We start from the raw sequence: 67,968 nt of genomic DNA, 5'->3' as shown, positions 1-67,968 counted from the left end.
GCCATTGAATACGAGCCCCACGAAGGCAGGCACTTCTGTCCGTTGAGGTCACAGCTCTACCGCCCCTCAGTGCCTAGAAAGGCTCTGGTGCCCAGCAGGTGCTCAATCATTTCTGTCCAATGCCAGACTGAGCCAAACACTTACAGGGGGGCCTGTGACAGGGAGGCATTCAATGACCGGTTGCTAAGTGAGGAAATTGATGCCTGAAGGTGCGAGCAAGGGAGCAAACCCTGTGCCAGCTCGGGTGCTAGAGCCACCCCCCACCCCAGCAGACCTGGGAGCCAGCCACAGGCACAACCACAGGAACTTTATTTACAAACACAAGGCTGGAGTGGGAGATGGGTGGGCAGGTGACCCGGCAGGACCTACTTCTGCTCCCGCCTCCAGACGATGACCATGCCGCTGGCGTCACTGGAAGCCAGCAGACTCTCATCACAGTTGAAGCTCACGTCCAGCACGGGGGCGCTGTGGCCCTGAAGCTTGTTGACGGCAGCCTTGGCGGCCCGCTCCACATCGAAGAAGTGCACACACATGTCCTCACTGCCGGTCACTGCCCAGGGTAGGGGGAGGGGGGGTGTTGGGAGTTGGTGGCAGAGGCAGCAGGGTGCCCTGGGAGGGACAGTCCCTGGACCTGGGTCACCTGGCTGTTTTAGTCCCATGTCCAGAGTGTGAGGTCTCTGAGCTGTTGGGGGTTGGAGGGGGTAGACTATGTCTCATGTTGTGAGGTTCCTGGACTCTTGGGGGTCTTTGTTCAACACGGGAGGCTGCTGGGGTGAGAGCTCTCAAGGCCCATAAAGTCCGGGCACCAGAGGGCCGTGGTGTCCATCCCTGCCCCGCTCTAAGCCACCCAGACACCCCGAACTCTGCGGGACTTACCCACGCAGGCCCCCTGGCGGAAGGACATGAGGGGGCAGAAGATGCTGCGCACAGGGTGCGAGCTCTGCTCAATGGGGAAGCTTCTCTTCAGCTGCAGCGTCCCCTCGTTGTCCACCACCCTGAGGGAAGGATGGCAGTGGGTCAGGGCGTCGCCTCAGCTCTGGCCGACAGTGAACGGGGGGTGAGGGGGTGGGGGGCAATGGTTTGTGTCCCCACCCCCAGGCCCGAGTTCTTTCCAAGGCTCACGAGGTCTGGTTTTGAGGCGACTGCGTAAACCTATCAAGCAGGGCTGGCACGTGCGTTCTTGAGGGTCTGGAAGCTACCTGGGAAGCTACCTGGCAGTGGAAATGGGGAGTCTAGGCAGCGCGGTTCGCTGGTTTCTCTTTCTAAGAGACCTTGGTGGTTAAGATGGGCACAAGGAGGGGACAGGGCCGATCAAACTGGACACCCCCCGTGCCGCGGGAAACGAAGGGGCCATTCCAAAGAATGGATGAGCCAAAGGCACTGCAGAGTTCCAGAAGCATCCTCTGGTGAGGAGTGCAAGATGTGGGAGAGGATGGAGGAGGAGCGGGCTTCCATGAAAAGACCCTCCCTCTGAAAAGTGGGGAATGGGGGCACACACACGCCTCAGATTACAAGGGGAGAACAAAACAGGAAGGTGCACACAGAGTCATTGGCCGAGGTGGCAGAAGAGGGAGGAAGGAAGGGAGAGGATGGGGGGGAAGAGCCCTGCATTTGGGAGTATGCCTGAATTAAGAATTACACATACGACTATGTGCATGTGTGAATTTCTTTTTTTTTTTAAAAAAAAGCAGAAAAACAAAAGAGTACAAAAGGAAACATCTTGCGGGCGGTGCCCTTCAGGCCTGGCTGGACATTGCTGGGGGAGCTTTTCAGTACACCAACGCGTCCAGTTCCGCCGCAGGGCTTCTGAAATCACTGGCCTGGAGTGGGGCCTGGCCATGATTCTGTGAAGCCCTCCAGGTCATTCTGGCGTGCAGCCCAGGCTGAGAACTGCGTTTGGGTAATGTGTCACAGGTGAGCGGGGATAGTAAATTCCTCCACTCAAAAACACCAAAAAGGAAAAAGAGCAAAAAAAGGGAAGGAACGGAGGGAGGGAAAGAGGAAGGAAGAAAAGGCCACTGCTCTGAGAGGGCTCTAGTCTATTTTATGCCTCAGGTGGCTCATCTGTGAAATGGGCACGATCACAGGCCCCTCCTCACAGCATTATTCTGAGGATTAAGTGGAGTGCTAGGTATGAGGCGTTCCCCAGGGCCTGGTGGCAGCCCTCGCTCCATCAGCACCAGCTACTTCTGCCACTGACAGCCCACTGACAGCCGGCATCATCATCAGGAGACCTGACTTCCCTGCTCACTCAAATTAACCTGATGGAGGAGACAGGCTCTCAGGCCCTAGCCACGCCAGTCCGATGGTGGCAGCAGGCCCCGCCTCTCCTGGCGGCCTGGAAGGGGAGTACCCACCTGTAGAGCAGCAGCTTGTTGAGGCAAGCGTTGATGAGCAGCGAGGGGTCCCGGGCCTCGCGGCTGACCCAGGAGCGCGCGGAGATGCTGGTCACGGGGCTCCCCTCATGCACCACCAGTCGCTTGGCTTTGGTCAGCTTCCCTGGAACGACAGCGGGAGAGGGGGCACAAGTAAGAGGCTGTGTGCTGGGATGGCGGCAGCCCGAATACCCCAGATGCAGGCCTGGGGCTGGCCTACCTGTGGCCATGTCGAAGAGGAAGGAGAAAACACTGCCACGGTCATCGCCTGCCCAGAGCAGCCGGCCAGGGGCATCGAAGGACAGAGCGAGGACCCGGCCTGTCAGCTTGCTGGAGCCCCCCTTCACTTTCTTGCCCGTGGAGATGTTCATGACGTGCACGTTGTGCTTGGCATTCCCCACCTGCGGGGGAGACCAAGCACGCCACACACTGCACTCAGCCCGTCCCTCCTTGGGTCTGACCACGACAGAGCTGCTGTCGATGGAACTGGCTGGTTCCTACTGGAATCTAACCCTGGGGCGGCTGCAGCGGGGAGACTGGGAGGTGACCGAGGTCTGTGATCCTTCAGAGCCAGAGCCAGCCCCTCTGGCTCTGAAGTAGCTGGTGCTGACGGAGCGAGGGCTGCCACCAGGCCCTGGGGAATGCCTCATACCTAGCACTCTAACCATCTTGCCATCTAACCAGGATGGGCAGCTGCCCCTTAGCATGCCCCCCAACCCTGTGAATGGCAAACCACAGGGCCATCCCAGGCTGGTAAGGACAGCCAGTCTGCCTCCTGACTGGTCCTCACCAGAGACTTGACCACACTGGGGCCAGAGCTGCAGCTGAAGGAACCCCAGAATGCAACAGGCTCACTCAGCAGGTCCCCTCTCTGCCACTCGGGGCCTGGCCAGATTTTCACTTCCTTTCCCCGCCCTTTGACTCTCAGTCCTGGGGTCAGACCGCAGTGGAGCTGTGCCACTGGGAGGAGCCGACTAGCCATCCTGCCCCCCAACCAGTGGCCCCCGTGGCTGGAGAATAGCAGCCCTGCTGTTGATGGGACCGAAGGGGTACCAGAGCCGGGACTCTGGCTCCTGACTGGTCCCCCCTGGTGTCTGTCACAGCAAGCCAACCCAATGTCAAGCACAGCGGCCCAGTTCTGACCTATTTCCCTCTGAGTCTGACCGCATGGACAACTGTGATGAGGGACTGGAGGGGAACCCCCCTCCCCCCCACACCCATACTGACTCCCCGGGACGGCTCTCCAGGCCCGGCTGCCCCACCCTTGATGAGCGGGCACCCTGAAGCCTGACCACTGTAAGGTTGTTGTTGACCGGCTGGAAGGTGCAGCAGAGCAGTTCGGCGCCGTCGGGATCAGGAATCTCCCGGATGCAGCGGCCGTCCTCAGAGGCCCAGATGCGCATGGTAGCGTCAAGTGAGGTGGACACGAGGATGTCGTTGGAGAGGGACCAGGCGAAGTCGGAGACACCACGGGTGTGGCCCCGCAGCACGCGGAGCACTGTGGGTGGGGCGGGCACCAGCTGGCACAGGGAGATGCTGCCGTCCAGGGAGCAGCAGGCCAAGCGGTGCCGGTCGTCATTGGCAAAGCGCACCCTTGGGACTGCAATGCCAAGAAGCCACTGGTGGGACACGGCACACTCGCCAGGCGCTTTCATTTATAAAAGGCTCTGCTGTGTGCACTGGGGGCTGGAACCCACTGAGCTGAGCATGGGGGCTTCTGCAAAAGGCTTTCCTTGGCTGAGAATGGGAGTGGGAACCCTAGAAGGCCCTCTGCCAAAAGCTCCCTACACTTTAGCCAGTGTTTTACAGTTACCAACGTCTCGGCGGTTTGCAAAGCCTGCGCTGCCCATTGTGAGGGGATTTCTCTGTAGCCAAGGCTCTAAACTCTTCCAAGCAACTCATGACCCAGAAGCCTTCTGCAAAGTCCTCTTTTGAGCTGCCGGGCCCTTTTACGATAGCCCAAGTACTTGAGATCTTGCGGGCCGCTTTACTTTGCAGAGGGCTTGTGGGCTTGGGGAGAGGTTTAGGGATGGCAACCCCTCCTTCGGAGGTGGGCCGGAGACTCTGAGTTCCAGAAGGGGGTGCACTGAGTAGCTGTCCCAGTTTGGGAAAATGAGTGGTGAGGGGACCCGCTACCTGCTGGCTTACCTGCCTCATCCACGTGCTGGTCGAAAACATGGTACATGCCCGCAAAGGCATAGTTCTCACTCAGTGATGTGTCCCCAGCCATGGCACGACTTGCTTCTGCTGCTGATGTGGGTACCACACTGCCAGGGGGCCTGGACCCCAACAGGAGTTGGGGGGGTTAACATGAAGTAGGTGCTAGCATTCAGGCCCTATGGTCCCTCTACCCCTTACAGGCCCCAGCTCATAACTGCCCCTTGCATACCTGTCCTCATAGACGGCACGGTTCATCTGTGCCTGCAGCTGGTAGGAGCCTCGGCTGACGGAACGGCGGTGCCCACGGGCCCCTAGGGCCCGAGGATCATCCTCAAAGTCCTGTAAATGGAAGGTCAGAGTGGGCACATCTTGAAGATGGTCCTCAAGAATGTGTAGGGTCTGGAGTCTTCAAAATATACCCAGAACCAGATCCCTTCTCACCCTACCCACCACCATGACCACTGCCTGTACTACCGGGGTGGCCTCGGTACTAGCTCCCCACTGAGTGGATACTCAATAAATATTCTGTGAGGAAAGAATGGACACTTTCCCCCTGAAAACCACTCAGAGCCAGCTCTTGCTTCATTCCAGCCTCAGCTCAACTGTCACCTCCTCGGAGAGGGCTTTCCTGATCATCCCCATCAGAAGTAGCTCCCCTCTGTTCCCCACAGGAGTCTCATTTTACCTCCAAGCCTGCTTTACTTTTCCATCTTAGGAAGCCATGTTAATTATTGATTTATCTGGCTTCACATATCTCTTGACCCATTTATCTTGTTTATTGTCTATTTATCAATGTGTTCATCTTGTCTGTTGCCCATTTATTGAGTTATCACGTTATCTTTTTCAAAAAAGATTTTATTTATTTATTTGTCAGAGAGAGAGAGAGCACACAAGCAGGCAGAGGCGGAGAGAGAAGCAGGCTCCCCACCGAGCAAGACTCCATCCCAGGACCCTGGGGTCATGACCTGAGCCGAAGGCAGCCGGCTTAACCAACTGAGCTCCCCAGGCATCCCACGTTATTATCTCTTTCTGCCCTTTGCTTCTCCTAAGAGCCTGGCACAGTGTCTTGCACAGAGCAGGTGCCCGACAAGTGTGCTGAGAGAATGCATATGGACAGGGGCGGTGTGCATGGCAGGCAGTGTGGGGAGGAGCTCACCTCCATGCGGTCTAGGGTAGTTCGGCTGCTTCGAACGATGCTGTTGCTATAGGCACGGGCACTGCCTGGCTCGGAGAGGGGCCCGTATCGCTGGCCCAGCAGCTGCCCACGCAGCCTCAGGTACTGCCGACGCAGCGCTGGGGGGTGCCCAGCCTTGGCATTCTCCCGCAGCAGCTGGCTGCGCCGTCGGATGTACTGTGTCCGAAACTGTGGAAACGTTGGTGTGCGGTACGCGTTGTACCTATGATGGCAGGAGGCAGGACGGGCAGCAGGCACAGGATAGAGGGAATCAATCAGCCCAGGGGACAGGGAAAGAGAGTGAGGTGTGTGGCAGCGAGGGGTCAGGAGGACAAGTGATCAGCAGTGGTGATGGGGGTCCCTCTGGTGCTGTGATGAAAGTGGATCTACAGTAATAAAAGGCATGGCGATGAGGTCACTGTGCTGACAATGGAGGCCGTCTGCAGCTTTGCTGGAGTTGGTATGGGGTGACTGAGTCAGTGTAGACAATAGCAGGCGTCAGGGTGACATGGTGATGGGGGGTCAGTGTGGGCAATGGTGAAAATTAGAATGGGAAGGTGATGGGGTCAGATTGGAGAAGTGATGATGGTAAGAGAAGGCTGCGGGGGGGGGGGCAATGGTGGGGAATAGGATGTCACCAGCCTGAGCTCCATCATCCCCTTCCAAAGGCTCTGACAGCACAGCCTCTTTGCGCATGCCCAGATCTGGCTGCGTTTTCCCCGCATGCTCTTTCCGACCCTCTTGTCAGCCCTACACGCCCCCACACCCTGCTACTGCGCATGCTCACCTCCGGCATGCCCACGCAGCCGCATAAAACCAGTTCTCCGCCCAGCCTTACTTATCGCCATTGCGCATGCACCACAGTAACTTCCGCTCCCATGGGCTTCGACCCCACGCCTCACCTCGCATCTACTGCTAAGACCTGCTGCCACACCGCGGCCATTCCCCGGCCTCCTCTTCTGGCGTGTCCGCCCGCGGGAGCCTGCAGGACAAAGGGCCTGGAATGTCAAAGTTTCAAGTGAAGGGATTTAATTCCGCCCCTTCTGTCAGACGATCTTTGCCGTAGACACCAAGTCCCTCGACGCCGGGACGTCGCGAAATACCACCCGGCAGCTAGCATGGTCATCACCCCAGCCCTCCCCTGCTTTGCCCTTCCCGGGCAGTTCCCGGAAGACTCACAACAGCGATTCAGATCTGATCCCGCCCCTCCCCGGTCACCATAGTGACGCCCCTCCTCCTGTCTAGCAATCCTTCTTGACATTCCCCATCCCCCGCCGCCCTCCGCCTTCCCTTCTCAGGTTCAAGAGCAGAGCCGGGGATCAGAGACCACCTCCGGAGCTGCCTCCGGCTCTTGAGGCCCCCGGGGCGGCCCTGAGACCAGTGTCGCCTTTTCCTTCTGTCTCTCGGCTCCCTCTCTCAGGCTCCAGCAAGATGGCCGCCTACTGCCAGGAAGAGCTGCCAAGCCCAGAGCGAATGGATAGGAATCTTTCCCAGGGCGTGGGAGAACCACGCAAGCGCGCTTTGGGACCGTAGCTTCCGGTACTAGATGGAGGCTCCACCCCTTAAGTTCTACCCACCCACCCCCAATCCCTAATGGCACTTTTTGTATACACAAGAATAACGTCCAGGGGCCAGAGAGACGGTCGAGTATGCGAATCACTCCCCCCAAATTAGAAGTACTACTTTCTTTTGAAACCGTGGAATAAACAGCACAATCTTGGCTAAGCAACATTTGAAGCATGGTAGGGAACCCCATCACTACTGCTGATCACTTGTTATACCATCAAAAGTAATCACACACGCAGAGGTTCCTAGGCTGTTCTCCAGTTCTTAAAGTGATTGATGAGCATCCAGACAACCCTGGGATCAGAGTAGTCTGTTCTGTGGTGGGGGTGTGTGTGGGCTGGAGTTGGATGGTCCCAGAAATCTTGGTCTGGGCCTGAGTCTCCAAAGGCAGAAAACATTTAAGTAGGCACAACAGGCTTTGGATCCCAAGAAGTTATCTGAACCATCCTTATTTCAACAGGAAGTTGCAACTCTTAACTGTTTATCTTTTTTTTTTTTTTTAAGTAATCTACATCCAACATGGGGCTCAAACTTACTTCACTGAGATCAGCAGTTGCATGATCTACCAAATGAGCCAGCCAGGCGCCCCTCTATTCATCTTAATGTGGTCAGGATTAAAAGAACTTAAAAAATCGAAATACAAAATCTAGTAGCTTCCCATTGGATCTTAACATCCACTAACTGCCACAATTCTCAAAACTTTTATTTTTCACACTACTTTTTATAACATACAATAATCTGAACAGTTTTTTAAAAATCTTATTTATTTGTCAGAGATCGAGAGGGTGTGCACATACACAGGCAGGGGGATCTGTAGGTGGAGGGAGGAGCAAGCTCCCTGCTAAGCAAGGAGCAGGATGTGGGATCCTATCCCAGGACTCTGGGATCATGACCTGTGCCAAAGGCAGATGCTTAACTGACTGAGCCACCCGGTGTCCCTAATCTGAACAGTTTTAAATCCACTTGAAATGAGGAGACCCAGAGCACCCGGGTGGCTCAGTGGATTAAACCCTCTGCCTTGGGCTCAGGTCATGATCCCAGGGTCCTGGGATGGAGCCCGCATCAGGCTCTCTGCTCATCGGGGAGCCTGCTTCGTTTCCTCTCTCTCTGCCTGCTTCTCTGCCTACTTGTGATCCCCGTCTGTCAAATAAATAAATAAAATCTTAAAAAAAAAAAAAGAAGAAGAAGAAATTAGGAGACACATCCAAAACACGAATTGCACTTTGTGTATTCTAGCAAAAACGGACCACTCTGTTTTGGATCAACAGAGCACCTCCTTTGTCCATGTAACTAAGCTGTGGGTGTCTTTTAAAAATTTTTTTAAAAGGTTGTATTTATTAATTTGACAGAGAGAGAGAGAGAAAGAGTGCATGCACAAGCAGGGGGAGCAGCAGGCATAGGAAGAGGGAGAAGTAGGCTCCCTGCTGAGCAGAGAGCCTGATCCCCAGAATCATGACTCCAGCTGAAAGCAGACATTTAACAGTGAAGGTGCCCCTATGTGTGTCTTTTTAAATACCTTCTATTTGATGGTTGCTAAAGAATAAACTGTTTCACTGCACAAACATGTAACCACTAACATTTATTGGCTAATATGCTGGTCACATGGTGATCTACATGTATTAATCCATTTAATACTAATAACTGAATGTTCTGGGTCTCCTTACTATCTCCATTTTACAAATGAAGAACGCTGAAGCCCAGGGAGTTCAAGGGTGACATTTTATTGAACTGGTCTCCTATTTGAGACCAACATCGGGTTTATTTTCAAGTATTTTTCTTGCCATAAAGGATGCTATGACCAACCTCTTTCTCATTCACACCTTAGCCCTCCCTGGATGGGGCCCCGCCCCTTCATACCACCACTCAGCTTCCAAAGAAACATGGTAGGGAAAAAAGTACAGGAAAGTCAGGGATGCCAGCGACACGTATTCTCTGAACTGCTGGAATTGTTTTTTTTTTGTTGTTGTTGTTGTTGTTGTTGTTTTTACAATATTCTGTATGTTAAAATTTCAAAAATTAGTTTTAAAATTTCACTCCTATCATGCTATAAGATACTAGATAAGACCTAATGATAGGGTTGAGGTAAGTAAGAATGAAATAATGCATAGTAAGTGTTCACAACACCTGTTGTGTGAACGTTTGCTGTTTTTCTGAGGAGTTCTACAGTACTTTTCAGAAGGCAGTATAACTTGGCCACTGCTGTAGGCTCTGCCAAATAGGAGCTGTGATCTTGGGAAAATCACTTAATCCCTTTGTAGCTCAGTCTCCTCATCTGAAAAAAAAAATGGCCTCATAGGGTTATACGGAGGACTAAATGAGTTAATACTTGTAAAGCTTAGAGAGCATCTGGAGAAGAGAAAATATCCACTAAAGGTTGACTGCTTGAGTTCCTGGGTGGCTCAGTCATTAAGCAGCTGCCTTTGGCTCAGGTTCGGATCCCAGAGTCCTGGCATTGAGCCCCGAATCAGGCTCACTGCTTCGAGGGAGACCTGTTCTCTCTCTCCCACTCCCCCCGCTTGTGTTCCTTCTTTCACTGTCTATCAAAAAAATAAATAAATAAAATCTTTATTTTAAAAAAAAGGTTGAATACTATCAGTTGTTTTAAGACCTTTTCCCCATATATATGCTCCATCTGCCAGAGGTTGTTCTGGTGCAGAAATAATATGAATTAACAACCACAGCCATCTCTTACATTTGTTGTGTTTTGCATTTTTTTAAAGATTTTATTTATTTGACAGGGAGAGAGAGATCACAAGTAAGCAGAGAGGCAGGCAGAGAGAGGGAGGGAAGCAAAGCAGAGAGCCTGATGTGGGGCTTGATCCCAGGACCTTGAGACCATGACCTGAGCCAAAGGCAGAGGCTTAACCCACTGAGCCACCCAGGGTCCCCATATTTTGCATTTTTCTCTAAAATATTTACACACTCTCACTGGGTTAAACAAGGGGTTTTGAACAAGTTGGTAACAGAAGGCACCTTTCAGTTTGCTGGAGCTTGGCCAGAACGTGGCAGAATTTATTGGCAAGAAGGGCAGGCAGGTCAGTGGGTGGGTAAAGGAGGGTCTCAGGTCTGGGGTTATCAAGTCATCAGAGGCAGCTTGGGGAGGCTGGGAGTGACCTTGGTTGCAATCATGACATCTAGAGAAGAAAGCTGAAGCCCATGAAGTCCTACTCTAACAGGACCTGGGGCTGTTTTATTGTCAGATTGAAAGTTAAGGGTCCTAGACAGAAGAACAAACAGATTTAGAGAGAAACAACTGGAAGCCAGAGCTGTTTGAAGATAACACATCACAGTAGGGACTTGAGTGGTGGGAGAAACAGCCAGGGGCTATGTCTTTCCTGGATTCTTCCTTCCTTCCTGTGCCTCCTTCCCACCCCTGGCCCCTAGTTTAGAAATGCAAAGGCAAGCACTGGACCACACTGGCTGCAACCACTTTTCATTACTAAGGCTGACACCAAACATGAAATTGAGTCCCATCCTCTGGGACAAAAGGCAGTGCAATTTTGAGGGAAAGCCTGGGTGGCTTGGGGTGACAAGGGTAAGCTGAGAATCAAGACCCAAGAGCAAAATGGGAGACATAGAGCTGAGGTGTAACTGGAATCTAGAGTTCTTCTTCTTTTTTTTTTTTTTTAACATTTATTTATTTATTTTTAAAGAGTTTATTTATTTATTTATTTGCCAGAGAGACAGAGAGAGACAGCACAGCAGGGGAAGCACCAGGTGGAGGAAGAAATGGGCTCCCTGGTGAGCAGGGAGTCCAACATGGGACCCAGACCCGATCCCAGGACTCTGGGATGGTGACCTGAGCCAAAGGCAGACACTTAACCAACTGAGCTCCCCAGGTGACCCTGGAGTGTAGGGTTCTTATTCACTTATCTCACCCTCAAAGTTTCTTCCTAAACAGGACAAGTGGGGGTTAGGACATAAGGTCATAACTTAAATTTTACCATTTCCTGACAAAAAACATTTGCCTCTGAAGCCAAAGTTCTCCTCATCGCCAAAGTTCTTAATGGTAATAACTCTCCATGGCCTGAGTCAGAAACAAGATTCCTGCGGTTGGGAGAAGCCTCACAGACCACTGGAACAGCCCCCGCAAGCTGAAACAGAGAGCCAGCCTGCCAAGCAGCACCTATTTGTCAAGCTCCTACTTGGTGCCAGGCACTGGGAAAACAGTAGTACTTGAACCCGCTCTCATGGAGCTGCCACTGTAACTGGACAGATAAACAAGAAGGTCATATAAGAAACTGATACTCAGGGCGCCTGGGTGGCTCAGTCATTAAGCTTCTGCCTTCGACTTGAGTCATGATCCCAGGGTCCCGAGATTGAGCCCCACATTGGGCTCCCTGCTTGGTGGGAAGCCCGCTTCTCCCTCTCCTACTCGCCCTGCTTGTGTCCCCTCTATTGGTGTCTCTCTGTTAAATAAATAAATAAAATCTTTAAAAAAAAAAAAGAAATTGGTGTTATTGTTAAAACAGAAGTTTGGTTAGTGTTGCTGAGCTGTGGGGGAAGGAAGGAGGGATGAGAAAGACATTTTGGCTGGAAACTGAATGAAAAGGAGCCAGGCACACAGAGCTCTGGACGCTGAGTGTGTGGACAAGGCCAATGAGGCTCGTCAGTGACTGACTCAGAGATGGGAACGTCACTTCACAGGGCTAGAACTGGGGTCACTCTGCTCTTAAGATCTCAATTCTATTTACTCAGGGAAGGATTTGGGGCCAGATGGTGGGCCTGGGAAAGACTGGACCCTGAGTTTGGTACCTCACTCTCTAGCAATATAGATAAATGGGCACAACCCTTGATTCTTTACATTTGTTTTCTCCTAATACACTAAATACATCTCATTGCTTTTCGAATATTTTTAAAGATTTTATTGATTCATTTGACACACACAGAGAGAGATCACAAGCTGGCAGACAGGCAGGCAGAGGGGGAGGGGGAAACAGGCTCCCCGCCGAGCAGAGAGCCTAATGCGGGGCTCAATCCCAGGACCCTGAGATCATGACCTGAGCCAAAGGCAGAGCTTAACCCACTGAGCCACCCAGGTGCCTCTGCTCTTTGAATATTAAGGCGCCCTTGCTTTCCTGAGCTCAGCCTTGCCTGGTCTTGGTGACAGCCTGAATTTTCCAGGCTCTTACTACTTCCATTTTCTATAACTGTCACAAACCACCCTAGTGAGAGGTACTTGTGCCATTTAGCCCCGCTGTGATGAGGAAAGTGAACTGTGGAGGAGTTTACCGTCCACGGTCATGGAAGCAGAAGATACTAGAACCAGCATTTGGACTCAGGCAAGAAGTCAAACTGGACTCATTTTCTTATCCTGGGCCCCAGAAATCAGAAACCACCAGCCCCTGGTGTTGACAGCAGTGCTCCATTCCCTCTCCACTCTATACACCCCCGGGCCCGAGTCTCAGATTGGTTTTCCCTCCTGTCTCTTTTGCCCTCCTGCACTGGCAGGTCCCTCCTGAAACTCACAATGGCTCCTGGCTGCTGTGAGGAGAGGCTCTCCGGCCTCCTCTCCATCTTCGCCCCCTTGTTGCTCTTCCTCAATCGCGTTTGGTTCCAGCCACACTGGCTTTCTGGCACATCCTTTGAAAACTGCACAGACTGTTCCTGGGCTCTGGAACGGTCTCTCCTGTGCGTTCTTGATGAACGCTTCCATTCATCCTACGATAATGTTACTAAGAACAAGTGCTCTGTGCCAGGGACTGTCCTAAGCACTTTATGGACATGGAAAACCATTCAATCTAGTCCAGCCATCCCATGAAATTGGTACTATTAGGCCATGTCAGAGATGGGGAAACGGAAGGAAGAGCCTACATGACCTGCCCAAAGCCAGTCAGTTGGCGCCAGGCCTGGATATGTATCCAGACCACTTGGCTTTGGGAATCCTCACCTTTTTTTTTTTTTTTTTTTTTTTTTTTAAGATTTAATCTATTTGACAGAGAGAGACACTGAGAGGGAACACAAGCAGGGGGAGTGGGAGAGGAAAAAGCAGACTCCTCTCTGAGCAGGGAGCCTAAAGCAGGGCTTAATCCCAGGACCCTGGGATCGTAACCTGAGCCAAAGACAGATGCTTAACAACTGAGCCACCCAGGGGCCTCTCTAACGTGGATTCGTAACAAGTATTTCTCTCATCCTGCTCCCCTCATTTGACCCGTCAGCAGTCAGTTCCACCTTCAGAATGTATCCAGAACGCAACCTCGCCTCTTCATGTTCACTGCCACCACCGCCATCACTGGCCTTGACTACTGCCGTGGCCTCACTGCTTCCACCCCCATCCCTCCGTCTGTTCTCCCAGCGGCAAGAGAGTCCTGCTCCAATCCAAGTCAGCCCTCGGCCCTCCTCTGTTCACATGCCTGTCCTGCCTCCATCTCTCAGAGAGAAGACTGAGTCCTTCCTGTGGCCAGTGTGGCCCAGGACCAGGCCCCTGTCACTTCTCCAACCTCGCCTCTTGCCACTGGCTCCCTTGCTCACCCGGCTCCTGCCACCCTGAACAAGTTCCCACCTCGGGGCCTTTGCACTTGCTTGCTTCTCCTTCCGCCTCTAACTCTCTCCCAGATGTCAAGGCAAGGCTAGGCTGACGGGTTTGGTCAGCAAGGAAATGTGCCCTCACTCGATCAAGAGCTTTGTTACTTACAGCGAACACAGGACCAGCCACGGATGCCAGCCCGTGTCCCACAGGCTGGGGAACACCGAAACGGAAGGGGCCAGATTACCGCAGCACAGACAGTGGGACACCCCGTTGCCTAGGAGCAAGTACCATGCTAGGCAGGGGAGGAAAAGGACAGAAGGCCTCATACCTGCCCAGATCCCTGCATGATGGAAAACCGCCTCATGACAGCCTCTTTTGTAGACAAGGGGTGAGAATGGCTTCACGGTAGTTCCTCAAGCTGCTTGTGCTCCGTGTCCTGAGGCTCAGAGGGCGTTCTGCCAGTACTTAGATCAGCCTGCCTACGTGGCCTATGTGGAGACGTGCAAGGCAGCCTGAGTGCCATGGCGGAACCCTTCCTCAGCACCAGATAGCCTCCTTGCTTGTTCTCCCCCGCCAGTGCTATCTTCACGTCTCTGTTGAAAAGCTGCCTCCTGAGAAGCCTCCCCGGACCAGCTTGTATATAATAGTGGATCCCATCGCTCTCCACACCCCGGGTTTAATTCTTGCTACTCCGTAACATTATGTTACACACTGATTTATTACTTTACTGTCTTTAAACCCCAGCATGACATGATTCCTGAGGGAAAGAAATGTTGTATCCATTGCTGTTCCTACAGATATCTGTCACACATAACAAATGCTAATATTTGGGACGCCTGAGTGGCTCAGTCGGTTGAGCATCTAACTTTGGCTCAGGTCATGGTCTTGGGGTCCTGGGACAGAGCCCTGCATCGGGCTCCCTGCTCAGTGGGGAGTGTGCTTGTCCTTCACCCTCTGCCCCTTACCGCCACTCCTGCTCATATGCTCTCAAATAAATAAAACCTTAAAATAAAAAAACCCAAAATAAAACAAAACAAAAAAACAAATTCTAACATTTATTGACCACATGCAATTGCCATTGTTCTAGGTGCTTCCCATGTCTTAACTCATTTAAGGGGCTACCTTCATTACCCCCCTTTTATAGGCCAGAGGTCCTGGGTACAGAGGTTTGAAGGCAGGAACTCCAGTGCCAGGCAAAGGGATAGTCCTTTTGCCAGGAAAAGCCAGAGGGGTTCTGAGATCTGTGATTGGGACAGGGAAGCAGGATGCAGGGCCAGTATCTGGAAAATAACAATGTCGGATGCCAAGAAAGAGAAGCTAGTATTTATAGAACAAGCACCCCTGCTTGTACTCTGTCAATTTTTTTTTTTTTTAAAGATTTTATTTATTTATTTGACAGCGAGAAATCACAAGTAGATGGAGAGGCAGGCAGAGAGAGAGAGAGAGAGGGAAGCAGGCTCCCCGCCAAGCAGAGAGCCCGATGCGGGACTCGATCCCAGGACCCTGAGATCATGACCTGAGCCGAAGGCAGCGGCTTAATCCACTGAGCCACCCAGGCGTCCCTGTACTCTGTCAATTTTTAAAGAAGATTTATTTTATTCATTTGAGAGAGACAGAAACAGGGAGACACAAGCAGGGGGAGCGGCAGAGGGAGAGGGATAAGCAGACTCCCTGCTGAGCTGGCTCCATCCTAGGACCTGGAGATCATGATCTGAGCTGAAGGCAGACAGACTCTTAACCATCTGAGCCACCCAGGCACCCCTAGTAAATAAAGTCTTAGAAAAACAAAAAGAGGGGCACCTGGGTGGCTCAGTGGGTTAAGCTCCTGCCTTTGGCTCAGGCCATGATCTCGGGGTCCTGAGATCAAACCCCGCACCAGGCTCTCTGCTCAGGGGAGAGCCTGCTTTCCCCTCTCTCTGCCTGCCTCTTTGCCTACTTGTGATCTTTGTCAAATAATTAAATAAAATCTTTTTTTAAAAAAAAGATACGGGCGCCTGGGTGGCTCGGTGGGTTAAGCCTCTGCCTTCGGCTCAGGTCATGATCTCAGGGTCCTGGGATTGAGTCCCGCATCGGGCTCTCTGCTCAGCAGGAGCCTGCTTCCTCCTCTCTCTCTCTCTGCCTGCCTCTCTGCCTACTTGTGATCTCTCTCTGTCAAATAAATAAATAAAATCTTTAAAAAAAATAAATAAAATAAAAATGAAAAAAGATACAATAAAGTGGTAAACACCAGGGCACTTTGTTCACTTCATTCATCAAGCCATTCTTCCACTTACATAGAAAAATGGGCAGACTCCAGTGAGGAAAAATGTACCTGCTACTATGGAATACAGTCATAAAGGTTAAAATGGAGACTGTGGGGACGCCTGGGTGGCTCAGTGGGTTAAAGCCTCTGCCTTCAGCTCAGGTCATGATCCCAAGGTCCTGGGATCAAGCCCCACATCAGGCTCTCTGCTCAGCAGGGAGCCTGCTCCCTCCCCTCTCTCTGCCTGCCTCTCTGCCTACTTGAGATAGCTCTCTCTCTGTCAAATAAATAAAATCTTTTAAAAATAAAATAGAGACTGCGAATCTTGTGTTCAACTACTAAGAACTAGAAAAAGTGAAGGAAAATTCCAAAGATGAGTTTTACTTAAAGGAAGCTTAAAATGGAGTTAAATCATTTGACTCAACATTGTACAAGGAACATTTATACAGAATGTCATGGTCTGTGTTTGACAATTTAGAAACTTTTAACTTTCCTTGTGCCTTCTCTGTATGTTAAGACCACCCACCATTAGGATCTGGGGCAGCTTGCCATAACTGCTTTATAACGGTATATTGCTATACTGCATTTGCACATGGAGGAAAAAAAAAAAGATTATGAGAGCTCTGGCTCAGTTGGAAGAGCATGCAACCATTCTGGGGTTTTGAGTTTGAGCCCCACAATGGGTGTAGACGTTACTTAAAAAAATAAAAAGATTATGAAAAGCTCCATGTCAAGTCTTGTACCCAATTTGAAAAAAAAAAAACCAAAAAAAAAAAAAAAACTGCTTCTAGTTCCTCAGATCTTTATGCACCGTGACTCCTAAAGATCATGGCCTTTATGGTAGCCTGGGGACGGGGAGAGGTGGAGGACGGTGGAAGCAGCAGCTGGGCAGGGACAGATTTTGTCCTGAGCAGTTGTGGAACACTGGCTACTGACCATTATCCAATACGCCTTCTTACTCAAGTATTCACAGCAGCTTTTAAGAAGTTTTTTGTTGGATGCCTGGGTGGCTCAGAGGGTTGAGCCTCTGCCTTTGGCTCAGGTCATGGTCCCAGGGTTCTGGGATCGAGTCCCACATCGGGCTCTCTGCTCGGCGGGAGCCTGCTTCTTTCTCTTCCTCTGCCTGTCATTTCCTCTGTGCTCTCCCTCTCTCTGGCAAATACATAAAATCTTTAAAAATAAGTAAATAAAGTTTTTTCTTAGACCCTCAGATCCAGGTGTGCGTGTTCACTTGGTAATTTGCCATGTCCTACAAATGTCCATCTGGTGGGCACTATTATTCCCATTTTATACACGTTGAACCTGAGGCAGAGAAAGCTGTGAAACAGGACTTCAGGGTTTTCAGGCCACATGGGGTGGGAAGGGTTAGGGCCTTGGATTTATTCTTGAAATGGGCGAGGTTGGGTGTCTAGAAGAAACGTTTGGGTCAATGTTTTTGGTGTAGGCAAGATCCAGGGCTTGAAAATAGAAGTATCTGCAGACCAGGGATCTGGTCTTCACATGCCCTGGGACAGAGGTTCTCAAGGAACCTCTGCATTGGAGTTTCTGGTCTCCATGGGTTCTTGACAAGCACACACACTAGGGAAATTCTGGTAAAACTGAAGCAGGGACTAATGAACATCTTAAGGGGGCTCCGAATCTCGTATCTGGAAATTTTATTAGCAATTGCAGTGAGAAAAACCAAGAGTTCTCTAAGCCTTTTTCTTTTTTTTTTTTTTTTTTAAAGATTTTATTTATTTATTTGAGAGAGAGACAGTGAGAGAGAGCATGAGCGAGTCAGAGAGCGAAGCAGACTCCCCATGGAGCTGGGAGCCCGATGTGGGACTCGATCCCGGGACTCCGGGACCATGACCTGAGCAAAGGCAGTCATCCAACCAACTGAGCCACCCAGGCGTCCCTCTAAGCCTTTTTCTTTAGAGCAAATTATCAGCCAGAGACTGGGCCTTCCTGGGCTGGATTATAAGAGATCTTCTATTTAAGTAAGCTCTATTACAGCCCAATGTGGGGCTTGAACTCACAACCTGGAACATCAAGGATCACGTGCTCTACCAACTGAGCCAGCCAGGCACCTCTACAAGGTCTTTCTAACATCAGGCATCAGGATAGCAAAGCAGGTGCAGGAAGCTGTAGTCTTTACTGATGTCGGGGATCACTTTGTTGCAGGAACTCTTGCAGCTGACTATGCAATCTCAAGCCACACCAAGGGTGAGAACGTTTCCCTTCCCAACAGCAGAGAGAGGTGCCCTCCACCATGGCACACTTACATGATGGTAACGGTGCTCCTCCTGCGAGCTCCCACTGCCTTTGCTCCCCAAAGGCCCTGCACAGAACACCTCCTCACACCAAGTACCCAATACCTAACCAGTGGCGGTAGCCACAATGCCCCTTTTCCTGGCTCAGGTGGGTTAGTCGGGAGGTATGAAAAGCTCCCTAGTCTCCACCCACCTGCCAAACAATGCAGATTCATGACTGCTTAGGTAGAAGGGTCCTTGGAGCCTGTCCCAACTAGCTGGGGCCAGGAGGGAGGCTTCCAATATGGGACTCTTCCAATACAGTAACCTGTCATTTCAGTCAGTTCAGACTCCTGGGTGGCTCAGTCGGTTAAAGCATATCCCTTTGGCTCAGGTCATGACCCTGAGGTCCTGGGATTGAGCCCTGCACAGGGCTCCCTGCTCGGAGGGAGCCTGCTTCTCCCTCTGCCTTCCACTCCCCTGCTTGTGCTTGCTCTGACAAATAAAATCTTTAAAAAATCGGGGCGCCTGGGTGGCTCAGTGGGTTAGAGCCTCTGCCTTCGGCTCGGGTGATGATCCCGGGGTCCTGGGGTCGAGCCCCACGTTGGGCTCTCTGCTCAGCAGGGAGACTGCTTCCCCTCTTCTCTCTGTCTACTTGTGATCTCTGTCAAATAAATAAAATCTTTAAAAAAAAACAAAGCAAAACAAAATAACACCAAAACTGGGTGGCTCTACAATTTTTTAGTTCTGGAGGCTAAAGTCTAGCACAGTACCAGCACGGATGAACTCTGCGGAGTGCTTTCCCAGACTACTAGCTTCTTGTATCCTCACATGGCTGAGAGCAGAAGGGGGAAGCTCTCCCGTGACTCAGGGTACTATCATTCATGACCTAGTTACCAATCTTCATCACCCCTGCTCCCCAAGAACCTCACCTCCTTACACCATCATATTGGGGTTTCAATATAGGACTTTTGAGGGAACACACGGAGTTTATTAACACATGCCCTACGAATGATGAAATAAGGCAGTTAAAGATGTCCCAGAACCAGCTATCTGGTGGTATGTGACTTTTGCATCATCAGGTAGAAGCCATGGACACCACCATTAAATTCCAAAAGGAGGGATAAAGCCAACAGGACCCCAGTGCAGCAAAGAGAACCAGGACCAAAGTGAGTAGCAGGAGGACTGAGAAACTAAGACCAACTACAGGTGCAAAAGCAGGCCCAACTATTGCCACCTTACCACCAAAGACCCGCACACCACCAGACTGAATCCCTATAGGAAGTTTGGTAATTGTTCTCAATGGCTGTACCTGCCTACTCACTGTACTTAACCCTCAAGAAGAAATGTGAAATGCCCATGAGGCTGAGGCACACAGGTTAAGTGTCCTACCGGAGATCAAATAGCTGGAGAGCAGCAGAGGCTTTGTTTCAATCCTGGATCTGCATCCAGTCTGAGCTCTTAGAACCTTGTTTTCAAGTCGGGATTCTTCCACATTCCTCAAAGGAGATTTTAGTACACTTCCTCCACTTCCCAACATTTCAGAGTCAGAAGAAACTGAAAATGCTGTTTACAACCGGATCTAACTCCCACCAGATGTTCAATTCTCAGAACAATCCTGTGAGGAGGGTACCCACTGATGCTCCAAGAAGCTAGGGAGACTCAAACCTAAGCAGTCTGATTCCCAAGCTGACAATGATCAAAATAATGGTGACAAAATCAATGGGACCAAAAGGCTATCTCAAGAAACCCAATTCCAGCCGAATATTTCCTCTGTAACCCCCAGCATGTATACTCAAACGCAACCAAACTTTGAGCTGGAGAGGTCTACTCTTATGGCAATTGCTGCCTACCCCCCAACTAAACTCTTTCCTAAAAACATCCCTTCTTGATCTTTCATTTTTAGTCTGAAAACAGGTCAGCAAGGGGGAAAAAAAACACTTATCAGTTTTTTATTTTTAAACTTTTTAATCAGCTCTGTGAAGAACATCCTAAAATGCTAGTGAGACACAACAGAGTATTTTTTCTTCCAGTACTAAAAAAAAAAAAAGGACACTCACAAATATTTTAAGAAACTTCTGTATTCTCAAGGGTGGGGACCTTGAATAAAAAAAACCCACCTCTAATTGTGCTGATTTCTTATATTTGCATTTGGAAATGCTTCCTTATCATGATAAATGCACGTTATTTTTTTTTAAAGGCAGTCTGAACATTTTTTTTTTTGCCATAATCAGTAATCCTGAGAGCCCAAACTGAGAAATTGGTAGAAGAAAAAAATACCCAGACTCTACAAAAGTCCCAGGATTATTATTTAAAAGAGAAAAAACTTTTAAAAACACATGGAGCTTTCGAAAAGTTCTTTGTGACAAGCTACCTTGGGAGCTCAGTTCAAAAATAGAAGTTGATGTACTAAAACAGATGTGTCAGTGCAGCTCCAAAAATCTTTATAAATACAGCCATTTGGAAGGATGATCCTGGACCAGAAGTTTTATTCCTTGTGTATCTGAGAACAGTAAGAAGGGGAGAATTGTAATGTTGGGAAGGCAGAGGTACACATGCTCACCTCCCAGGGTTGGTAAGGATTGCTGAGCAATGCCGCTTCATCTCCTCCATACCCAGGCAAGAGATTACAGGGTAGACGGGTTTTTAGACATCCCCTCCCAACAGACTAGCTGACAGGCACCTGAGAGCAAAGGAGGCTTAGGAGTGGTGTCAGGTGGGCCAGGTGAACTAAGTACAGGCAGGAGGAATGCTCGAGTGGAACATGACAGGGCTGGTGGACAGAGGTCCGCTCAGTGGCAACACGTAAGCCTCACCTACATTAGGTGCACATGCCTCATCTCAGTTGTCGTAATTGTCTCTGTAATTTCCTCCAGAGTAGCGGTCATAACCACCCTGGCTTCTGGGAGAAAACATACATGGCAGTTAGCAAGAACATACCCTAGAAACCCTGGTATTAAAAACCACACATATTTACATAACCTGTCACGTTCTGTTATTATTACACTGTAACATGTAAACACATACCAAACATATACTATTTGATAGAAATCAGATATTACACACAACACATACAACAAAACATGATAAACATGTTATTACCACCTACCATATTACAATTTCATGATCTTACAACTTACTAGTACGTCATGCACACCTCAAAACACAGTATCACATTTAAAACCTCATTACAATAACTAGTGTCAGTAAAAACTGACACTAGTTAACACCAAAATCAAGTATGTATGAACTACCAGGCAGCTGAGCTCTTTAAGAAGAAAGCAGCACCACCAGAGCACCCCAATCCCTTGGCTACCCACCTGCCACCATAGTCTCTGGTCCTTCCATATCCATACCCATATCCTCCAGGTCGACTGTCATATCTGCCACTCCCATAGCCCTGGTCCCCACCACCTAGAGTAGATTAAGAAAAAGTTGAAAAGCAGCTGTCTAGACATAAGTCACTAATAAGCCACTCTCCCCCATATCCACACTTACCACTGCACTTACCTCTAGAGTAGCTGCGACCACGCCCATGGGCCCCAAAGGCACCCCCTCTAGTTCCCCTGGCCGACTTGCCCGCGTGATCCACACGGATCTGGCGACCATCCAGAGACTACGCGTGGGGAGACACAAGGAGGATGGGTTGGTGGTCAAACAGGGCAGTGGTGAAGGAAGAATGGGTAGGGCAGGTGGGCTTTTGCCCAGAAACTCCTGCTGGGCACCAGGTTCTGGGTGCCATGTTCCAGAATAAGCTCCTTTCACCAGAATGGCTTTATCAGGAGCTATAGAATCCCACAAAATGACCTGAATCCACCGTGTTCCCCCTGCTACTACTTACATCTTGACTGAACTCAGGCTGAGTTCTCCTCCCCACTCCTACAAGCTGCCCCACTATTAGGGCTAGACAGACACCTCTCTTGGTTTGAGACTTCAGAGTCCATCCCAGAAGACTCACGAGGTCCTCTCCGGGCCAGGCCCGCAGGTCTGCAGACTCTACTACCTAAGCCCAGGGCAGGTCAACCATCCACAGGTGGCTTCTCGGCCTCATGCAGGACCAGTCGTCGCCTCCCAGGCAGCCCGGCTCTGTCTGCCGCTGCCCTCCACCCCCTAGAACAGAAGGCAGTCACGCTCCTGTGAGTGGGCACTGCGGGGTTTGGTGGCCGCGATGCCCCTAGCAGACACAGAGGGAAAAACAGAAAGAATGGTGCAAGTGGCAGATGGGGGCAGGGCCCCTATGCAGGTAGGAGACCTCACCTCTCCATTCATGGCTCTCATGGCATCTGAGGCATGCTCTGGATTGGTGAAGGTGATGAAACCAAAACCCCGGGATCGCTGAGTCTCCCGGTCCTTGACAACAACCACTGGGGAAAAAGAGAAAGATGTGGGTAGGAAGAAACACAAGCCGCAAAGGGTGTCCCGTAGAGAATAGACCCCTCCCACCACTCCTCAACTGAAAATTAGGAGGTTCTTGCAAAATTACCTTAGAACTAAGAACCAAAAAAAAGGAGTATGTTAAAGTCTAGGGTCCTGATTTTTCTTCTTCCATTTCTTGAAACTCAAGGGCTCCAGACTTTCAAACACCCAACTCATCATACAACTGGCCCATATCTCACCCTCCGAAATAGGACCGAAGCTGCTGAAGTGGTCTTCAAGAGCCTGCTCGTCGGTGTTGAAGTTGAGTCCTCCCACGAAAAGCTTCCCTTCTTCAGAAGACATGGCCGTCAATTTGAGTACTGCAAAGGGAGTACGAAAAAGGGTGGGAGAAACCGTAGAGATGAAAGAGAAAAAAATGAAAAAGGCAGGACCACGAATGGATAAAGAAAGAGGAAGACGAAAACAAAAAGACACCCGAACGCAGACCTAAAAGAACAGCGGAAAAGCCGGGAATCGGCAGTGCCGCATCAGGGAAGCAGCCATTTGGGGGCGGCCTTCGCGCATGCTCAAATCACCACCACCACGCCCGTCATTTTGTGCCACTGCGCAGGGCCCGATCACCCCTGCCTTCCCTCCGCGCCGGCAGAACAAGATGGCGGCGGTCACGTGGTGGTGGGGGAAGGGCACCCGCAAATCTCTGCTGTCGCGCGGTCCCTCCCGCCACAGACGTCGCCAGTCCCTCCCAGCATTCCTCGCACTCGGATATAAGGAGCCAGCCTCCCACCAAAATTAAAGTTTCATCTGTCAGCACGGACCTACCCACTCGGGAGAAGCCCAAGCCTACGTGTCAGAAGCCGCTGCTCTCCCCACTCGCGCACCTAGCTCCTGGCTGGCGCGTCGCACATCAGTGAGGCCAGGAGCAGCCGGCCCACAAGATACGCGTTGCTTACCTCCAAATTATGCAAAAGAACTGGAAGAACAGCTACCGTGCAGGAGCTGAGAGACTGGGAAGATTGCCGCGCAGGAAGACGCTTGATAAAGCGCACGTAGCATGCACGTCACAAAACGTCCCCCGCGCGCACCGGCGTCCATGCTCATTGGCTGAAGCCAGCAAGGGGGTGGGAGGAAGGGATGGCCGAGCAGACGGACCAATAAGCTCAGCATGCTTCCGGAAAGGGAGGCGAGCCTTGTGCGTTTGGTGCACTGTGGGATCCGTATCCATTCGCGGGCCCAGTGGTGCGCAGGCTCCTTTTCGCTCTGATACCCTTTTCCAACCCTGACGTCACCCTGGCCATCCTTGACGTCATATCGTCCATTGGTTCTCGCGTCTTCCTCAACATCTCAGTCGTCTTCCTGTAGGTCCCCAAGACGTAATTACTGTAACCTCCTTCACTCCCCAGTTCTCTCATATTCCTCAAGGATCGGATGTTTTATCCCCTAATTTACCTGTCGTCCTCACCCTTCACAGTCCTTAACGTCAGATCCTCTGTTTTCTCATTGTGTGATGCTGATCCCCACGTTTTCTCTGCCTAACATCTAGCCGCCTGTCATGGGATCCTTTTTCCTGGCGTCATTCCTTCTCATTTCTGACTTAAGCCCTACTCCTTATCAGACTGCCTCCCGAAGTCAGTCTCTTGATTTCCCTGCCGGTAGACTGCCCGAGATGCTTTCTACAAAACAGCATGCCCCAGTCTTAAAAGGGAGTAAATTCCAATCCACAGAACAATTTTTGTTATCATGCAGAGTCCCTGAGCCCTTGATCCGCGAAGACTTTCACAGTACACAGTGGACCTGTCCAGCTTTCAGAGTTTCTGAGCTCCCCCTCAAGGAAGACTGGGTTACTCTGCTCTCACAAACTCTACATTTCCAAGTCCTTCTAAGGGTCAGCCCTCCAAATAAAGACTAGATTTGTTAACTTTTGGAGTGCACAATTATATGCATCCACAAAATGAACTTGTCTGGCTTTTGCCATATCCAGGCCTCCTATGCTCAGGATGGACACGAATAGATTTCACATTGTGCATATACATAATAGTCTTAGGTAGCTCTCAGGGAATCTGAGGCCCCATGCAAAAAGAAGTACCCGTTTGATTCTCAAAGTGAGCTCTGGTCATATTCTATGGTTCATGACACATCTTCATTGTTGTTACACAAAAAGCCCCTCATTTTATTTATTCTCTTTTAATCCTGCACCCAACTTTTGTTCTCTTCCTTCCACAGTTAACCATTTTATTGGTTTTAAAGTGTATCTTTTTCAACCTTTCTTTCCTGATAAATGTATTTAAAGCTACAGGTTTCTTGTTTTAACTGATTTTGCTGTGATCTACAAAATTTGCATGTAGTGTTTTTATATTATTTAGTTGTAAATTTTTTAACATTTTATGTTTTAAGATTCTTATTTGAGAGAGAGAGAGCATGAGGTGAGGGGAGAGAGGGGTGAGGAAGGGCAGAGGAAGAGGGAGAGAGAGGAAGGGCAGAGGAAGAGGGAAAAAGAGAATCCCAAGGAGAATCCCCACCGAGTATGGAGCCTAATCTGGGGCTCAGTCCCTGGACCCTGAGATCAGGACCTGAGTCATGAAATCAGGAGTCAGATGCTTAAGGGACTGAACCACCCAGGTGTCTCTATTTATTTATATTTTTAAGTAAACTCTATGCCCAACACGGAGCTTGAACTCTCGACCCCACAATAAAAAATATTGTATTTATTTATTTAGATTTGAGAGAGAGAGAGAGAGAGTGAGAGAGTGAGAGCAAGAAAGAGAGTGTGTGCACAGATGGGGGGAGAGGGAGAAGCAGACTCCCCGCCAAGCAGGGAGCCCAGTGCGGGGCTTGGAGGACCCCAAGGTCATGACCTGAGCTGAAGGCAGATGTTCAACAGACTGAGCCATCCAGTCACCCCTATTCATTTTATTTTAGAGAGAGAGAGAGAGAGCAGGAGGGAGGGGCAGAGGGAGAGGGAGAGACTCTCAAGCAGACAAAATACTCAGAACTGGACACAAGGCTCAATCCCAGGGCCCTGAGATCATGACCTACCAGGTGCCCCTAGTTGTAAACTTTTCTAAAGTTCCTTTATGATTTCTTCTTTCATCTAAGGATTATTTAGTAATGTTTCAAAGATGGGTTCATTTTTTTCTTTTTGCTGTTGCTAATTTTATTGTACTATGGTCAGTGATAATGTTTAATATTGATACTTTTGAATTCATCAAGGTGTTAGTGCCCTAACATGGTCTATTTTTGTAACTAAGTGTAAGCATAAAAGTAGTCTTCTCCAGGGTGCCTGGGTGGCTCAGTGGGTTAAGCCCCTGCCTTCAGCTCAGGTCATGATCTCAGGGTCCTGGGATTGAGCCCCGTATCGGGCTCTCTGCTCAGAGGGGAGCCTGCTTCCCCCTCTCTCTCTGCCTGCCTCTCTGCCTACTTGTGATCTCTTTCTCTGTCACATAAATAAATAAAATCTTTTTTAAAAAGTAGTCTTCTCCATTTGTTAAGTGTGGGTTATACAGGAATGTGTTCTTACATATATGTGAATATATAAAAACCATACATTATATATAGGAATGTGTTTATATATATTAATATCTAAGTTATATATATATATATATATGATGTATAAATAAATATGTGTATATATAAAATACCAACCTTAACAATGTATTTTTCACAGGCGCCTGGGTGGCTTAGTTGGTTAAGTGTCTGCCTTTGGCTCAGGTCATGATCCTGGGGTCCTGGGATCAAGCCTGTGTCAGGCTCTGTGCTCAGCAGGGAGTCTTCTTCCTGCTTCTCCCTCTCCCTCTGCCCCCCACCACTGTGCGCTAATAAATAGATAAAATCTTCCAAAAAAATGATTGTTCAGTACTCCTTAGGTGTGTATGTTTATGGTAGACATATCTTTCTCTCAATGAGTGTATGTCCTTTGTTTTTTGTGATCTTAAATTTTGTTGTTAATTATTGGATGGCTATCTTAGCTTTCTTTGGGCTCTTATTAATGTGCTATATCCTCTCTTCATCTTTTCATTTTCAACATTTCCCAATCTTTGTGTGGGTGTTGTTGGACTGTTTTTCTTTTGGGGGACCTTTTTTTTTTTTTTAAAATACAGTGAGGGTCTCTGTGTTCTAAATATTTTTGTGATTGTTATTATAGTAAAACTTCCGACATCCCATTTCGTATTCTCTAATTACAGTACTTTTCTGTTCCTTTTTTTTTTTTTTTTTTTTAAAGATTTTATTTATTTATTTATTTGACAGAGAGAAATCACAAGTAGATGGAGAGGCAGGCAGAGAGAGAGAGAGAGAGGGAAGCAGGCTCCCTGCTGAGCAGAGAGCCCGATGCGGGACTCGATCCCAGGACCCTGAGATCATGACCTGAGCCGAAGGCAGCGGCTTAACCCACTGAGCCACCCAGGCGCCCCACTTTTCTGTTCCTTTTTTTCCTATCCTACTCATACCTACTATTTTCTTTAGGTCTCTTTTATATCACTTGTTCTGGTTTTATAGTTTACTTTTATCTATTTATTGTATTTACTTAAAATTACTCATGTCTGGCCCAATACTTCTTCTGATATTATATTACATATTATATTGTTATATTATAATTTTATGGCATACCCAGTACACTAGCCAGCCTCCAGGATGGCTCCCAATGATCACTGCCTGTTGGTATTCACATCCTGTGTAATACCCTCCCGTGTTGTCCCAGGGTTGGTTGGTGTGACCAAGAAAATATAGCAGAAGTGATGGTATGTCATTTCTGAGGTTAAGTTCTAATAGACACTACAATTCTGTCTTGCTCATGGTCTCCTGCCTGCCTGTTGGGACCGTGTGTTGTGAAGAGTTCCACGGAGAGGCTCAGGTGGCGAAAAATGGAAGCCTCCTCCCAGCAGCCTCCCGAGTGGGCCATGTTGGAAGTGGGTCCTTCAGCCGAGGGGTCATGTCTTCAGTCCTGACAACTTGCCTGAAACTTCAGATGAGACTGAGCTAAAATCACCCAGCAGAGTGGCTCCCAGTTTCCTCCCGACACTCCAGAGGCTGAGAAAATAAATGTTTGCTGTTTTAAGCTGCTAAGTTTGGGGGTCATTTGTTCTAGAGCAGTAGATAACTAATACATCCGGTTTAATTTTCTCTGGAGGTGGTGATGCTGCCCCGGTGTCTAGTCATTTTGGGGGTGAGCTCAAGTTCCCCAGACAGGAGCAGCTGTTGTGGCATGTACAAGGTCTCAAGGGAAGACTGAAGGCCAGATTGGACTCTGCTCAGTCCCCTGGAGTTCAAAGGGTAAAGAGACGTGTGGGGGAGATGAGCCTAAGGGTGGGCAGCCCCAGGTGCCACAGAAATAGAGCTACTTGGCAGTTCCTCTGATAGGGGTTTCATCTTTAAACCCCAAGAGGAGGCTGTCTCCCGAGGTGTCACCACCATCCCTGGTGTCTGGAGGGGGAAAGGTGGAGGAATGATTGCCTCCAGCTGCTCATTTCCTTCCCTCAACACAGTTCTTGTTGTCCTCATCGTAGTCCCCTGCCCCAGACGACTATAAGTGGTTGGGATAATGTCTACAGTAAGGGGCAGACAAGGACCTTCCCAACACAACATGGGGGAGAGATTAAGAGCCAAACCTGAAACCTAGCCTATTTGCTGCCTTCAGCCAGCACCACTCAAAACAGAGGCCACTTAGAGCTAGCCTTCAGTTTTCCCACAGATCTCCATAGCTGTGTTGCAGTTTCTGGAACTCATATTTCCCTCTGTACTTTCTCCAGGGTTGCTTTTGGGCAAGGGGGTCGGCAGCTTGTGCTGTTTGCCACCATAGCAGGAACTAGAAGCCCCAAGTATTGTCTGGGAGAGAGGTTTCTGCCCTCCACTGTATCATTCACAGAAATGACTCCTCTGACCCTCAGAGGTCCTAAGCTGCCATACACAGAATTGACTTGTCTGGCCCCTCAAATACCTGAGCTCAGTCACAGAATGCACCCAGAGGGTGTCAGCTGCTGCCTGACAAAGGGGACATTTCAGGTCCTCAAAGGACCAGATACCCTCATACCTTGGCTGGCTCTTAGATGGCATGTGTGTGTCTGAGCACCTTATCCGTACTTGTTAGACCCATAGTCTTGGAGTACCCTGGACACAGGATGGTCTTGTCCAGCTCTTCCAGTGAAGCAAGCCCTCATCAGAGGAATGGTCAGCTTCCCCTCCAATACTAGGGCATGATGGGAGCATTTTAAGGGTTCTCTCTAGCTCCATATGGCATTCTTGGGGAGACAGATGAGAGGATGGCAGTTCCAGTGCCTCTCATCTCTGTGCCTAGTGCAGCAATGACTTCTGGCCAGAATCTGGCATAGCCAGACCATAACCTGAACGAGCCCAGTTACCTACCCATCATCTGCTGTGTCCATGTGGAGGACAGCAACTGGTCCACGAAAAAATCCACCTTCTGAGACAGTAAGTGGGGAAGAGGGTCTTCTTTTGATCATTACCTTCCCTATAAGTAGGTGACTTCTTTTAGCCCCTGAGTTTTATCAGTACTTGATTTGTGTGCCAACATAAATGGGATAGAGAAGGCTAAGGAATGGTTTCTGTTGCTAACACGGTTAAGACAGGCCCTCATGGGGTTCCTAGGCACCTGGGTCATTGGGCGTCTACCTTCAGCTCAGGTCATGATCCCAGGGTCCTAGGATTGAGCCCCACATCGGGCTCCCTGCTCAGTGGGAAGCATGTTTCTCCCTCTCCCTCTGCCCCTGCTTGTGTTCCCTCTCTTGCTGTGTCTCTCTCTGTTAAAAATCTTTAAAAAAAAGGCCCTCAAGAGCTACAAACCCAATCTAGGACTTAGAGCCCTAGGCATGGCAAGGCCACTGTCCCTCAAGCTGGTCCCAAAGCAAGTGATAAGAAATGCCTCAGACCCTGCCCAGGACTGCCAGCATTACTGCATAAGACTCACAGGGGAGGGCGCCTGGGTGGCTCAGTGGGTTAAACCTCTGTCTTCGGCTCAGGTCATGATCTCAGGGTCCTGGGATCGAGGCCCGCATCAGGCTCTCTGCTCAGCAGGGAGCCTGCTTCCCTCTCTCTCTCTCTGCCTGCCTCTCCATCTACTTGTGATTTCTCTCTGTCAAATAAATAAATAAATAAATCTAAAAAAAAAAAGAAGAAGACTCACAGGGGAGGGTCTGGATCCTAAAAACGGTGACATGCAGAACAGCAGAAGTGGTGGCCCAACATCACTAAGTAGACTGTCTGTGTAATGAGACTTGCCCTTTTGGAGTCACAAACTCCCTCTCTCATGCCTCATTTGGGGGCCTGTCCTGAAAATGTATGTTTATAGCCATAATTCAGACCCTTACCAGCAGGCAGATATACCACAAAACAGCCTTGGGCCTCCCCAAGCAGTCTTCAACCTGGGCTCACCTAGAACCAGTTCTTGGCACCCACTCTCCTGCCACTGGGGAAGCAGGGGCCACCCTCCACCAAATGAGGTGTTTCCACTCCATCAGGTCAGGAGCCCCTGGGGACCCCATCTATAATAAAAACCAGAGAGAGGGTAGAGAAATACACAGACCACAGTGACCTTTGTGTGTGCAAAGTACAGTTGTTAAAAACAATACAACATAAACTGAGAAAGGAGGCTGTGGCCTCCATGGGGCAGTGCCAAGACACAGCCCCACACTCTCAGACCTGGGGAGAAGGGGCCCTGCCCTCCAACAGGTCTAGGGCTTGCAGGCAGGGAGCTGGGGGTCTCATGTATAGGCCCCCATGGTAAAGAACAGAGATCTGGTGGTGGGACTTATGGTGGCCTGGAAGGAGCCTGATCAAGATGGGGCTGTGGCCTCGGCCCCCTCCTCGGAGTCCCACACCTCGGACTGTAGGTAATCAGCAAAGAGAGCCTTGGCCCGGCGCAGGACACGCCCAAGGTGGTGTTTCCGCACAAGGCGGTCAAAGTGCATGGCCAGCTCGTTGTAATCTAGCCCGTTGCGCATGATGTGGTCACGATGCTCCAGCAGGATAGCAAGGCAGAGGAAGAGCATAAATGGGTTCCCTCGGCCAAATTCCTGGGGCGGGGGCAAGCCCAGTGGGGGTGGGGGTGGCAGGGATTTCCCAGGTTCTTGTGGGGAGCCCAACTCTGGCATCAAGGGGGATCCTGCAGCCACATCACCGGCGGGAGAGGCCTCTTGGGTGGATGGCGGAGATGAGGAGGAAGGGGAATCAGGGCGGGAAGAGGAGGAGAGTGGGTCTGAGGAGTTCAACAAGGGCTCAGAGAGGGACTTGGAGCTGATGAGGGCAGCTGGGTGGGGCAGCTGGACCAGAGGGTCCCTCCTGGAGCCCGTGTTATCCCTGAGTTGCTGGAGGTCATCCAGACTGGCTTGTCTCAGGAGACGCCCCCCGCCACCAGGCCCCTGGCTGGTTGTGACCAAATGGTCAACAGCATCGTCGAAAGCACCGCCTCCTCCCCCGGCAGGCCTGAGCATGTGCCTCTGTCGCACGGGCCGCCCCCTGTGGCCACTGAAGCCAGTGTCTGCCACCTGGCTGGGGGGTCCGACAAGCTCTACCTCATGTTCAGGAGGATCGGGGGGCAGCGAACTCCAGGTGACCTCGAGCATGCGGAGGGCATCATCAAAGGCGAACTCGCGCTTGAGTTCAAGCAGCAACCAGCGGTAACAGAAGAACAGGTCGTCGGCCCCGGCTTCTTGTAGGTACTGGTAGAAGTCAGGGTCAGCATGTCGCAGTAGCAGCTTGAGGTGGGCAAACTTGGTGGCCATGGCGCGGCCATCGGGATGAAAGTTTGCAGCCAGGCGCTTCATGATGCCACAAAAGCAGACGAAGGCATGGCCTTCGTGGTCCATGACGGCGAGGATGGGCGAGGCGAGGTCGCTCATGCCCTGGCAGTAGGACACCTGCGGGTGCGTGACGGCATAGGTGGTGAGTAGGTCGTGCAGCGCCCGCAGGTGTGGGCCATCCTCAGGCCCTGCATAGTAGGGGTGGGCCCGGTCTGTCCGCAGCACATCCTTGAGGACTGTGCTGCGGATGAATTCCAAGTCCTCGGGGCTCGCTCGCTGTGCCCACTCGCTCTTGAGCTGCTCATACTCGCGACTCTTGCGTTTCATGTAGTCCATCCGCTCACGGCCCGTCAGCCCATCTGGGTAAACGTTCAGCAGGTACCGCCACACCACCTGGCCAGGGACAACAGGGAGAAGGCTGAGGCTCGACAAATGAGCCACCACCTCCTGGTAGAGGCCCCAACCCTGCTGCCTTGGGGCCTTGGGGCCTTGGGGCCTTTGTCTTCCCTTGAAGAGTCGGCCTTCCCACCTCTGCCTCCCAGGCCCTCCCGAGGGAGGGCTGGCTGCCCTGGAACAGCTCCACTCCATACCACCCCGTGACAGCAAGGTCCTCTGTGTGTGTCTCACGAGTTAGTCACAACTGTGGGAGTGACAGATCTGATGAGTGACCGAGGCGGCTCACCTTTCGCAGGGAGGGCTCAACACCGCCGTGATAGATCCGCAGGCGCAGCTCCTCAGGGCGCGAGAGCTGGCCCTCATGGTTCAGGTAGGTGTGGAACTCGGCATCGCTCAGGGGAGGCTTGAAGGGCTTGACGTCTTCCCCATATGACCAGCTTAGCACCTGCTGGACCTTAGATAAGGTGCGGCCCACCTGTGAAGGAGGGAGAAAGGCCACCAGTCAGCTGGGCAGGCTACGGGCAGGTGCCAGCCAGCATGCTCAGAACCAGGGGTACCACCTGGGCCTGCCCTCCCCCTGCAGCTGGCCACAGGGGTCCCTGAAACCACCTGAGAGAGGATGGACTGCGTGAAGGGCAGGGCAGCTGTCGTCAGTGATGACCTTTTCTCAGCCAGGAGCACATCGGAGCCAATGACATCCTTGGGGCTGATTATGTCCCAGTCTTCCAGAAGAGGGCCTAGGCACACAGAATGACAGGATACCAGAATGGGTGCAAGAGGGCCACACCTCAGGGCTGGGTTCCTCTCCTAACAAAGCTAGGACACTCACGGAGCAGTGAATGATTCCCGCCCTCTCTTCCCATGTCATCTAAATCAGGTAAAATATAAAACCGTGAATAATTCTTTTTTGGTAACTGTCCCACAAAACAGCTCAGCAGACTCTAAGCAGTATTTTAGTGGGATAAAGTAATAGTTACTGAGCACTTACTACGTGCCAAGCACTGTGACAAGGGATTCACTTTATGCCAGGAAGTGTTCTGAGCCCTTTGCAAGTATGGACTCATTTAATATTAACATCCTTCCCCTAAGTTGGGCACTATTATTTTTTAAAAATATTTTATTTATTTGAGAGAGTTGCAAGCATGAATGGGGCGGGGAGGGACTGAGGGAGAGGGAGAAGCAGACTCCCCTCTGCGCAGGGAGCCTGATGCGGGGCTTGACTCCAAGACCCCGAGATCATGACCTGAGCTGAAGGCAGATACTTAACCAACTGAGCCACCCAGGCACCCAGTACTATTATTACTCTTACTATTATTATTATTTTAAAGATTCTTATCTCTGAGTAACTGTCACACCCAACACGGGGCATAAACTCACAACCCCAATATCAAGAGTCACATGCTCCACTGACTGAGCAAGCCAGGCGCCCCCAGTTAGGCACTATTATTAACACCATTCTTTCCATAAGGAAATAGGCACAGTCAATATGAGTCAATATGAGATAGTTGCCTTCAGCATCAAAGCTAGTAAGTGAAAGAACTAAATTTGAAGCCCAGGCCCAAAGCTCAAGAGCCCAAACTCTTAGTCTTATATTCACGCTAGTCTCCATCCCACAACTGGTACAGATTACCATCATCATTCTCATTTCCTGGTAACAAAAAAGGTTGTCCCACCTGTCCCACCCCACCTGTGATGTATGGTTGAAGTGACAGTGGCCACATGAAGAAAAGTTCGAGAGACTTAAGAGATGTCAGCCCTTGAGGCCCCAGAGCTGCCAAACTGACAACAGCAATGCCCAGTGGATTTCAAACTCTACTGTATGAAACAAATCAACCTGGACTTGTTTAAGCCATTGTCACTGCAGGCCAATGCTGTCCCTAAGCAGCCTGTCCATGGGATCCACCGTACCTTCTCCCATAGCAGTGAGGGAGGAGTAAACCCTAGGCCATATTTGAATGTCACTGCCTCCCCTTGGGTGTCTCATAGAGCACTGAGCGCCTCTGGAGTCCAGAAGGAGAGCTCAAGGTTCACTCTGTATGCGACCTCCTCCTCTGATCCTCTATCTGTTCATTTGCTTGAGCCAGAAACCTGTGAGACATCCTTGCTACCTCCCACTCTCTCAAATCCCAGGGCCAAACTCACTAAGCCCTGGGGATTCCATATGCATAACGTATTTCAATTCCACCTCTCCTCTCCTCTCTGCCTTGTCAGCTATCTCAGTCACCACATCTCTCACCTGAAACTGCCTCTTTGCTTCTCTCCACTCTCCCAACAGCTGCCAGAGTAGTACTTGGGAAACAAAGTATGAAAACACTTAACGGGCAAAAGGAAGATGGTCAAACTAATGGTCTGAGAAGAACCCATTCAAGGTACAGAGCTAGAGCTTGATGATTTGAGTGACAATGTAGAGAGACCTGGAGGACAAGTCCTGGAGACTTAAGATGCAAGTAGTTTGGTTCCTCAATTCTGGAAGCAAGAAGACAGTGGCTTGCCACGCCCATGGAGCATTGGGAAGAAAGCCTTGAGATGCGAGGGCCCCCACCCAGCCAAGATAGTACGCATCTATCAGGGCGAAGAAAAGACATTTTTGGTCACTGCAGTACATGTGACATGGCCATGCACTTTGTTGGAGAACAAGAAGTTCTCTAAGCAAATGACTACCGAATAACTACCAGGGCTCCAAGTGGGGGAAGGCAAAAGGGAGGGTAAATGGCAACAGTCCCCAAGTTTTTAATATGTATAATTAAACATGAAATGACAAAGGTACCATGATATGTGGGATTCCTGAAACATAAGTGATGTACTATAAAGAAAATATGATAGCCTGGAATTTAAAAAGAAATTTCCATCTATCAGGGCGCCTGGGTGGCTCAGTGGGTTAAAGCCTCTGCCTTCGGCTCAGGTCATGATCCCAGGGTCCTGGGATCGAGCCCCGCGTGGGGCTCTCTGCTCTGTGGGGCCTGCTAACTCCTCTCTCTCTCTCTCTCTCTGCCTGCCTCTGCCTACTTGTGATCTCTGTCTGTCAAATAAATAAATAAAATCTTAAAAAAAAATAAAAATAATAAAAAAAATTTCCATCTATCTATCTATCTATCTACAAATAAAAAGAAATTATCTAACCAAAGTGCAGAAGTTAAAGGTTAGGGATCAGAGTGAAAAATATGAATTAAAAGTGTTTCAAAGCTTCCATTTCAAGGGCCTGGGAGGGGGGAGAGACTGCAAGGAGAAAGATTTCACTGTCAATCGCTTAAGGAAACATAAATCCTGGTATAGGGTTTTTGTGAGAGACATACCTAAAACTAAGTGACAAAGAAAGGCTGGAAGTTGAAGAAACCTAAAGGTATTCCTGGCAAACACCAACAAACAGAAAGCGAGCACAGCCATGTGAATGTCAGGAAGAGCACTGCTCAAGGCCAGAAGTATTACAGGAAAAGACATTCTACATTGATTAAAAAAAGAAAGAGCCCATGAATAGAATGGCAAAGGATTTCTACAAGCACAAACATCCAGTGGCAGTGCCTGATCTGAACTGCCATAAGACTATACATAGTCTTTATATAACCTACTAAGTGTGAATGAGTACACATTTCCCTGGAGAAGCATCCAAATGTTTCATTATGGGGTGCTGTCCCAGGCCCTGCTTGTGCTATTACGTAATAGATGCTGTGTGTACTACATTTTCTGATAAAACTGTCAAACTTCCCAAACCCTAAATTAATATATAAATTCTGTGCAATGCCAATCAGAAATCTAATGGGGTTTTTCCGGAACTGGATAAAAATTATTTTAAGGATCATATGGAAGAATTCACATTTAAGAACAGTTAAGAAAAAGAAGAGCCAAGAAAAAGAACAGTGGGAGGATGGCAATGCTTGCCTTATTAAAATTAACCACACAACCACTGTGATAAAAATATGGTGTTAGCACAGCAATAGACAAATAGAGCCAACTGGTGGAATGCGGTAAACAGCCCAGAAATAAATGCCAAGTACACATGGGAACTCAGTATATGATAAAAGTGTCATTTCAAATCAGTGTAAACATGGTGGTTCTTTAATAAATGATGCTGGCATAACTGACAGTTTATCTGGCATTTTTTAAAAAGATTTTATTTATTTATTTGACAGAGAGAGATCACAAGTAGATGGAGAGGCAGGCAGAGAGAAAGAGAGAGAGGGAAGCAGGCTCTCTGCTGAGCAGAGAGCCCGATACGGGACTCGATCCCAGGACCCTGAGATCATGACCTGAGCCGAAGGCAGCAGCTTAACCCACTGAGCCACCCAGGCGCCCCTATCTGGCATTTTTTTTAAAAGAACCAGGTGTACTTATTATAATGTTCACAGAGTAGAGATTTAAATGTAAAAAAAAAAAGAAAATAACAAGCACCTTAGAAGAAAACATAGAATATTTCTATAAGCTTGGGGATGGGGAAGATGTTCCAAAGTAAGGGGAGATACTCAGAAATCATAAAGGAAGAGATAGGTATTATGTATAAGACTGCATACAAATTTTAGTTTTCAGTAGGACAAAAAAAGACACTGTAAGCAAAGCCATAAAACAAAATATAACCTGGGAAAAAATATTTGCAGTCCATATGACAGAAAGAGGATTCATATCACAACTGCACAAATTGGTGGAAGGCCTTAGGCTTGCCAATCTTCCCTTTGTAGAGGTGGCAGAAACAGACTTCTTACCGGAAAGACGGACTGGCCTTCCAAGTTGTCACAACATGCTTGTTGCTTTCACAGTCATGAACATGGTCACAAGAACGTCATTAATAATATTTCTAATAAGAGCCCCATCTATTGGATACTTATAAACATACAGTTTGAGACCATTCGTGTCAAACACATACCATTTGTATATGTGTACAAACAGGAATATACTTATGTTTATATGTGGATAAATATGTGTGTATGTGTATGAATAAGTAAAGGAGCTGCAAAATTACACATCAAGCTAATCAAAGTGGTTCCTGCAAGGCAAAAGGGTAGGGGATCAAGATTAGGCACAGTGTGGGGAACCTGGGTGGCTCAGTCTGTTAAGCGTCTGCCTTTGGCTCAGTTCATGATCCCAGAGTCCTGGGATCAAGCCCTATATCAGGTCCCCTGCTCAGTGGGAAGCCTGCTTCTCCCACTCCCACTGCCCCTGCTTGTGCTCCCTCTCTCACAGTGTTACTGTCAAATAAGTAAGATCTTAGAAAAAAATAACAAAGAGATCAACTGTAAGAAGACCAGGAATGAGGAAACAGGTCTGTTTACCAAATGCAGGAATGTGGTAAAGGAGACAACAGTAGGAAAAGAACGGACTCATCAATAACTGAAAAGTTGATTCTCTAAACAAAAAAATGTTTAAATGTCTTTTTGCCAAATTGAGAAGGGTCCGTCTCTCTGCTTTATTTGCATCTCTCTCAGTTCTTTTTACTTATTTTTTTTTAAGATTTTATTTATTTATTTGTAAGAGAGAGAGAGTGAGAGCGAGCACAGGCAGACAGAGTGGAAGGCAGAGTCAGAGGGAGAAGCAGGCTCCCTGCGGAGCAAAGAGCCCGGATGTGGGACTCGATCCCAGGACGCTGGGATCATGACCTGAGCCGAAGGCAGCTGCTTAATCAACTGAGCCACCCAGGCGTCCCTGCAGTCCTCTCAGTTCTTATGCAGCTGGGGTTTTCTTCATGTTTATTAGCTGTGCAGATTTGATTTCTTTTTTTTTTTTTAATTTATTTGACAGACAGAGGTCACAAGTAGGCAGAGAGGCAGGCAGAAAGAGAGGAAGGAAAGCAGGCTCCCTGCTGAACAGAGAGGCTGACACGGGGCTCGATCCCAGGACCCTGGGATCACGACCTGAGCCAAAAGCAGAGGCTTTAACCCACTGAGCCACCCAGGCGCCCCGCAGGTTTGATTTCTTTACTGAAACAGTGCTTCTGTGTCTATTTTGCAGGTGAGGAAACCAAAGCTTCAGGAACTAGTTAAGTGATTGAGCTAAGCACCCAGGGCTAATCTGGCAGAAGTTCCTGTCTCTGGCTACCTGCTCTGCCTTTGTCTTTTGTCCCTCTCCCCATTTCTGTCACTATCTTTCTCCCTGACTCCAGTTTTTCTGTCCCTCTCTCCACCTCTTGCTCTTTTTCTCAAGGCTGCCAATCTTAACAAGCCTACGATTTCACAGAATCAAATGGTTAAAAGCAAGGAATCTAGAGCTAGTTTGGCCACCACCTGGGTTCAAATCCTACTCTTGCACTTACTGTCTGTGTGACATGCACAAGTCCTGTTCCCCTCTCTGAGCCTTGGTTTCCTCAACTATAACATAGGAATGACTGTCATGCCTACCCTGTAAGGTTGTTTTGACAATCAAATGAATAAATATCATTTGTGTAGAATGGTTCTAAGTGTTCAACACATGTTAGCTATTTATATGTTACTAGGACATCCATAAAAAACCTCAGTCATCCCAAATGGGTATGTGAATTTCCTGAGACAGGGCATCATGTCTTTCACTCCACAACTTTTTATTTTATTTTATTATTTATTTTTAAAGATTTTATTATTTTTGTTAAAGATTTTATTTATTTACTTGACAGACAGAGATCATAAGTAGGCAGAGAGGCAGGTGGAGAGAGAGGAGGAAGCAAGCTCCCCGCCAAGCAGAAAGCCTGATGTGGGGCTCAATCCCAGGACCCTGAGATCATGGCCTAAGCTGAAGGCAGAGGCTTTAACCCACTGAGCCACCCAGGCTCCCCAAGATCTTATTATTTTTAAAAGATTTATTTATTCATTTTAGAGAAAGAGAGACAGAGACAGTGGAGGGAGGGACAGAGGGAGAGAACCTCCCAGCATTCTCCCCACTGAATATGGAGATGGACGTTGGGCTCTATCCCATGACCCATGAGACCATCACCAGAGCTGAAACCAAAAGCTGGATGCTCAACTGACTGAGCCACCCAGATGCCCCAAGATTTTTTTTGTTTGAGAGAGAGAGAGGGAGAGAGAGAGCAAGCATGAACAGGGCGAGGGGCAGAGGAAGAGGGAGAAGCAGACTCCTCGCTGAGTGCAGAGCCCAAGGCAGGGCTTGATCTTAGGAACCACAAGATCATAACCTGAGCCAAAGGCAGAGGCTTAACTGAGCCACCCAGGAGCCCCCAAAATTTTACTTTAAAAAAACGTCAAGGGTGCCTGGGTGGCTCAGTTGGTTAAACATCTGCCTTCAGCTCTGGTCATGAGGAGCCTGTTTCTCTCTCTCCCTCTGCCTGCTGCTCTCCCTGCTTATGCTTTCTCTCTCTGTTGAATGAATAAATAAATTTCAAATCTACAATAAAGTTAGAAAGATGATTTCATTGAATACCCATACATCCTTCAACTAGCTTGCCTAACTATTCACATTTTTCGCCACACTTGCTTCATCTTGCTCTCTTCGTATAGATACATATTATTTTTTAAAAAGATTTATTTACTTATTTCAGAGAGAGAGAGAGAGAGAGAGCGTGCGAACAGACAGAGGAGCAGAGGGAGAGAGAATGCTTGAGCAGACTCCCCACAGATCGTAAAGCCTGACGTGAGGCTTGACCACAGGACCCTGAGATCATGACCTGAGCTGAAGTCAAGAGCTGGCCACTTAACTGACCAAGCCACCCAGGTGCCCAAATACATACTACTTTTTGCTGAATTATTTGCAGACATCATGACACTTTACCCCTTAATACTCAACTGTGTTTTTCCTGAGAACAAGGGGATCTTCCTTCAATAACTGTGATATCATTACCATACCCACGACATTTAACACTGACAATATTATCATCTAATATATGGTTTGTAATCAAATTTTTGGGCCCATGTCTTAATTTATCTGTGTGCTCCCAGGGACCAACACAGGTAAGAGTCAGGGAACAAATATAAGAGAGGAAGTGGCTGAGAATCAAGGGAACAATGAATGAGTGAGCATGAGTGCAAACAAATGATTATGAGTGCAGGATGAATGAATGAATGAATACAACCATCATTATTATAATCAGCATTGTATAGTTATGTGTTATTATAACAGAAACATACAATACTACATTTCTATTGTTATGATGCATTATATAATTATACCCTATATTACTAGATTATATAATAGTAAATCTAATACGATAAATTGTTAGAGCTAATACTGTTTTAATATATTTATTTATTTATTTTAAAGGTTTTATTTATTTATTTGACAGAGAGAGATCATAAGCAGGCAGAGAGGCAGGCAGAGAGAGAGGAGGAAGCAGGCTCCCTGTCGAGCAGAGAGCCCAATGCAGGGCTCGACCCCAGGACCCTGGGACCATGACCTGAGCTGAAGGCAGAGGCTTTAACCCACTGAGCCACCCAGGAGCCCCTAATATTTTTATATTTTTATAGAGAGTTGGGGGGAGAGGTAAAGGGAGAGGGGCAGGGAGAGAAACAGAGACAGACAGAGAATCTCAAGCAGATTCTGCAGGGAGCACAGAGCCCTACATGGGGCTCGATCTCACAACCCTGAAATCATGACCTGAGCTGAAACCAAGAGTTGGATGCTCAACCGACTGAGACACCCAGGTGCCCCTAAAGCTAATATTTTTTGAACATTCATTATGCAGCCATGTATCATTCCAGGGATTTTACATGAATTTCCCTGTTTAATCCTCATCATGGCCCCAAGATACTATTATTTCTACTTTACAGGTAAAGAAATTGGGGCCCAGTGGCCAAGCCAGGATATGGACCTCAGACACCTTTTTCCTCTCAAGCCTACTGTGAGGGAGTGTACTGCAAGGGGTGGAGTGATCCCATGGGGGAAAGGGTGGGTCCCAGAGCAGGGCCCCCAGGGCTCTGCCAGGTACTCACTGTCCTCGGTGGGCCGAATGTCTACCCGCAGCTGCAAGTAAGGTTTGGAGGCAGTGGCGAAGGCTGTGCTGAGGTCCCAGTCAGACAGGAGTGAGAGGTAAGTTTCCTGCCCCAGCCGATCCCGGCCCAGGTAGCTGATGCCAAAGTTCTTCTTCCTGGACAGAGGAAGTGTGGCAGCTCTCAAGTGCTCCCAGTGCCATGGAGGCCCCAGGGACAGTTTCCACGAAAAGTCAGGGAAGGCAGAGATGATGTGGAACAACTCTCTACTATGTGTTGGGTACAGTGGCAAGGATTTTGGGCTGTCTGAGGTCAGACAGTGTACCTCTGCTTTGTTACACAAACACAGAAACAGATACACACCCGCTGGTATCTAGAGGGCACACTGAAAGCTTAAAATGTTGGCCCCCTCTAGGGAGGGTGACAGAGTAGTTGAGGGATAGAAGAGGGAAGAAAACAGCTTTCTTACTGCATAAAAAAAATAAAGCAAGCTGTGTGTTTGTTATTTTTCACAGCAAAAAATGTTTACCCAAAAAAGTCAACAACTAAGAATTTGTTCTTCAGATATACTTGTGATGAAGAATGTTGTTTAACTATTGTAACCATGGAAACATCCCAAGTAGACATCACTTTTATCCTCTCTGAATTTGTTACCATGTGCTTGTATTCCTCCAAAATAACAATCACAACACAACAAAATAACCATCACAAGATGACAAGAGACACCACTTTTTATCTATCAGGTCAGCAAATTTTCCAATGTTTTCGAGTAACCAGTGTTTCTTAGGGAAAGAGGCATTTTATATGCTGCTGGGGAGATTATAAATTGGCAAAAACCTAGCTGAAGAGTATTTTAGAAATAGCTGTTGAAATTTTAAAAAGCACACACCCTTTAGTCCAGCAATACCACCGCTAGGAATTTAGCCTATGACTAGATTTCCCCAAATACTCTAGGATATGCAAATGTGGCAGTTCACTGTGGGATTATCTGTAATAATGAAACAAACAAACAACAACAAAAAAGCCAAACAACCACTGTTGAAGTGAGTGGCCCCATGGTCGGTCCCCCAGCATCCCATAACTCACCCATTCAAATCAAAGGCTCGGATGAGGATGTGCTGTAATACATCAAGCGAGGTGATCTGGGGGTCGACGGCGAAAGAGCGGAACTCAGGTGACAAAAAGCTCTCACACTTCTGGGGAGATAAGACACAGAGTGGGCCATCAGGGGCCACATCACCACACTGAAGCAGGCAGAGTGACGGATAGGAGGCAAGGTCAGACAAGTTGTGGGCAGGGGCACATGGAAGCAGGAGTTCTGGGTCATTGGTTTTTGCTCTGAGTGAGGGGTAAGACTTGGAGGGTTCTGTGCAGAGGAGGGATGTGATCTGACTTAGGATTTAACAGGATCCTTCCAGCTGCTCTTAAGAGAACAGGCTGTGGGGGGTAAGGGAGAAAACAGCAGTCCAGTGAGAAGGAGGCTATTGCAATGGTCCAAGCACCCAATTCTTCCTCTTTGTTCCAATGGTTGTCAGGATCACCAAGTCCAGTCTGGCTCCCATTAAATCAATACTCAATGCTGCATCAATTTAGCACATCTACTTATGATACTTCCTTGCTTAAATCTCTTCAGAGGCAACCCCAGGGTCCCCAAAAGGTGGGCCTATAGGACGCTGGCCAGCCTCTCTTCAGTCAGCTTTTTTGAACTTTACACTCTGGTGCTACCAAACTGCTGGAAGTTACTTTGAACACATCCTGGCTCTGGGACTTTGCTTGTGCTGATCCCCCGTCTGGAAAGTCCTTCCCACTTTCTTCCAACCGGCTCACCCAGAGCTCAGGTATGATCTCTTTTCTGAATTCCCAAACCTCTACCTTAGAGCTTCCTGTATTACCCTGAGGTGACCTGTTTACTTCTTTCCAGAATCTACTTTCTCACCAACACCAGTGCCACCACCCTAGTCTGAGCCACCATCACCACTTGCTAGAGCAATGGCAACAGCTTTCTTAGAACACGTGCCAGAGGCCCTTCCCAATCTGCTTCTCTTTTACCTCATTGTTTTACCCCCTACCCACTCCTGCCCTTGCTCTCTTGCTCCAGCAATATGGGAACCCAAAGGAACATGCCAGTCTTATCCCCACCTCCCAGCCTTTGCCCTTGCTCTTCTCTCTGCTTCCACTATTCCTCCGATACACATACGGAGTAGGTGTATCTTTTTTTACCTGGGTCTCTGCCCCTTCAACACCTTTCTACCTGCTACAACCCTGGCTAAAGGAACTCCCTAGTTCAAAAGCTTTTTCGTTATCTCCTTACGACATTCACCAGAGTCCAAAGCATCTCATTGATTTAGCTGTCTTCCCGATAAGCACGTCAGCTCATCCCGGGTGAGATTGTAAATGTGCACATAGGTACATGTCTCTACATGTTAATTGACTTCAGCACCTCCTTTTCAGACACCAACAGCCCCCCCTCAACTATTTAAGGCCCCTCCTCCAGCCCTATGGCCCCTCCTCTTTACCCATGATCTCCACCTATCCATTTCTCAGGCCACTACCCCTCCATTTTCAGTCCCTAAGTCCTCAGGGCCTGCCCAGCATTTCTAGGTCCAGCCCCCACTCCCCCACCCCTGTCCCCACCACTATCACTCTGCCCTCAAGCTTCGCCCCTCAGGTTAACACCCCAAATCTCGGGTCCCGCCCTCCGGCCTGAGAGAATCACCGCCTTCCCCTCCCCTGGGCACCCCAGGAGGGCCGGCCGACCAACTGTCAGCCTCACCTTGACTCGGACCCGTACCACCTCTCGCTCCTCCTCCTCAGCCGCCGCCGCTTGGGCTCCCCCGCCAGGTGGGGGCGCTCCAGAGCCGACCAAATCCGAGGCTCCAGAGGCCGACGCCATCCCGCCGCCACCCACCTCGGGGCGACGGTTGACCGTTGCCCCCCACCTCTGTGCGCACTCCACAGTTCGGGCGCCCGCGGCCCCACCTTGTGGCCCGGCGCAGGCGCAGAGGGCGCTGTGAGACCCTGCCCCCCCGCTGCCCCTCCCACCAGGCACAGGGTGGAGATAGCCTCTGCGCACGCGCTTAAAATGCTGTTGCCAGGTGTCCCGCCCCCAGAAGCCGCGCATTGTGCCTCACTTCCAACAGTGCGCAGGCGCATACTGAGGTCCCGCCTCTCTTCGCCAGCGGTTTGGTTGTCTGGGCACCTTAATTCCAGATTCACCTACGTGTTACAGTGACGATCTACTCGGGCGAGAGAAGTGGGCAGGGAAAGAATCTGCCGTGCAATGACGTCAGGCCCCACCTCCCGCCTGGAGTTGCCTCCTGCCTCGCCTTTAAAGATGATGTCATCTATTTCAAAAACCTGTGGCCCTTGCTTCAAATGAGTCTGCTGAATGGAAAAATAATCCCTTTTCCAGAATCTTTTAAAAATAGTTTACATGGGGCGTCTGGGTGGGTTAAGCCTCTGCCTTCGGCTCAGGTCATGATCTCAGGGTGGGATGGAGCCCTACATTGGCCTCTTTGCTCAGCAGGGAGCGCCCCCCAACCCCGGCCTACGTGTGATCTCTGTCAAATAAATAAAATCTCCACAAAAAAGTTTCCGTGTACATATATATATATATATATATACATATATATGTATATATATATATATATGATTCTATTTATTTGAGAGAGAGAGGAGAGAGAGTGTGCACAAGCCAGGGAAGGGGCAGACAAAGAGGGAAAAGGGGATTCCCTCCTGAGCAGGGAGCCCTATGTGGGGCTCCATCCCAGAACCCCAGATCAGGACCTGAGCTGAAGGCAGATGCTTAACTGACTGAGCCACCCAGGCACCCTCGCATGATGCATTTCAATAAATAATTTACTAAAAAATTCATTTTTATGCTCTCTGGAGGTCCTAGCTTTTTAAGTCTGCCTTCATTTTATTTGATCCTTGCAAGACGTTGAGGTCAGTCCTGTCATTAAACAATGTATGTCTACTAAATATCAGCGGATTGAACACACTTTAGATTCCTCAAATCACCAAATACATGAAGAAATTCTTCTCACTTCACTGAATATCCATCTGGTTTGGACAAAATCAGACTGCCCTTACAAACGTAATTCCTAACAAAGGAGTCCTGTAAGATGCCTGGACTTCAGTTATTGTTGCAGTATTGTATGAATGCTACTCTTAACATTTTTTAAAAAAGATTCTATTTATTTGACAGACAGAGATCATAAGTAGGCAGAGAGGCAGAAGCAGGCTCCCTGCTGTGCAGAGAGCCCGACATGGGGCTCGATCCCAGGACCCTGGGATCATGACCTGAGCTGAAGGCAGAGGCTTTAACCTACTGAGCCACCCAGGCGCCCTTTATTTATTTTTTAGAGAGAGAGTGATAGAGTACGAGCTGGGGTGGAGGAGTAGTGGGGGGTGGTGGGAAGCGGATTTCCTACTGAGCAGGAAGCCCAACTCAGGGTTTGACCCCTGGACCCTGGGGTCATGATCCCAGCAGACACTTAACCAACTGAACCACCCAGGAGACCCTATTTTGGTATCTTTTAAAGTAATTGTTTCCTCGGTATTATTATTACATGGATGTCAATTTTTGAGAAGGTATAAATACTGGAGAATTTTTTTTTTGTAAGCCAGAGGATTTTCGGCATTTTTCTTCTGATCCATGTGCTTGAGTAATTAACACTTCTTATGGGTCCACTGGATTTTCTGAAGGAAATTAGGAATTTGAGAGTCTGTTTCTCATTACAATTATCACAGGGTGGGATGAGCAAAACACTAGCCTGGATTCTGGAGTTCAATCCCAATGGCAGCACTGGAGCCCAGGTTTTAAATGGGGATATAATGTGGTCAGATGTCTGTCTTGGTTGTGGAGAGGGCCTTGGCTGGAAAGACTGCTTACTGGAAGCAAGGTGATAAAAAAAGGAGGTCCTTGTCATAGTCCTGGGGAGAACTTTCTCTTTCATTTATTTATTCTTCCATTCAACAAATACAAAGTGTATGCCAGGTGCTCTACATATATTAATTCATTTAATCTGCATAAAAATCCAATGAGGTAGGTACCCTTATGAGAATTTTACATGTGAGAGCACTGAAGGTCAAGGAGAAACACACTCAAGATCAAAGGGATAGTAAGTGGCACGGAGAGTTAAATGCAATGGCCAGAAGGTGGCTGTGCTCGGCTTTGGCTTTAACAGCCAGGCATTTCTCCAAATCTATACTGTAGGCTTGAGCAGAACCAGGATTTGAACTGAAGTCCTGTTCTGCTCAGGTCACCAGGAGCCAGTCTACAGGTATCCGCAGTTTTTTTCATTCTTTGTCATCTCCTCAAAGTTCCTCAAGTACCCATCTGTTTTATGACTCAAGGTCTATGAGGTTAATGACAGACTGTGGGAGGAGTGATGGGGGTGGGTCTATAGGGTGAGAGGTTATTCGTGGGATGAATGATGAGAATCTGTGGATACATGATAGGTGATCTGAAGGATGATAGGATGTGGGGTGAGTGATAGAAGATCTGTGGGTTAACTGGGGACCTGTGGGGTATGAGGTAACAAATTCTGCAAGGCAAGTTATGGGGGTTTGTAATATAAGTAATGACAGCCTATGGGGTAAATGATAGGGGATTTGTGGGGTGACTTGAGAGGGTCTGTGCTATCCATGATGGGGAGGGTCTACGGGGTGAGTTGTGGGGTTGTAGGGTATATGACTAGAGGTCTGCTGGGTAAGTCATGGGGTATGTGAAGTGAGTGATGGGTCTTGTGAGTTTTTGCGGTCCCTAGGGTGAGTGATGGGGATCTTAAGGGTACTGATGGGTGTCTTTGGAGTGACTAATGGGGGGAGTCTGAGGTGAGTGAAGTAAGATCTGTGAAGTTACTGATGGGGTGTCTATGGGGCACCTGATCAGGAGACACGAGGTTGAATAAATTGAAGAACTTCTAGATTTGGAAAGTTCTACAAAAAATGAGAAAGTGTGCTCTGGAAAGAACATCAAGGGTGTGAATGGATGATCACTTCTTCAGAGAAATAATGGGTGCCTCATGGATCTAATTAGTCATCATGGGACTCTGTGGGGTCAGTGATAAGGGGTTTGTTAGGTTATAGATTGGAAGCCTAAGTGATGATGACAGAGGGGGGTCTATGGCTGAGAGAACAGTGGTCCTTGAAATGAGTGAGGGAGGGGCTTGTGGGGTCAGTCACAGGACATCTCTGGGGTTAGTAATTAAAGATCTCTCAGTGTTAGGGTCAAGATCTTTTATTTCCTGATTTTAAAAACTGCCACCATCATGGCCCTTCTAGTTTCTTCTGTACCTTTGTCCCAGTGGCTCCTGGCTGTAGCTCCACACAGCTCCTTTCTTGCCCCTGCCTCTGGCCCTTCTGGTGCTTACCCATCAACCCGAGTTTGACAGATTAATTTGTTTTGTCCCTCCAACCTGCAGGACTGGACTCTTCTTCCTGGTGGAGGGTTCCTCGTCAGCCAGTGTTCAAGCCCAGCCTACTACTTATTAATTCAGCTTGCTCTTGGCTTTTGTGGTTTTGGTGTCCAGCATGCTCTGGGCATGAGCAAGCTTCTTTACAGAATCGAGCACAAGGATTCCAGGCAGCACCAGCCACAGGCCGTTCAAGAAGACAAAGTAAAACCAGAAGTAGAGCGGGTGGCCCAGCTCCCCATGCTGGAATCCATCCCGCTGCTCTGTTAGGAAATAGAGCACATCCCCATAGATCTGACCTGTGGGAGGTAAGAGGGGAAGAGGAAACCCAGTCAGGAGGAAAAGCTATTCCAAGGCATCTTCTAAGTCATCATTCAAGGTCTCAGAGCTGATTCTCAAATTTAGAGAGCTAAGAAATCTGAAAACATATGGCTGAAAATTTGAGGAATTAGAAAAGTGAGAATTCCAGAAATAAGAAGCTGAGAATTTCTCAACTCAGGAGAGTTCTTATCTCCAGAATTTAAGGAAGCTCAAAATACCTTTAATTCAAGACAGTGCAGGATTCCAGAACTAAAGAAAGCCAGCAGTGTAAGAACACAAGAGGACTGAATGCCCAGATGAAGGGAGCTCAGAATCCTAACCCTGGAGGATCCAGGGGCTTCCTGCCACCTCATGTAACCTTCACAGGAGACATTGTGATGAAAGAGGAGGAGGGGGAAATGACCCTTTCCCACCTGAGAACACAGACTGAGAGGGTCATGGCTGTTCCAGAACCTCAGGATGATGTCATTCAGCCTGACTCAGCCCTGGGTGGACACAACTGAGAGGTGCTCTGTGTAGGGATCCCCCTGTGTCTGCGGATCCCCCATCAACCCCTCTAGGACCCAGTGTGGGCCCCCTCCTCACCTACAGAGACCACGAGCTGTAAGACAAAGCGGAGGGGCTGCTGGCGGAGAAAGGCGATCACCACCCATAGGCTGAGTGGTCCCCAAAGGCAAGCTGTGATGGTCTCCATGCATATCGTGAAGTTGTCACTCCTGTGGGAGGAGAAAGGATTGGGGAGCAGTGGCATCATTGTGCTGTACCCACAGGGCACCCCATTAGTGCTCCCCGACTCACCACCACCCCCAAATCAATGCAGGGCTCCCTTGATGGAGGCAAACACTTACAGGATATATCGGCTGTCTCCCTTGGCATACTCCTTCCCTGAAGAAGGTAAGAGACATACATGAAGAATAAAGGCAAGAAAAGGAATTCAGATGTGTGAGAGTTGAGGGCCCATGTAAGGTGGGCTTCATAACCTCTCCATGCCTCAGTTTCCTCATCTGAGAAATGGGGTAGCTGTTTGGATTCTAGAGTGAACATATGTATACAAGATAATGTGTGCAACCTGACCCAGAACAGTAAGTAACGCTGTGACTGTCTGGTATCCAATAAATGCGGAATAGAAGAAAGGAAGTCTAGGAGATGGGGTGAGTGAAGTAGCCAGTGAATATAAGAGAAAGAGAGAGAGAGCACGCATGAGTGAGCAAGCAAGCACAAAGGTGAACAGATGAGTGAATCATGGAATGAGCAGAGAATTAATAAGAAAAAGACAGACCACTCAATGTAAAAATAGACAGGAGACAAGAAAAGGTTCTTTAGAAAACAGGATTCCAAAATGGTCAATAAACATATGAAATGTGTTCAAACTTCATTAATTACTAAGAAAAAGCAAATTAAAACCATAATGAGTATCACTTGCAGCCACTATGACTAAAACTAAAGAAACACCTGACCATCCAAGTGTTGGCGAGGATGTGGAGGAACTAGAACTCCCATATGCTGCTGGTGGGAAAATAAAATGGTATAGCCATTTTTAAAAACAGTTTGGCAGTTTTTTCATAAAGTTAAACACACATCTACCACTCTTCTCTTCCATATTTACCCAAGAGAAACAAAGGCGGATCTTCACACAGACTTGTGTTAGATCCAAGTGTTATGTAAGAATAGCAGTTTTATGGGTGCCTGGGTGGTTGTTGGTCAAGCATCTGCCTTTTGCTTAGGTCATGAACCTGGAGTCCTGGGATTGAGTTCTGCATCGGGCTCCCTGCTCAGTGAAAAGTCTGTTTCTCCCTCTCCCTCTGCCCCTCCCCCCTGCTCGTGCACTGGTGCTCTCTAATAAATAAATAAAATCTTTGAAAAAAACATAGCATAAAAATAATTTATTCATGCGGCGCCTGGGTGGCTCAGTGGGTTAAAGCCTCTGCTTTCGGCTCAGGTCATGATCCCAGAGTCCTGGGATCGAGCCCCGCATCAGACTCTCCGCTCAGCAGGGAGCCTGCTTCCTCCTCTCTCTCTGCCTGCCTCTCTGCCTACTTGTGATCTCTGTCTGTCAAATAAATAAATTAAATCTTTAAAAAAAAAAAAAAAATAATTTATTCATGAGGCCCAAAAGGAATATTATTTATAATAGCAAAAGACTGGGGCCACCTGGGTGGCTCAGTCATTGAGTTCTACCTTCACCTCAGGTCATGATCTCAGGGTCCTGAGATTGAGCCCTGTGTTGGGCTCCCTGCTCAGTTGGGAGTCTGCTTCTCCCTCTCCCGCTGCTTGTTCTCTCTCTCTTTCTCTCTCAAATAAATAAAATCTTCTTTTTATTTTTTTATTTTTATTTATTTATTTGATACAGAGAGAGATCACAAATAGCAAGAGAGGCAGGCAGAGAGAGAGGGAGAAGCAAGCTCCCCACCAAGCAGAAAGCCCAATGTGGGGCTCGATCCCAGGACCCCGAGACTATGATCCAAGCCGAAGGCAGAGGCTCAACACACTGAGCCACCCAGTATCCCCCAAATCTTTTTTTTTAATTTGTTCATTTGCCAGGGAGAGAGATCATAAGGAGGCAGAGAGGCAGGCGGGGGGGGGGAGCAGGCTCCCCGCTGAGCAGAGAGCCCATTGTGGGGCTCAATCCCAGGACCCCAAGACCACGACCTGAGCCCAAAGGCAGAGGCTTAACCCACTGAGCCACCCAGGTGCCCCTTAAATAAATAAAAATGATTAAAAAAAAAGATTAGAGGGAAATACCCTAAAATACTGGCCAAGTCAAATAATTCTGTAACATCCATGCTTTAAAAGCTTTTTATGAACTGATAAGGAGTGACCACATTGAAAAAAAGCAAAGTTCAGAGGTGTATATACCATATTACCATTTGCACAGAAGGGAAAAAAAGCGATGATGATGATGATGAAGGGCAGTTATGGCATCTACTGTCTGCCAACAGAGTTCTTAAAATCTTTTTTCAAGATTTATTTATTTATCTGAAAGAGAGAGCATGTGTACAGGAGCAGGAGGGGCAGTGGGAGAGGGAGGTAATCTCAAATGGACTCCATGCTGAGTCCAGGGCTCCATCTCATGACCTGAGCTGAAAGCAAGAGCCAGATGCTTAACCCACTGTGCCACCCAGGCACCCCTGCTAGCACTGTTCTAAGTGACTTACATATTTTTGGGTTTTACCATCCCTCTTTTACAAATAGCAAACTGAGGCTTATCTGTATAATTTTGTTTAAGCAAGCCCTGGAAAAAAGCATACGCAATTATTAACATTGGTTAATAATTACAGAAACTTGGTGGACAGAAGGTAGATTTTCACTGCACACCTCTTTAAATGTTTTTTTTTTTTGACCCATATGAACAGATACTCAACAAAAAAGTTGAATATATTTTTTAAATAAATTAATGTTAGAGTTGGTGGGTGGATAAATATCTAAGCCAATCCCTGCCCAGAAAATTTCCTCCCACAGCCCTCAAAGAACTCAGGACTCACAGAGTTGGGATAAGAAAGCTTGGTCTCCAAGAAGGTCTTCGTGGTAGAGGCTGAACCAGCCCTCAATCACCATGTGAATGAACCCACACACTGCAAACCAGCACAGGGATAGTCGCCGCCAAGTCCCCAGTGGGACGACTGCAGCACGACCTGACAACAGCCATGTGGTCACAACCAAGACCCCAGAGACGGAGAAGAGGCCCGCAAGGAGATGCCAAGTGGGGCAGTCATTAGGCACAAAGTTGTCCAGCCTCAGGTGCCGAGGCCAGTATGGGTGCAAGGGGCTGGCGTTGGTGGTCATGTCTTTGCAGGCTGATGGCTGTATGTGGGCAAGTAGAAAGGAGAAAAAAAAAGAGAAAAACCTGAGCAAACAGAAAGCACAGAATGAGATCATAAAATCAAACCCAAATAATTTATTATCACAAGAAGTGTAAATGGACTAAAATTATCAGTTAACAGACTGGATTAAAAATAGCCTAATTATATGCTGTTTTAAAATCCCAACTATAAGGCTGTTCCAGTCCTCCAAGAGAGTCCCATGACGTGAAAGACACAGGAACCGGGTCAGGTTCTAGCCCTCATTGGTCACAGTCTGGTGGGCGGACACAAAAAAACAGACTAGGTCCCAGCTCTCACTGGTCACGCCCTGATAGGGGACGTACAAGGGCCGGGTGTGGTCCCTTCCTCAAGGGTCGTAGTTGGCTGGGGGAGACACAGCGACCAGGCTGGGTTCCACTGCAAGGGTCAGGGTCTAGCAACTTTCAACAGGAAGCTATTCCCTCTCCCACAGTCCTGGAATCCGCAGGACAGAAGAGAGAAAACTAATCCGAACTACAACGTCAGGTTCAGTGTGTGCAAAGCCAGACCCTTCCTGAAATCGTGCATAACGTCACTAACCTGCAAGAGAAAGAGGAAAGCGGAAGGCAGGAGTCTTGGGCGCAGTTCTAAACAGGAAAACGAGGGTGAAATACACAGACCACCAATTAGAAATAGAAGCCTCTGGTCTAGCTGCCCAATGAGAAGGCAGATCTTCTGCCGTCCCGGCAACCGCGCCGTAGCTGGGGGTCTTGCGCAGGCGCGTAGGGTGGGCGATGGGTGTCCGTGCGTGGGACCCGGGCTGGGGGTGGTGGGGGGAGAGGGAGGGAGGAAGGGTCTAGCGCGGGCGTCGAGGGCCAGCTGTTTAGCAGTTGAGAGCTAGGGGATGGAGTGGCAGGTCGGGCGGAGGAAACTCACCCAGCGGCGTGGTCGCGGCGGCCTCGCTCACAGACTCCGGGGTCTCTCTAGGCTAGCTCTCTGGCTGCGTACAAACCCTTCGTTCCGACTTGTCCCCTCACAGGTTCCTCACCTTACGGAGCTGGCCAATGGAGGGGCTGCGAAGGCGGCCAGCGCCGCCCCTAACCAATAGGAGCTCTCTGTGTGCCGCCGGCCCCGCCCCCATGCGTGGTGCCATTTTCGCTGTTGGTTGAGACCCAGTCAGGAGTTGCGGGAAGGCTGGGACCCGCCAAGGTTCGTGGGCGTCCGCAGGGAGCCCTAGCTTCAATTTCCCTAGTCCGTTGTCAGTCAGTCGTATCAGAAACTGGGTGTTTTATCCTTATCTGCTGTTGAGTCAGCATTGCTCTGTGTTCGCTCACCTTTGCCCTCGTTTTTTAGGGACATCAATCAATGAGTTCCCAATCCTAATGCCCGAACCGGCGAGGAAACTTAATACGACAGCAGATCACATCTTGTACGTTGTGCCTCTGCCCTCTCCTTGGGCGCTCAGAACTCCTCAACGGTCATCTCCACTTCTGACTTAAGTCAGAACTAGTCAAAACCCGGGCTCCCCAGCGCTGCTGGCCAATTGGCATGGAGACCCTCAGTCTCCCTGTGCCAACTCAAGAGGGCCAATCCAAACTCCGTGACTCTAAACCAGCAGGCACCCCAGGCCGTGCAATCAATCAGAACCCCGACCTATCCCACACCTAACTATCCAATTAGAACCCATGACCTTCAGTTCTAAGGACCAATAAGCATGAACTCTTCATCTGTCTTGCTTTCCCCCCCTCTCTGCCCTAGTCAAAATAACGGATCAGAAAACCAGTTTTCCAGCCAGCTAGTATCAGGTCCCCCCCACCACACACACATCTAACTATCCGGTTTGTCCTGGCTCCACTCAAATCAAGTTGTGCAGTCCTCGAGCTCATCATCCAGCCCTGAACAATAATAAGTTAACCATGAACCAACCACAACCTGTTCCCTCTTCATGATTTCCATCTTCCAAACCTTTAGTCCGTGCTGTGCCCATTCCTCACTCAATTCTATTCCCCACTGAGCAGTGAAGAAAGAGCCTTTTGTATCTTTCCTACTTTTATTTGACAATAACAAACTGCATATAAAAAGGGAGAAGGAAGGCGGGGGAGGCCCTGGATCTCCCCCTCTCTGTTTCCCCAAGCATCCTCCGCCCCTAGGCCCCAGCAGGGACCACCCCCTTCCCGCCTTATGGTGGAGTGGGGATCGACAGGCATGGAAATTGTGTGTCTGTGTGTGTGTGTGTGTGTGTGTAGGGGTGTCGGGGGGTCAAGGATGGAGAGGGGTCAAGAATTAGAGATAGGGCCTTCCCTCATCCCGCATCAGAGCTTGCACCCTGAGGAGGGGTCTTGAGGGAGCTATGAGGGTCCACAGATGTGCCTCAGCCTATGAGACGATAGAAGATCCAACATCCAAAAGTGACCCAGTGACTGGCCCAGCTGAGCTCTGACCACTTGTGGACAGTGTATGCCATGCCGTAGCCCTGTGGGAGAGAAAGAGGTGACAGTCCCACTCGGCAAGAACAAAAAAAGTTCTCAGGAAAACCCATCCTTTGTTTAAGGACATTTCTGTGACTCCATGCTAACCTACTAGGCGAGGCCCCAGAGAAGAGACTGGGTACATGTAAAAGGTAAGCAGAATCAGGTGTTATTTTTTTTTCATGTTTTCTTCTTTAAATATTATTTTAAAAACAAAACAAGGCAATTCTGTCCTCTGACTTGTACTCTCCCTAATATAGAAGGAGCTCCTAGAAATCAATTTTTCAAAAAGAAAAAAGAAACCTGGTAAAGGAAGGGAGTATGCCATTCTCACAAAGGAAAAATCCCACTGGTTCTTAAATATATGAAAAGACACTTAGCCTCACTCATAATCTTCCTCCTCTCAAACTGGCAAACCTATCCAGGAAGTCTGAGAGGCACTCTGTTGGTAGGGCAACGGGTATGGTCAGACACTGCTGGGGGAGGCAAAAAAGTAACTCCTTCATTGTAACTCTCAAGGCTAGATCCTATAGTTCTGTCTGCACCTGTGTGGATCCATATGGGTACGAGGGTATTAGTACTTGCTGTAGCACCATCTGCAATAGGAAAGGGCTGGAAATCACCTAGGTGTTCACTGATGACGGACAAACTACACTGTGACATATCGTCATACCCTCGCAATGGAAAACAAATGAATGAGGACATTCCATGTACTTATGCGGAAGATTTTCAAGAACGATTATGTGAAAACAGTGACATGCAGAATGGTATCATTCATGAGTTCTTTTAGGGTAAAACCTGGGGTGGGGGAGGGAATCAAAATATAAATCTACTGTTGTGCTTATATTTTAGTGGGACATTTTAATGAAATGAATAAAAATAGTTACCTGTAAGAGGGGAGGAAGGAGACCGTAAGAGCAAGACTTTTCCCTGAACATCTTGAATACTGTTTTGTTTTTGAACCTTGTGATTTATGCATTAACTATTTTTAAATGTTTTAGTAAAAATTAAAACCCCAATTTTGCACACTCAACCTGAATGAAGATTAAAAATTGTTTTTAATGACAAAATAGAAAATAAAAGTTTTATTTTCAATTAAAAATAAAAAAACGCAACTAAAAGAGAAGCAAAACCTGGATCCTGCAAGAGCCATGTGAAGAAACAGTATTTTTAAAATCATCTTTCATTTAAAAAGGGAGTAAAATCTGGAATGTGCATACTCCACATGAATAAAAATAGCACATACATTTTAATGTACATTTTTAAAGCAGAATCCAGAGTTTGCACATTCAACCTGAGTAAAAATACTTCTTAATTAAATAAGAAAGAAACCTTATGCATTCTATTGAAACAAAAATATGATGAAATAATTAATTTTTTGAAGAGTAAAACCTGGGGGTGCCTGGGCGGCTCAGTTGGTTAAGAGGCTGCCTTCAGCTCAGGTCATGATCCTGGGGTCCTGGGATTGAGCCCCTGCGTTGGGCTCCTTGCTTGCCAGGGAGCCTGCTTCTCCCTCGCCCTCTGCCCCTCCCTCCTCTGCTCCTGTTTCTCTCTCTCTCTCTCTCTCTCTCTCACACACACACACACACACACACACAAATAAATAAACAAAATGTAAAAAAAAAAAGAAAACTGGGATTTTGCTCATCTCTATAAAATAAATTTTATAAGTAAACTAAACATAGTTTGCACGCCTTGCCCTAATAAGAGCTCCAACAGGATGAGTCCAGCAGAAGGACCCTCAGAAAGGAGGATCCAAGAGCACTAGCTTCGCAAGTGCTAGACAGACACATGACACGAGGTCCTCAATGCCTCAGCCTCTTCACCTTTGCTCTCATGGTTCCCATGAGCGGGTAGCACGTCCCTAAGTAACCTCCAGCCCAGGGCCCCACCTCACCTGCTCCTCTGTGGTGTCGTCCACATCGACATCAAACAGGGAGCCCAGGTAGGCCAGGTGGAAGATGGCCAGGGCCCCAAAGAGCAGGTTTAAGACTCGCACCCCCAGGCCCTGTGGGGGACAGATGGATATGCTTGGCAGCTGGATCTACTCACTGTCCCCCAGCCCTGCCCGGCCAGGGGAGCCCAGAGAGATGCACAAACCCCAGTGGGTCCCAGGAAGGAGGATGTCCAGGGCACAGGGCACCCCCTGGGGTTTGGATCTTCCTACGGGAGCCCCAGAGGTACCCAGGGATGAGGGTACTGTTAGCCTGGGGGCATCCAGGGGGAGAGGCGAGTGTTGAGGCAGAGGAGGAAGAATGGAGGGGCTTCAGCTGGGGGCTTATGGTGATAAACGTTGGTTGCCAGGCGGGAGGCAAATCTGAGGTGGTCCATATTTCTTATTGCAAACAATGAAAAAATGAACAGAAAGGAATCCCCACCATGACCTATGAGATCCACCTTTCCCCACCGCCCTCGCTCACTGGGCTCAAGCCACACTGGCCTCCTTGTTATTCCTCAAATATTCCAGGCTCTTCCATCTCAGAGCTTTTACACAGGTTGTTCTCTCCCTACCTGGAATGCCTCTCTTCCTCATCTCCTCCAGTTCAAGAACTCAAAAGTCACTTCCCTATTTAAAATTGAAACCATTCACACCCCCTCCCCATACTTCCCTTCCCCTTTCCCTCACGTCTTTTTTCCTTGGCATTAATCCCAATCTAAGAAACTATTATACTTTCGTGACTTTTTAAAAATTTACTGTCTTATCTGTTAAAAGGCTTGTCCCATACGGCTGGGACTTTAGTCTCATTTGTTCAGCACTGTGTCCCCAGGGCCTAGAACAGTGCCTGATACCAGCAGGTGCTCAATAAATATTCATGGGGCAAGGCGGGGAACGGATGCCAGGTGTGTATACAGCAGAGGCTTGATAATGTTTGTGAGAGAAATGGATGCCAGGGTTCTGGGGATGGCTCAGGCACCAGGAGAGGAAGCTGGACACCCTGAGATGGACAGAAGATGGAGACGGAAGTAACGTTCTTGAGGGGAAGTGTTGGGCATGAGGTTGCCCGGGCTGAACCCTCACCAAGCGATGCCGGTGCGAACAGTTTGGTGGGCACCGTTTCGACAAGACGCAGGCACTGAGGATCCGAGCCAGGCGCTTCCGGAGGACTGGGGTGGATGCCAGGAGGTAAGGGGGTCAGGTTAGCCTCAGGGGACAATGGTTCTAGCCCTGCCCCCACCTCCTATCCCATCTGCTGGGCTGGGCTCAGCACTCACCATGTTCCACATAAGTGATAAATGCCAGGGACAGCAGCACCGCAGCCAAATGGAAGCTGAAGCCCTGGAGGGCCCAGGGGGCAAGGAGGTGAGTAAGGAGAGGCCCTGCCCCCCCCAAGCTCTCCCCACCCCACATCCCGCGCTCTGCCCTGCTCACGTGCAGGAGGGCACTGGCTGCATAGGTAACCAGCACGGCTGAGAAGGTCCCCAGGCGGAGAGCATTCTTGAAAACATCTGGAAGGGGGAGATGCAAATCAAGAGTCTTCTGGGATTCCCCTCTGCCCTCCCCAGGGGGCCAGAGGGCAAGGAGAGGAACCCAAACCTACTGGAGCCCCCAGGATAAAATCTTTATCATGGTCCCAAATGTCCCATGTCCAAAACTCAGCTCCTCATCTTCCCTCCTGAGCTCCTCCTCCCATAGCACCCCCAAGTTCAGCCAAGGTCAACTCTACTCTTCCCGCTCCTCAGAGCAAAAACCTAAAATCACCCTCGCTCTGCCCTCTTCTACCCTCTCCCCCATTTCGACAACCAAACTCTCAGCAAATCCTGTCAGTTCCATCTCCAGAATGTATCCAGAATCTGCCCTCTCTTCACACCCACTGCCACCACCATCACAGCTTGCTTGGACTATTGCCGTGACCTCCTCCCTGCTTCCACCTTGTCTGTTCTCACAGCAGCTGGAGGGGCCTGTTACAACCCAAGTCAGCTCTCAGCCCTCTTCTGCTCACACCCCTGCTGTGGTGCTACTTCCGAGAAAAAGCCCCAGTCCTCCCTGTGGCCAGTGAAGCCCTCCAGCCCCCTGTTACCTTTCTGCCCTCACCTCCTGCTGCTGGTCCCCACTCACTCTGCTCTCCCGGCCCTGATCTCCTCCCTGTTCCTCAGATACATGCACAGTATGCTGCCTCAGGGCCTTTGCACAGGCTGTTCCCTCCATCTGTTTACCCTCTTCCCCCACACATCGGTATCGCTTGTTCTTTCATCTAGCTCACGTCTTTGCTCAAATGTCACCTCCTCAGTGGGACTTACTCTGGCTAATTCATTTAAAATTGCAACACTCCCCCTGCCCTCACTCCTGCCAACACTCCCAGATCATCTTTACCTGCTTCATTTTTTTTTTCTTTACCATAGCACCTGTCACCACTTGCACTATTACATATTATTTTTTCTCTTACTGTCTGCTCTCCCCCACAAAAATGTCAGCTCCACAGGGGCCAGGGACTTTTTCCCCCCCTGGTTCCTGCAGTATCCTCAGTGCCTAGTATACAATAGGCTCTCAGTAAACATTACATGAATGGGGAAGGGCCTGGATCGAGGGCTCCCAACTCTCTTGGAGCAGTGACTTGGTGACTCACAGTTATTTAGCCAATAAGACATGGGCAGGTTCCAGCTCGTGACAACTTCCACCATGGACCGGGGCAGCTCCACGTTCAGTGGCTTGGATACAGTCAGGTCCCTGTAGGCAAAAGAGACCTGCAAATTCATCTGGGGTCTTAAGCCATCCATCTGACCTCCATACTTTTATCTTGGCTGTTCCCTCCCCTGGGACTCCCTCCCACCTCCCTGCAGCTCCTCTAGGCAGCACCCTAAGGGAGAGGGGGGGCCCCCAGCCCTCCCCACCATTCCAGGTGATCCTTCTCCTCGGTGAAGCCGGCCCCTGCCAACGTGGCCGTGGCCTCGGACAGAAAGCCCACAAAATAGTTGCTGAAGTGGAAGGAGACAGCACTCTCGTAGGCTCGCAGCCACCTGGGGAGAAAGTGGTGGAAGGATCACTCCCAGGCCCGGCATGACACCCCACCACATGTCAGGTCCCCAGCCCCACTCTGAAGACTCACCTTACCATGGTGCCCCTAGGGCCCCCAGGGGTCAGGAAGGCAGCAGAGGAGAAAGGAAAGAGAGTCAGAGAGGACCTGGAGGCTGGGCGGAGTTGTTTGTAGACAAGACAAGACAGAAACATGGCAGCAAAAGATAGTCACATTCACACGTACACTCTCAGTTTCACACGCCTCAAGTGGAAGTGTGCGCAGCCCTACGGTATGACCTGGTCCTACAGCCTCACATGGCCAGACATCCAGACCCAGCCACTGTCAGAGGCCTGACCTCATGGCGCCACACAGCGACACAGCCACAAGGCCAGACACAAATGCTATCAGACTCCCAGGCTCACAGCCGTCCAGTCTGACCCAGTGACGCTAAGATACACCAGAGTCCTTTACTTAGGCACAGACACAATCAGGTAAAATGCTTTGCACACGTAGGCGATACTACGCTCAACCCAGTCATCCTGTCAGCTGTACAGTCAGACATGGTGAAAGACAGACTGCGGCCCGGACAAAGTGTAGGTTCTGGAATCGGGCCTGGGAATAATGCCCGGATGCTTAGCTAGGTGACACTCGTTAAATCTCTCCACCCTTTGGGGGCCTCATTCAGCATCAGACACCATCAGCGGCCAGTGAGTGGGGGCACTGGGTCATACAGTCAACAGTCAAACAGTCAAACAGTTGGATGAAATCCTACAGTCACACTAGAAAGTAGATGGTCAGTCCCACAGATAGGCATGGACACATCGTCGGTCATGAGGCCACAGCCAGACAACACCAGGCGGCCAGACAAGGCAGACTCACAGGCAGAATCCGTCACAGACAGGCACACAACAAGCTATGCATGGTCAGACCCATTCCCAGCCAGAGTCACAGACGACCCAGCTTTATCTTTTCCAGTGACAGGCATACATCCCATCACTGACAAAGGCACAGAGAGACAGCTGGAACACCAGTCCCACACAGAGGGTGAGTAGCTGACAGGTGAACGACCCACATACACCAGTGTCACAGGCAGGTCGGCGTCACCCACCAATATATACTTGTCAATCCCCATTGTCATCCCATAATTTGTTCCTAGCCGTAAACTAGGTGGACAGCCAGGCACAGTTGGAGTGTCAGTCACATGGAGTCACAGAGCTAACTGTGGTCGAACAACAGCCATAGACACTCAGCCTCTGTCTAGTCATGGGATAGATGGTCCAACAGTCTCGGACTTACAGAACAAACCAGACACAGACTGCACCCCCCACCCCGACCCCTAGTCAGCCCCACTTGCCCTTAGCACCTGCCCTCATTTACCTGGCTTTGCGTTTCTTGCTGTAGTAACAGAAGACAGACAGAAGAATTAAGAGACAGGCTCAGAGCTGGGGAGACCCCAGGTCCCTCCCCATCCCCCTCCCTGTTGGGCAGAGGCCTCGAAGGCTGTGCTCACTTGCGAAGGAGGCGGTCACCATCAAGGGGGATGAAGTATGGGAAGAGGTAGGGGCCCACACAGGTGGACAGCACAAGGCACAGGAGGGCCAACGCCAGGCTCCGGGCCACCTTCTGCAGCCATTGGCGGCTCTGTGGGGATCAAGGCTCCATGAACACTGCCCCACCATGGCTCCCACAGTCCCTGCCCACCTGTCCACCCAGGACCTCACCAGCGGGCGGCCTTGGACAGCCTGTAGGTAGCTGTGGAAGGATATCCAGGGCCCAAAGACGATGGTGCCCACGAAGTAGAGGTAGCCCATGAACTCCATGGGCGAGGGCACTGCACCCACCTCGCCCCGGTCCAGGTCGAAGCCCAGAGACACCGCCTTCATGGCCACGATCATCTGGGCCCCTATGTGTGGCGCCCATGGTCAAGTGGACAGGCAAAGAGCAGGTCCGCGTGGGGGAATGGGGAGCACCAGGTGAGAGGTGGTGGGAGATGAGGAGGTCAGGTGTGGACAGGTGGGCACGGTGTCAGACAGGCAGGTGAGCAGAGGGGGCCCAGGACCAGCAGACGCCTTGAGTCAAGTGTCAGGCGCTTGCGCACGTGAGATAGGATAGACAGATGGCGCGGGGGTGGGGGGTGGAGGGGAAGGCATGGGAGAGAGAAACACAGATGTAAGGGGAATCTGAGGCCCGCGTGTCCACCAGGGCAGGCAGATGAGGGAGAAAAGCAGGGAAGGACAGACAGGGTTGGGGGAGTTAGGAGCCGTGGGGCAGGGCAGGAAGACAGGGGCGGGAGGGGGCAGGTGAGAGGGCCGGGACCACCTACCTCGCATCTTGTGCCATGTCACGGTGTCCACCATGTGCATCTCACTACGGAAAAAAGGTGGTCTTGGCTCCATGATTCCCATGGTCTCAGAGACCACAAAGTGGGGGAAACCCAGGCGCAGAGACGTTACAGCTCCCCTCCCGGCACATCCCCATCCTGCACAATCTCCTGGAGGAATAATTCTCCAGGACTCAGGACTCCCTCCTCCAGGGGGAGCCCAAGCCCAGCCTGTCCGGTACAGCCTTTAGAAAGAACCAGTCTCCCAGACTCCCGCACCCCCCCCACTCTGGGAATCCCCTATGCCCTCCTCGTCCTGGACAGCCTCACGAGGAGTGGCCTGGGCCCCCCGCCCCCCCCGCCCCCCCCCCCGCCCTTTGGCCCACAACGTGGGGAGGAGGACTCGCACCCATACCCCATGAGCAGGTAGATGAGGATGGTGACCGATAGGAAGACGCCGCGATGGGAGGAATGTCGGCAGAGGAACAGCACGAGGTAGCACAAGAGGCTGAGCAGCACGACCCAAACCATGTGCAGCTGGAAGAAGTGGTAGAGGCTGAAGAACCCCCCTGCCACAGTGCTCGCATGCTTCAGGTAGGACGGCAACCCTTCGGGTGGAGCGGGGGGGAGACAAAGAGAACAAGAACGGGAAGTTGGCTGGGCCGGGAGGAAGGGAGGGCCACCGGGCAGAGGGCAGAATAAGAGGTGGCAATGTGGTGAGATTGCAGGGCTGGGGAGGGGGGAGGGGGCCGAAGCGGGTGAGCTTGAGAGGGGAGCCCAGAAGAAACATCTGTAAAGGACATTTTTGGGAACCCTGGGTGAAATATGAATATTGACTTATGTTGGATAATTATTATCGCACCCAGATTATATTTCTTGGGGAGGAGGGGGAGGGTGTGCTTGTTGGGGGAAGATGTCCTTGTTCTTGGGGAGGCACACACTGAAGGGTTTGGGGCGAAGTGTCAGCACATTCTTCACAGGATTCAGGAAGATGATAGATAGGTAGATAGACCTAGTGTTAAGATGTTGACAGTTGGGGGGGGCGCCTGGGTGGTTCAGTGGGTTAAGCCTCTGCCTTCGGCTCAGGTCATGATCCCAGGGTCCTGGGATTGAGCCCCGCATCGAGCCCCGCATCGAGCCCCGCATCGAGCCCCACATCGAGCCCCACATCGAGCCCCACATCGAGCCCCACATCGAGCCCCGCATCAGGGCTCTCTGCTCAGCAGGGAGCCTGCTTTCCCTCCTCTCTCTCTGCCTGCCTCTCTCCCTACTTGTGATCTCTGTCTGTCAAATAAATAAATAAAATCTTAAAAAAAAAGATGTTGACAGTTGGAGAATCTGATAATGCATATATAGGTGTTCAGAACATTATCCTTTCAGCTTAACTTTTTGGTAAGTTCAAAATATTTCAAAATGATGAACCTTGTCGGGGGGACATCCATTTAAAACAAAAGAAAAAAAAGGGGCACCTGGCTGGCTCAGTTGGTGGAGAGTGCAACTCTTGATCTCGGGTCATGAGTTCGAGCCCCACATTGGATGTAGATTACAAAAAAAAAATCAATAAATAAACATTAAAGAAAAGAAAAGGAAAAGAAAGTGTAGAAGCTTTGAATCTCAGATTTCCAAAATTCTCAGCATCCTATAAGAAAGTTGGGAACTTGGAATTGTATCATTTGGATACAGGCTTGCCACGATTGTGGAAGAATTCCAGAATCCCACAATCCAGAAATCTCATCATGCCCGGACTCTCAAAATCCAGAATACCAGCATTTTGGAAGGCTACACTATGAGAATTTCTATTTGTCAGAATGCCCAAACTCTGTAACGTGGTACTTAGGGATTCCATAGCTGACATCGGCATCCCAGAAGCTTGTAACCTTGGGATGGAGACATTTCAGGATCCCAAGATCCAAGAAGCTCAGCTTTCTAGAATCCCAGAAACCCAGGCATACCGAAGGATGTGGCTTGTCATGGCAGGATGTGGCTTGGTGTGGTGTGGCATGGAGTGACTGGGCATAGCGGGACGTGGTGTAATAGAATGGTACTTGGGCTGCTGGCATGTGGTGGGCTAGACACGTTGGCGTCCGGCTTGGCATGGCAAGATGTAACAGGTTAAAATGTGGCTTGGGATGGATAAATGTGGTATGTGTGATACGGCCTCGGTGCTGGCACCTGGTGCGGCAAGCACTTACCAAGCCTCCAGAGGAACCGGCAGGCGAGGCAGATGGCAAGGAGCAGCCAGATCTGATCAAGGCCCTGCTGGGCAGTAGGCAGGAGACAGCCCTGCAGCAGTTGCTGGAAAAATTCCTGGCGGCTGAAGGTGGCCATTGCGAACCCCCACGGATGGATGGACAGATGGATAGACCTGTCAAAGTGGGGACACACAGGGAGCCAGGATGTCCGTGGGGCAGACCATGCTCAAGGGATGGACTTGAACACTCAGATTTCAGTTTGGGGCTGTCCGTCAGGAGACATGGTCCTGGGGGGCTGGGAGAGGGTGTGAATGTCAGGTACATCCGACAGAGCCACCAACTGTGTGTGTGTGAATGGGCGTCCGGGATGAACACACACAGCCCATGACCTGTAGTGAATGAAGGACCCGTGTCTCTTGTATGCTGTGAACAATCCGGGTCCGATGTAATTGAATGGTGTATATTCTAGGCCCACATATCAAATGGGGGGCCCCCCGGGTTTCCAAGGTAGAGTCACTCTGTGTGGAGGGCAAAGAGGGAGATCCTGTGACACTTGGGGGCCGTGTGCATCTCTTCTTCTATGGATGTGGGGGGTGTCCTGTATCCCCCGCGCGCCCCATCTCACCCCCACCTGGCCTCTTGTAGCCGCCAACAAAGCTCTGCCCAGGCCCGGGAGCTGCAGGGAGGTGAAGTTGGCAGTCAGGGATGTAGCAATTGGAGCAGTGGGAAAGGTGATGGAGAGGGGGCCCCAGGACACGCGCTGCAGACCCGCGCGGAGAGGCCGGCTCAGGATGGGAGCAGGGCAGCCGCACGCGCACTGCTGGCGACTTACCTGGCAGGAAGGAAGCTGCGGTCCTGGGGGCCGGGGACGCACCGCCGCCGCCACCGTCGCCGCCTCCTCCGGGCAGCCTCCCCCGCAGGCCGCAAGGCCGGGACCAGCTGCGGCTCCCTGGGCGGCGCGGAGAGCGGGCCCTTTAAATCCCGGGGAGGCCCGGCCGGCCAGCTCGGCCAATGAGAGGGCAGGAGAGGGGCGGGGACGGAGGAGGAGGGGAGCCGGAGGAGCGAGGGAAGGAGGAGCGGGAGGTTGAGAGGAGCAGGGCGCGGGAGGACGTCTGCGCGCGGAACGTTCGCGCCCGCACCTATCCGGCCTCTTGGGGCTGTTCCAGCCCCTTGAAGGTTCGCGTCGGGAGGTCTTCTGGCGGCCCGGAAACAAACTTTCCAATCGTCAAATTCCTAATCCTTCAAGAAGCTGAGACGCGGAGGGATGGGGGAGGGAAAAGGCAAGCCCGCTCCCGCGACCCGGCCCAACTGCCCACCCGCGCGAGTCTTCTGGCCACTTTTGTCCCCCTTCCCCCCCCCCCCCCCGTTTCACAGATAGGAGAATAAATCGAGATCTCTCCTTTCCCAACCGGTGAGGGAACTGAAGGAATCTCCAGCCCTACCCACCCGCAGAGACGGGTCAGAAGCATAATTACTGTGTCACCTAGGAGCACGAATTCGGCGCCTGTGCTTCCCCTAGGGATTCCTCGTGAGCACTTGGCTTGTCGTTGAGACTGATACGCCCGCATAACTCCCTACTGGACTCACTCCTGCCCTGAGGGTGACCCCAGCAACTAGTAGTGAGGGTTTCCTGTGCACTAGGAGGCTAGTACAGAGCATCAATCCGGGAGCATGTTTAAAAGCGTTTACGGTGCCCCCAACAATGATTTCTTTTGGGTTCCATCTGCACCAACATGGAGGAGTTAGGCAGCACCTGGTGTATACCTCCCTAACCCTGCAGTGTCTGGACGCTCCACTCTGTCCCTAGGCTGACGAGGGGTTTATTATGACAAAGGGGGAATTTTCTGGGCGCTTACTGCAAGTTTAGCAGAAGTTGGAAGAGAGAAGGAACCCCAGGTCAAGCTGGATCCCACCGTGACCCGAAGAATTTAAGGAAAACAGGGTCTAATCAGATTGATGAAACAAACGGGGCTTCAAACAAAAGATGGGATTACCTGTTCTTTCCTTGGAAATCTCAATGGCAGTTGAAGAGAAATGGATGCTTCATCTCTTTAAAAAATGTTAACAGGGATGCCTGGGTGGCTCAGTCGTTAAGCCGCTGCTTTTGGTGCAGGTCATGGTCCCAGGGTACTGGATGGAGTCCCCCATTGGGCTCCTTGCTCCCCAGGGAGCCTGCTTCTGCCTGCTTGTGCACACACTCTCTCCCTGACAAATAAATAAATAAAATCTTTTTTTTAAATGTTAAGGTGGGGCCGCCTGGGTGGCTCAGTTGGTTAAGTGTCTGCCTTCAGCTAAAGTCAGAATCCCTGGGGTCCTGGGATGGAGCCCCGCTTCAGGACGCCTGCTTCTACCTCTCCCACTCCCCTTGCTTGTGCTGCCTGTCTGTGTGTCTCTCTCTGTCAAATAAATAAATAAGATCTTTAAAAAAAATTAGAACGACAATTAGATATCATTTCACATCTACTAGATGTGGTATTTCATATTTTTATCACTGGAGCTTTGTAGAGGGTAGGGGTATCTGTCAAATGTTTTAGCCTTTGTGGTCACTCCAGATTATGGTTTCTGAGCGTTTTAAATGGTCTCCCTGTAATTAAAGAGATGCAAATTAAGGCAACGAGATCGCATTTTTCACTTATTAGATTGGCAAAAAAATGCTTAGCCTCTGTCTTAGTCTCTGTCTCTGCCTCTATCTCTTTTTAATCTCTATATTTTTTCTAAACTATTTTATATATATTTTTAAGATTTCATTTATTTGTCAGGGAGAGAGAAGGAGAGAGAGCGAGCGCACAAGCAGGGGGAGCGGCTGGCTGAGGGAGAAGCAGGCTGCCCACTAAGCAAGAAGTCCCATGTGGAACTTGATCCCAGCACCCCTGGGATCATGTCCTGAGCCAAAGGCAGACATATAACTGATCAAAACACCAGGCATCCCTTTTCTAAACTATTTGATACTAGTTGCAGTTTTGATACCCTTTCAACTGAATACTTTAATATGAATTTACTAAGAACCAGGACATTTTCTTCCATTCCTACCAGCGGAGTCTGAATGTTCCAGTTTATCCACATCCTTACCAACACTTTGTTATTTGACTTTTTGATTATAGTTGTCATAGGCAGTGTGTCAATAAAGTCCTTTAAAAAAAGATTTTATTTATTTATTTGACAGAGATCACAAGTAGGCAGAGAGGCAGGCGGGGGGGGGGGGGGGGAAGCAGGCTCCCCGCTGAGCAGAGAGCCCTTTGTGGGGCTCGATCCTGGGAGGATGTTGAGACCCTGAGCCGAAGGCAGAGGCTTAACCCACTGAGCCACCCAGACGCCCCAATAATGTCCTTTTTAAAAAAGATTTTATTAATTTATTTGAGAGCGAGTGAGAGGGAGAAGCAGGCTTTCCACTGAGCAGGGAGCCCCATGCAGGCTCGATCCCAGGACCTTGGGATCAGGACCTGAGCCATAGGCAGACATTAACTGACTGAGCCACTCAGGAGCCCCAATAATGTCCTTTAAAAAAAAATGAAGTATAGTTGACATACAATGTTACAGTTAATCTCAGGTGTACACACAGTGATTGGACTATTCTTTAAATGTAGTTATCATCTGTCACCATGCAATGTTATTACCTTACTATTGACTATACCCCCTATACCATACCTTTCATCCCTGTGACTTATAACTGGAAGTTTGTACCTCTTCATCCCCTTCACCTATTTCACCTGTGTCCTTTTATAGTTAAAGGAAATCCCAGGTCACAAGATACATTCTGTTATCTGGTCTTTTTAATCTCTTTCAATCTGGAACAATGTCTCGGTCTTCTCTTAACTTGCATGATCTTAATGTTTTTGCAGAGCATAGGGCAGGCAGTTCCTGGGAAGAATGTCCTTCAATTTGGATTTATCTGATGTTTCCTCAGGATTTGATTTGCAATATGCATTTTTGGCAGGAATTCCACAGAAGTGACTGTGTTCTTCTCAGCATATCTGGAAGCTCAAAGTATTGGTTAATGGCAAAATGGTTGCTGTTAGCTTTGATCATTTGATTAAGGTGGTGCCTTCCAGGTTTCTCCACTGTAAAGCTACTATTTCCCCTTTGTAATTAAATGAGTATCTTGTGGGGCCCCTGGATGGCTCAGTCGGTTAAGTGGCTGCCTTCCGCTCAGGTTGTGATCCTAGAATCCTGGGCTTGAATCCCGAATTAGGCTCCCTGCTCAGTGGGAAGTCGGCTTCTCCCTCTCGCTCTGCCGCTTCCCCCCGGCTTGTACTCTCTCACTCACCCTCTTCATCTCTTAAATAAATAAATAAAATCTTAAAATAAATAAATGAGTATCTTATATGAAAGACCTAAATGTGAGACAGGAATCCATCAAAATCCAAGAGGAGAACAGAGGCAGCAACGTCTGTGACCTCAACTGCAGCAACTTCTAGCTAAACGCGACTCCAAAAGCCAGGGAAACAAAGGCATAAATGAACTACTGGGACTTCATCAAGATAAAAAGGTTTTGCAAAGGAAGCAGTCAACAAAACCAAAAGACAACCAACAGAATGGGAGAAGATATTTGCAAATGTCTTATCAGATAAAGGGCTCCGATCCAAAATCTATAAAGAACTTATCAAACTCAACACCCAAAAAACAAATAATCCAATCAAGAAATGGGCGGAAGACAGGAACAGACATTTCTCCAAAGAAGACGTAAAAACAGCCAGCAGACACTTGAAAAACTGCTCCACATCACCTGGTATCAGGGAAATACAAATCGAAACCACAATAAGATACCACCTCACACCGGTCAGAATGGCTCAAATTAATGAGTCAGGAAACAATGATGTTGGCGAGGATACAGAAAAAGGGGAACCCTCTTACACTGTTGGCAGTCACATGGAAAATAGTATGGAGATTCCTCAAAAACTTAAAAATAGAGCTACCCTATGACCCAGCAATTGCACTACTAG

At 49.4% G+C, this 67,968-nt stretch overlaps 5 protein-coding genes across 17 annotated transcripts in view; all 5 read right to left on the bottom strand.

Annotated features, from left to right (window-relative positions):
* WDR13 (WD repeat domain 13) overlaps positions 1-7,195 on the bottom strand; it is a 23,016-nt gene extending 15,821 nt beyond the window's left edge. Inside the window, exons 1-10 of one of the 7 annotated variants that reach the window (XM_059157639.1) lie at positions 7,040-7,195; positions 6,612-6,691; positions 5,692-5,932; positions 4,765-4,874; positions 4,524-4,654; positions 3,668-3,975; positions 2,596-2,776; positions 2,358-2,499; positions 877-995; positions 370-550 (exon numbers count right to left, since the gene is read on the bottom strand). In XM_059157639.1, coding sequence (XP_059013622.1) covers positions 370-550; positions 877-995; positions 2,358-2,499; positions 2,596-2,776; positions 3,668-3,975; positions 4,524-4,654; positions 4,765-4,874; positions 5,692-5,932; positions 6,612-6,652 — 1,454 coding nt within the window. In that variant the 5' untranslated portion in view covers positions 6,653-6,691; positions 7,040-7,195. Of the gene's footprint in view, positions 1-286; positions 551-876; positions 996-2,357; positions 2,500-2,595; positions 2,777-3,667; positions 3,976-4,523; positions 4,655-4,764; positions 4,875-5,691; positions 6,309-6,611; positions 6,920-7,039 lie in introns of those variants that run through there. The other 6 variants (XM_059157642.1, XM_059157640.1, XM_059157641.1 and 3 more) reach the window with 6 other exon arrangements.
* Positions 7,196-20,165: 12,970 nt separating this feature from the next.
* RBM3 (RNA binding motif protein 3) lies at positions 20,166-23,702 on the bottom strand. 3 transcript variants are annotated; one of them, XM_059157197.1, is made up of 7 exons: positions 23,545-23,702; positions 22,834-22,953; positions 22,475-22,581; positions 21,728-21,833; positions 21,538-21,631; positions 21,034-21,119; positions 20,166-20,720 (listed from the first exon to the last, which is right to left on the bottom strand). In XM_059157197.1, exons 2-6 carry the CDS (start codon positions 22,934-22,936, stop codon positions 21,059-21,061), a joined length of 471 nt encoding a protein of 156 aa, XP_059013180.1. In that variant the 5' UTR covers positions 22,937-22,953; positions 23,545-23,702; the 3' UTR covers positions 20,166-20,720; positions 21,034-21,058. The 3 variants fall into 3 exon arrangements, with proteins under 3 accessions (XP_059013180.1, XP_059013182.1, XP_059013181.1); XM_059157199.1 differs by having other exon boundaries at positions 21,034-21,116; XM_059157198.1 differs by lacking the exon at positions 23,545-23,702 and adding an exon at positions 23,081-23,529.
* A 6,433-nt stretch (positions 23,703-30,135) lies between these two features.
* On the bottom strand, positions 30,136-43,588 carry TBC1D25 (TBC1 domain family member 25). The gene is made up of 6 exons (XM_059157196.1): positions 43,348-43,588; positions 41,661-41,770; positions 40,578-40,732; positions 32,347-32,474; positions 32,024-32,212; positions 30,136-31,734 (listed from the first exon to the last, which is right to left on the bottom strand). Exons 1-6 carry the CDS (start codon positions 43,465-43,467, stop codon positions 30,376-30,378), a joined length of 2,061 nt encoding a protein of 686 aa, XP_059013179.1. The 5' UTR covers positions 43,468-43,588; the 3' UTR covers positions 30,136-30,375.
* Positions 43,589-45,507: 1,919 nt separating this feature from the next.
* On the bottom strand, positions 45,508-52,190 carry EBP (EBP cholestenol delta-isomerase). 3 transcript variants are annotated; one of them, XM_059157823.1, is made up of 6 exons: positions 52,030-52,190; positions 51,694-51,740; positions 50,797-51,115; positions 48,163-48,199; positions 47,900-48,030; positions 45,508-47,292 (listed from the first exon to the last, which is right to left on the bottom strand). In XM_059157823.1, the coding sequence occupies exons 3-6, from the start codon at positions 51,095-51,097 to the stop codon at positions 47,069-47,071; spliced, it is 693 nt and encodes a 230-aa protein (XP_059013806.1). In that variant the 5' UTR covers positions 51,098-51,115; positions 51,694-51,740; positions 52,030-52,190; the 3' UTR covers positions 45,508-47,068. The 3 variants fall into 3 exon arrangements, with proteins under 3 accessions (XP_059013806.1, XP_059013808.1, XP_059013807.1); XM_059157825.1 differs by lacking the exon at positions 51,694-51,740 and adding an exon at positions 51,459-51,693 and having other exon boundaries at positions 52,030-52,168; XM_059157824.1 differs by lacking the exon at positions 51,694-51,740 and having other exon boundaries at positions 52,030-52,180.
* A 934-nt stretch (positions 52,191-53,124) lies between these two features.
* PORCN (porcupine O-acyltransferase) lies at positions 53,125-64,009 on the bottom strand. Of its 3 annotated transcripts, XM_059157924.1 has the most exons (15): positions 63,861-64,008; positions 63,029-63,201; positions 61,252-61,444; positions 60,840-60,883; positions 60,238-60,419; positions 60,027-60,157; positions 59,894-59,911; positions 58,607-58,621; positions 58,392-58,517; positions 58,127-58,227; positions 56,932-57,008; positions 56,775-56,838; positions 56,581-56,666; positions 55,459-55,569; positions 53,125-53,566 (listed from the first exon to the last, which is right to left on the bottom strand). In XM_059157924.1, exons 2-15 carry the CDS (start codon positions 63,162-63,164, stop codon positions 53,465-53,467), a joined length of 1,386 nt encoding a protein of 461 aa, XP_059013907.1. In that variant the 5' UTR covers positions 63,165-63,201; positions 63,861-64,008; the 3' UTR covers positions 53,125-53,464. The 3 variants fall into 3 exon arrangements, with proteins under 3 accessions (XP_059013907.1, XP_059013910.1, XP_059013908.1); XM_059157927.1 differs by lacking the exon at positions 55,459-55,569 and having other exon boundaries at positions 63,861-64,009; XM_059157925.1 differs by lacking the exons at positions 58,607-58,621; positions 59,894-59,911.
* Between the last annotated feature and the right edge of the window lie 3,959 nt (positions 64,010-67,968).

The sequence above is a fragment of the Mustela lutreola genome, chromosome X (genome assembly GCF_030435805.1).
Source record: "Mustela lutreola isolate mMusLut2 chromosome X, mMusLut2.pri, whole genome shotgun sequence".
Taxonomy (NCBI): Eukaryota; Metazoa; Chordata; class Mammalia; order Carnivora; family Mustelidae; genus Mustela; species Mustela lutreola.
This window is presented reverse-complemented; position numbering and strand designations above follow the sequence as displayed.

What these genes read in the sequence shown, in the direction of transcription:
- EBP (XM_059157823.1), bottom strand. Translation starts at nt 51,097, where the DNA reads ATGACCACCAACGCCAGCCCCTTGCACCCATACTGGCCTCGGCACCTG. An exon ending in AGCTTTCTTATCCCAACTCT is followed by an intron (nt 48,200 to 50,796) that starts GTGAGTCCTGAG and finishes TACCTTCTTCAG; the next exon opens with GGAAGGAGTATGCCAAGGGA. An exon ending in ACAGCTCGTGGTCTCTGTAG is followed by an intron (nt 47,293 to 47,899) that starts GTGAGGAGGGGG and finishes TACCTCCCACAG; the next exon opens with GTCAGATCTATGGGGATGTG.
- TBC1D25 (XM_059157196.1), bottom strand. Translation starts at nt 43,467, where the DNA reads ATGGCGTCGGCCTCTGGAGCCTCGGATTTGGTCGGCTCTGGAGCGCCC. An exon ending in CGAGCCTTTGATTTGAATGG is followed by an intron (nt 40,733 to 41,660) that starts GTGAGTTATGGG and finishes TCCTCTGTCCAG; the next exon opens with GAAGAAGAACTTTGGCATCA. An exon ending in CGCAGTCCATCCTCTCTCAG is followed by an intron (nt 32,213 to 32,346) that starts GTGGTTTCAGGG and finishes CCTCCTTCACAG; the next exon opens with GTGGGCCGCACCTTATCTAA.
- PORCN (XM_059157924.1), bottom strand. Translation starts at nt 63,164, where the DNA reads ATGGCCACCTTCAGCCGCCAGGAATTTTTCCAGCAACTGCTGCAGGGC. An exon ending in CTGTCCAAGGCCGCCCGCTG is followed by an intron (nt 60,158 to 60,237) that starts GTGAGGTCCTGG and finishes TGATCCCCACAG; the next exon opens with AGCCGCCAATGGCTGCAGAA. An exon ending in ACGACACCACAGAGGAGCAG is followed by an intron (nt 53,567 to 55,458) that starts GTGAGGTGGGGC and finishes TCTCTCCCACAG; the next exon opens with GGCTACGGCATGGCATACAC.
- RBM3 (XM_059157197.1), bottom strand. Translation starts at nt 22,936, where the DNA reads ATGTCTTCTGAAGAAGGGAAGCTTTTCGTGGGAGGACTCAACTTCAAC. An exon ending in CTTCGGTCCTATTTCGGAGG is followed by an intron (nt 22,582 to 22,833) that starts GTGAGATATGGG and finishes CTTTTTCCCCAG; the next exon opens with TGGTTGTTGTCAAGGACCGG. An exon ending in ACCAGAGACTATGGTGGCAG is followed by an intron (nt 21,120 to 21,537) that starts GTGGGTAGCCAA and finishes GTTTTCTCCCAG; the next exon opens with AAGCCAGGGTGGTTATGACC.